General features: G+C 47.2%; 3 protein-coding genes and 2 long non-coding RNA genes across 11 annotated transcripts; 1 reads left to right on the forward strand and 4 right to left on the reverse strand.

Annotated features, from left to right (window-relative positions):
• Positions 1 to 9,424: 9,424 nt before the first annotated feature.
• LOC148217788 (uncharacterized) lies at positions 9,425 to 15,648 on the forward strand. 2 transcript variants are annotated; one of them, XR_015800749.1, is made up of 4 exons: positions 9,425 to 10,202; positions 11,216 to 13,532; positions 15,106 to 15,169; positions 15,373 to 15,648. It is a non-coding gene; the product is annotated as an uncharacterized LOC148217788 (long non-coding RNA). The 2 variants fall into 2 exon arrangements; XR_015800748.1 differs by having other exon boundaries at positions 11,293 to 13,532.
• On the reverse strand, positions 13,065 to 19,814 carry LOC148217789 (islet amyloid polypeptide-like). Of its 3 annotated transcripts, none has more exons than XR_015800747.1 (6): positions 19,413 to 19,814; positions 18,653 to 18,751; positions 16,258 to 16,467; positions 15,753 to 15,849; positions 15,480 to 15,616; positions 13,687 to 13,790 (listed from the first exon to the last, which is right to left on the reverse strand). XR_015800747.1 is itself a non-coding variant. In XM_088158479.1 (3 exons), exons 1-3 carry the CDS (start codon positions 15,830 to 15,832, stop codon positions 13,332 to 13,334), a joined length of 387 nt encoding a protein of 128 aa, XP_088014605.1. In that variant the 5' UTR covers positions 15,833 to 15,843; the 3' UTR covers positions 13,065 to 13,331. The 3 variants fall into 3 exon arrangements, 1 of the variants encoding a protein (XP_088014605.1); XR_015800745.1 differs by having other exon boundaries at positions 13,687 to 14,893; XM_088158479.1 differs by lacking the exons at positions 13,687 to 13,790; positions 16,258 to 16,467; positions 18,653 to 18,751; positions 19,413 to 19,814 and adding an exon at positions 13,065 to 13,503 and having other exon boundaries at positions 15,480 to 15,614; positions 15,753 to 15,843.
• Positions 19,815 to 32,411: 12,597 nt separating this feature from the next.
• LOC148217790 (nucleolar pre-ribosomal-associated protein 1-like) lies at positions 32,412 to 47,977 on the reverse strand. Of its 4 annotated transcripts, none has more exons than XM_088158484.1 (6): positions 47,959 to 47,977; positions 35,364 to 35,470; positions 35,154 to 35,270; positions 34,377 to 34,515; positions 33,472 to 33,665; positions 32,412 to 33,243 (listed from the first exon to the last, which is right to left on the reverse strand). In XM_088158484.1, exons 2-5 carry the CDS (start codon positions 35,367 to 35,369, stop codon positions 33,532 to 33,534), a joined length of 396 nt encoding a protein of 131 aa, XP_088014610.1. In that variant the 5' UTR covers positions 35,370 to 35,470; positions 47,959 to 47,977; the 3' UTR covers positions 32,412 to 33,243; positions 33,472 to 33,531. The 4 variants fall into 4 exon arrangements, with proteins under 4 accessions (XP_088014610.1, XP_088014609.1, XP_088014608.1 ...); XM_088158483.1 differs by lacking the exon at positions 47,959 to 47,977 and adding an exon at positions 37,367 to 37,775; XM_088158482.1 differs by lacking the exon at positions 47,959 to 47,977 and having other exon boundaries at positions 35,364 to 36,046.
• Positions 47,978 to 49,840: 1,863 nt separating this feature from the next.
• On the reverse strand, positions 49,841 to 51,132 carry LOC148217791 (uncharacterized). Its single transcript, XR_015800750.1, has 2 exons — positions 50,901 to 51,132; positions 49,841 to 50,672 (listed from the first exon to the last, which is right to left on the reverse strand). It is a non-coding gene; the product is annotated as an uncharacterized LOC148217791 (long non-coding RNA).
• A 513-nt stretch (positions 51,133 to 51,645) lies between these two features.
• Positions 51,646 to 53,474, reverse strand: LOC148217792 (nucleolar pre-ribosomal-associated protein 1-like). The gene is made up of 3 exons (XM_088158485.1): positions 52,792 to 53,474; positions 52,582 to 52,698; positions 51,646 to 51,943 (listed from the first exon to the last, which is right to left on the reverse strand). The coding sequence occupies exons 1-3, from the start codon at positions 52,795 to 52,797 to the stop codon at positions 51,794 to 51,796; spliced, it is 273 nt and encodes a 90-aa protein (XP_088014611.1). The 5' UTR covers positions 52,798 to 53,474; the 3' UTR covers positions 51,646 to 51,793.
• Positions 53,475 to 68,662: the final 15,188 nt, after the last annotated feature.

The following is a 68,662-nucleotide window of genomic DNA, read 5'->3' on the forward strand; positions in this document are numbered from 1 at the left end:
CCTAACCCTAACCCTGACCCTAAACCTAACCCTAAACCAAATAACCCTAACCCTAACCCTAAACCAACTAGCCCTAACACTAACCATAAGCCTAACCTTTACCAAAATAACCCTAACAATAACCCAACTAACCATAACCCTAACCCTAACCCTAACCCTAACCCTAACCCTAACCCTAACCCTAACCCTACGCCGAATAACCCTAACCCTAACCCGGACCCTAAACCTAACCCTAAACCAAATAACCCTAACCCTAACCCTAAACCAACTAGCCCTAACACTAACCATAAGCCTAACCTTTACCAAAATAACCCTAACCATAACCCTAACCCAACTAACAATAACCCTAACTCTAACCCTAACCCTAACCCTAACCCTAACCCTAACCCTAGCCCAAATAACCCTAACCCTCACCCTGACCCTAAACCTAACCCTAAACCAAATAACCATAACCCTAACCCTAAACCAACTAGCCCTAACACTAACCATAAGCCTAACCTTTACCAAAATAACCCTAACCGTAACCCTAGCCCAAATAACCCTAACCCTAACCCTAACCCTGACCCTAAACCTAACCCTAAACCAAATAACCCTAACACTAACCCTAAACCAACTAGCCCTAACACTAACCATAAGCCTAACCTTTACCAAAATAACCCTAACCGTAACCCTAACCCAACTAACCATAACCCTAACCCTAACCCTAACCCTAACCCTAGCCCAAATAACCCTAACCCTAACCCTAAACCTAACCCTAAACCAAATAACCCTAACCCTAAACCGACTAGCCCTAACACTAACCATAAGCCTAACCTTTACCAAAATAACCCTAACCATAACCCAAACCCAACTAACCATAACCCTAACCCGAACCCTAACCCTAACCCTAACCCTAGCCCAAATAACCCTAACCCTAACCCTAACCCTGACCCTAAACCTAACCCTAAACCAAATAACCCTAACCCTAACCCCAAACCAACTAGCCCTAACACTAACCATAAGCCTAACCTTTACCAAAATAACCCTAACCATAACCCAAACCCAACTAACCATAACCATAACCCTAACCCTAACCCTAACCCTAACCCTAGCCCAAATAACCCTAACCCTAACCCTAACCCTGACCCTAAACCTAACCCTAAACCAAATAACCCTAACCCTAACCCTAAACCAACTAGCCCTAACACTAACCATAAGCCTAACCTTTACCAAAATAACCCTAACCATAACCCAAACCCAACTAACCATAACCCTAACCCTAACCCTAACCCTAACCCTAACCCTAACCCTAACCCTAACCCTAGCCCAAATAACCCTAACCCTAACCCTAACCCGGACCCTAAACCTAACCGTAAACCAAATAACCCTAACCCTAACCCTAAACCAACTAGCCCTAACACTAACCATAAGCCTAACCTTTACCAAAATAACCCTAACCATAACCCTAACCCAACTAACAATAACCCTAACTCTAACCCTAACCCTAACCCTAGCCCAAATAACCCTAACCCTAACCCTAACCCGGACCCTAAACCTAACCGTAAACCAAATAACCGTAACCCTAACCCTAAACCAACTAGCCCTAACACTAACCATAAGCCTAACCTTTACCAAAATAACCCTAACCGTAACCCAAACCCAACTAACCCTAACCCTAACCCTAACCCTAACCCTAACCCTAGCCCAAATAACCCTAACCCTAACCCTAACCCTAACCCTAACCCTAGCCCAAATAACCCTAACCCTAACCCTAACCCTGACCCTAAACCTAACCCTAAACCAAATAACCCTAACCCTAACCCTAAACCAACTAGCCCTAACACTAATCATAAGCCTAACCTTTACCAAAATAACCCTAACCATAACCCTAACCCAACTAACCATAACCCTAAACCGAACCCTAACCCTAACCCTAGCCCAAATAACCCTAACCCTAACCCTAACCCTGACCCTAAACCTAACCCTAAACCAAATAACCCTAACCCTAACCCCAAACCAACTAGCCCTAACACTAACCATAAGCCTAACCTTTACCAAAATAACCCTAACCATAACCCAAACCCAACTAACCATAACCCTAACCCTAACCCTAACCCTAACCCTAGCCCAAATAACCCTAACCCTAACCCTAACCCTGACCCTAAACCTAACCCTAAACCAAATAACCCTAACCCTAACCCTAACCCTAACCCTAACCCTAACCCTAACCCTAACCCTAGCCCTAGCCCAAATAACCCTAACCCTAACCCTGACCCTAAACCTAAACCAAATAACCCTAACCCTAAACCAACTAGCCCTAACACTAACCATAAGCCTAACCTTTACCAAAATAACCCTAACCATTACCCAAACCCAACTAAATATCACCCTAACCCTAACCCTAACCCTAACCCTAGCCCAAATAACCCTAACCCTAACCCTGACCCTAAACCTAACCCTAAACCAAATAACCCTAACCCTAACCCTAAACCAACTAGCCCTAACACTAACCATAAGCCTAACCTTTACCAAAATAACCCTAACCATAACCCAAACCCAACTAACCATAACCCTAACCCTATCCCTAACCCTAACCCTAACCCTAGCCCAAATAACGCTAACCCTAACCCTAACCCTGACCCTAAACCTAACCCTAAACCAAATAACCCTAACCCTAACCCTAACCCTAACACTAGCCCAAATATCCCTAACCCTAACCCTGACCCTAAACCTAACCCTAAACCAAATAACCCTAACCCTAACCCTAAACCAACTAGCCCTAACACTAACCATAAGCCTAACCTTTACCAAAACAACCCTAACCATAACCCAAACCCAACTAACCATAACCCTAACCCTAACCCTAACCCTAACCCTAGCCCAAATAACCCTAACCCTAACCCTGACCCTAAACCTAAACCTAAACCAAATAACCCTAACCCTAACCCTAAACCAACTAGCCCTAACACTAACCATAAGCCTAACCTTTACCAAAATAACCCTAACCATAACCCAAACCCAACTAACCATAACCCTAACCCTAACCCTAACCCTAATCCTAACCCTAACCCTAGCCCAAATAACCCTAACCCTAACCCTAACCCTGACCCTAAACCTAACCCTAAACCAAATAACCCTAACCCTAACCCTAAACCAACTAGCCCTAACACTAACCATAAGCCTAACCTTTACCAAAACAACCCTAACCATAACCCAAACCCAACTAACCATAACCCTAACCCTATCCCTAACCCTAGCCCAAATAACCCTAACCCTAACCCTAACCCTGACCCTAAACCTAACCCTAAACCAAATAACCCTAACCCTAACCCTAACCCTAACCCTATCCCAAATATCCCTAACCCTAACCCTGACCCTAAACCTAACCCTAAACCAAATAACCCTAACCCTAACCCTAAACCAACTAGCCCTAACACTAACCATAAGCCTAACCTTTACCAAAACAACCCTAACCATAACCCAAACCCAACTAACCATAACCATAACCCTAACCCTAACCCTAACCCTAGCCCAAATAACCCTAACCCTAACCCTGACCCTAAACCTAAACCTAAACCAAATAACCCTAACCCTAACCCTAAACCAACTAGCCCTAACACTAACCATAAGCCTAACCTTTACCAAAATAACCCTAACCATTACCCAAACCCAACTAAATATCACCCTAACCCTAACCCTAGCCCAAATAACCCTAACCCTAACCCTAACCCGGACCCTAAACCTAACCCTAAACCAAATAACCCTAACCCTAACCCTAAACCAACTAGCCCTAACACTAACCATAAGCCTAACCTTTACCAAAATAACCCTAACCATAACCCTAACCCAACTAACCCTAACCCTAACCCTAGCCCAAATAACCCTAACCCTAACCCTGACCCTAAACCTAACCCTAACCCAAATAACCCTAACTCTAAACCAACTAGCCCTAACACTAGCCCTAAGCCTAACCTTTACCAAAATAACCCTAACCATAACCCTAACCCAGCTAACCCTAAACCTAAACCTAACCCTAACCCTAACCCTAGCCCAAATAACCCTAACCCTAACCCTGACCCTAAACCTAACCCTAAACCAAATAACCCTAACCCTAACCCTAAACCCACTAACTATAACCCTAACCCTAACCCTAACCGAACTAACCCTAACCGTAACCCAAATATCCCTAACCCTAACACAAATCCTAACCCTAAACCTAACCCTAACCCTACCCTCTACCCATACCCTAACCCGTACGCTAGCCCTATACCATACCCTAACCCGTACGCTAACGCTCACCGGTACCCTAAGCCGTACCCGTACCCTAACCCGTACCCTAACACTAACCTGTACCCTTACCCATACCCAACTATAACCCCAACCCTAACCTTTACCCCTTACCCCAACCCCAAGACGTAGACTAAGCCCAAGTCTAAGTCCAACCCCAAAACCTAACCTGGGCACCTCATCCCCCCAGCTCCCATGACCCATTCGGCCCCTGGCCTCTGAACCCCTGGCCCATGGGTCCACTGTCCCCCTAGCCCCCAAGTCCCATGGCTGCAAGGCCCCATGACCACCTGGCCCTGCTGACCTGTGAGCCACCTTGCCCTAGGATGCCCAGGCCCCCTAACGCACTGACTGTCTGGCCTCTGGTCCCCCCCGGCCCCCTAGCCCCCATGCCCCTGACCCAGACCCACCTCCAATACCCCACGCCTGCACCAATTTCGGCACACAGATCTCCCCATCTGGATGACACCCCTACAGCGTCTACCCCGATAACGGCTTCTAAACCCGGCACGAGCGATTTCAGAGTCAATCATTTCAGACACCCCTTTTGCCCCAGCCCCTGTGATTTCAGCTCTTTTTCAAACCACAAGCTTTATTCAACTGCCAGCTCTGCTCTTCTGACTTCACCTGAGCCTTTCTCCATCTCTGCAAGAGCAATCTTCTCCACCTTCAATGCACAGCATCTGTGTCTTGGCTCCAGCCCCGCACCAATTCAGCCCCCGCCCCAGAGCCTCGAAGCATGCCCCGGTACGTATCCTGCTCCCACGGATATTTCACCTCCGGCCCTACGGTCCCCCTCCTATTATGGCCCTTCGTGTCCCCGTTCCATGCGCTGGCACGCGACCCAGACCCACCTTCAACAGCCCGGACCTGTGCCAATCTTGGCGCATGGATCGCCCCGTCTCGATGGCACCCCTATGGCGTCTACCCCGATAACGGCTTCAAACCCGGCACGAGCGATTTCAGAGTCAATCATTTCAGACACCCCTTTTGCCCCAGCCCCTGTGATTTCAGCTCTTTTTCAAACCACAAGCTTTATTCAACTGCCAGCTCTGCTCTTCTGACTTCACCTGAGCCTTTCTCCATCTCTGCAAGAGCAATCTTCTCCACCTTCAATGCACAGCATCTGTGTCTTGGCTCCAGCCCCGCACCAATTCACCTCCCGCCCCAGAGCCTCGAAGCCTGCCCCAGTCCGTATCCCGCTCCTACGGCGATTTCACCTCCATCCCTTCTAACCCGGCACGAGCGATTTCAGAGTCAATCATTTCAGACACCCCTTTTGCCCCAGCCCCTGTGATTTCAGCTCTTTTTCAAACCACAAGCTTTATTCAACTGCCAGCTCTGCTCTTCTGACTTCACCTGAGCCTTTCTCCATCTCTGCAAGAGCAATCTTCTCCACCTTCAATGCACAGCATCTGTGTCTTGGCTCCAGCCCCGCACCAATTCACCTCCCGCCCCAGAGCCTCGAAGCCTGCCCCAGTCCGTATCCCGCTCCTACGGCGATTTCACCTCCATCCCTTCTAACCCGGCACGAGCGATTTCAGAGTCAATCATTTCAGACACCCCTTTTGCCCCAGCCCCTGTGATTTCAGCTCTTTTTCAAACCACAAGCTTTATTCAACTGCCAGCTCTGCTCTTCTGACTTCACCTGAGCCTTTCTCCATCTCTGCAAGAGCAATCTTCTCCACCTTCAATGCACAGCATCTGTGTCTTGGCTCCAGCCCCGCACCAATTCACCTCCCGCCCCAGAGCCTCGAAGCCTGCCCCAGTCCGTATCCCGCTCCTACGGCGATTTCACCTCCATCCCTTCTAACCCGGCACGAGCGATTTCAGAGTCAATCATTTCAGACACCCCTTTTGCCCCAGCCCCTGTGATTTCAGCTCTTTTTCAAACCACAAGCTTTATTCAACTGCCAGCTCTGCTCTTCTGACTTCACCTGAGCCTTTCTCCATCTCTGCAAGAGCAATCTTCTCCACCTTCAATGCACAGCATCTGTGTCTTGGCTCCAGCCCCACACCAATTCACCTCCCGCCCCAGAGCCTCGAAGCCTGCCCCAGTCCGTATCCCGCTCCTACGGCGATTTCACCTCCATCCCTTCTAACCCGGCACGAGCGATTTCAGAGTCAATCATTTCAGACACCCCTTTTGCCCCAGCCCCTGTGATTTCAGCTCTTTTTCAAACCACAAGCTTTATTCAACTGCCAGCTCTGCTCTTCTGACTTCACCTGAGCCTTTCTCCATCTCTGCAAGAGCAATCTTCTCCACCTTCAATGCACAGCATCTGTGTCTTGGCTCCAGCCCCGCACCAATTCACCTCCCGCCCCAGAGCCTCGAAGCCTGCCCCAGTCCGTATCCCGCTCCTACGGCGATTTCACCTCCATCCCTTCTAACCCGGCACGAGCGATTTCAGAGTCAATCATTTCAGACACCCCTTTTGCCCCAGCCCCTGTGATTTCAGCTCTTTTTCAAACCACAAGCTTTATTCAACTGCCAGTTCTTCTGCTTCGCTTCTGGATCCACATTGCTCCGGCTGTGCCATGTAATGGTCTTTCTGCTTTCCACGGCAGGATATTTTTTTTACCTCTACCTCTCTGTGGTTTGAGCACCTCCTGAACTCATATTTCAGCCACAATCTGAGAATCCTTACCCTTTTAACATCTCTAGACTCCCTTTCATATCCCTTAGTGATTTAATATCCAGCCACACACATACCATCGTGCCTCCATATGCCCTAACACAGCCCCAAAGCAGTTATGTTTTCAAACCTTACCGTATTTCTCCAGCTCTGCTTCCTCAGCTCCAGCCTCTCAGTTTCAGTCTAAGAAAGAAGAAAACGCAATTAAATCATATAAAGCTTAGAGATAAGAAAAACATAAAAAAGCACCTTTATTCCCAATACTTGAAACCATATAAATTGCCTCACTGGAGTCCCCCAGACCCAGTAGCCGCCCCCCCTACACGCCACGCCGGGCCCCAGCGGCCGCGCTCCGCCGCGGGCCCCGCCCCTCGGCTGCGCTCCACCCCCCCCCCGCGCCGCCCGGGCCGGCCCCGCCACCTCCCCCCCCCCGCGCCGCCCGGGCCGGCCCCGCCGCCCCCGCCCCCGCGCCGCCCGGGCCGGCCCTGTCGCCTCCCCCTGGGCCCCGCCCCCCCCACCACCACGCCCCGCAGCTCCGCTCGGGCCTGCCCGCCGACCCACCCCGGGCCCCACGCCGCGCCGGCCGGGCCCCGGCGCCACCCCTAACCGCCGCCCGCCCGCCCCCCTCAGATCCCGCCCTTACCTCTTCCGCCGCTGCCTCCGCAGTGCCCCGACCCTGCGAAATACACGCTATTTATGGCCAGGCCAGCCAATCAGAGCCCGAGGCAGTTCCGGCCCGCCTATCAGAGCCCCCCCACTCCCGCCACGCTCGGCTCCACCCCCATCAGTCCCGTTACGGCGTCCCCGCCCGTCGCCTCCCCACTCGCCGCCGCCGCGGACCCCCGGAACGCTGCGGCCGCGCGCTGTCCCGGACCGCCGCCCCCCCCGCGCTCCGCCCCGCCGCGTGACGCCGCTCGGCCCCGCCCCGCCGCGCGACGCCGGCCCGCCACGCCCCGCCGCGCGACGCCGCTCGGCCCCGCCGTGGATCCCCGGAACGCTGCGGCCGCGCGCTGTCCCGGACCGCCGCCCCCCCCGCGCTCCGCCCCGCCGCGTGACGCCGCTCGGCCCCGCCCCGCCGCGCGACGCCGGCCCGCCACGCCCCGCCGCGCGACGCCGCTCGGCCCCCGCCGCGGACCCCCGGAACGCTGCGGCCGCGCGCTGTCCCGGACCGCCGCCCCCCCCCGCGCTCCGCCCCGCCGCGTGACGCCGCTCGGCCCCGCCGTCCCCCAAGACCCCGCCCTTACCTCTTCCGCCGCCGCCTCCGCAGTGCCCGACCCGCTGCAGCACACGCTATTTATGTGGAAGGGCCGGCCAGGCCAGCCAATCAGAGCCCGAGGCAGTTCCGGCCCGCCTATCAGAGCCCCCCCACTCCCGCCACGCTCGGCTCCACCCCCATCAGTCCCGTTACGGCGTCCCCGCCCGTCGCCTCCCCACTCGCCGCCGCCGCGGACCCCCGGAACGCTGCGGCCGCGCGCTGTCCCGGACCGCCGCCCCCCCCGCGCTCCGCCCCGCCGCGTGACGCCGCTCGGCCCCGCCCCGCGACGCCGGCCCGCCACGCCCCGCCGCGCGACGCCGCTCGGCCCCGCCGTGGATCCCCGGAACGCTGCGGCCGCGCGCTGTCCCGGACCGCCGCCCCCCCCCGCGCTCCGCCCCGCCGCGTGACGCCGCTCGGCCCCGCCCCGCCGCGCGACGCCGGCCCGCCACGCCCCGCCGCGCGACGCCGCTCGGCCCCGCCGCGGACCCCCGGAACGCTGCGGCCGCGCGCTGTCCCGGACCGCCGCCCCCCCCCGCGCTCCGCCCCGCCGCGTGACGCCGCTCGGCCCCGCCGTCCCCCAAGACCCCGCCCTTACCTCTTCCGCCGCCGCCTCCGCAGTGCCCGACCCGCTGCAGCACACGCTATTTATGTGGAAGGGCCGGCCAGGCCAGCCAATCAGAGCCCGAGGCAGTTCCGGCCCGCCTATCAGAACCCCCCACTCCCGCCACGTTCGGCTCCACCCCCATCAGTGCCGTCACCGTGTCCCCGCCCACTGTCCCCGCCTCCTCCCCACTCTCCGCCCCCGCCGGCCCGCCAGGGACCGCCCCTAACAGTAAATATGGCGGCGCCCGTCCGGTCACGTGATACCGGACAAATATGGCGGCCCGCATGAAGTTCTGCTCGCCGGCGTTATGATCTGCGGGGATGTGCTGTCGAGGTCCCGCGGGGGGGTGGGCCGGCCGGCTGACGCGGCGGTGAGCGTCGGTGTTGCGGACGGGTGACCCGGGGGACGCTCGGGTCCCGCGGGGGGGCGAGACGCCGTGGGGCGTTGACGAGATGATGCCAAGAGGCGGGCCGCGGCGCCGAAGTTCGGGGCGGGAGGGACAGCGACGGCGGAGACGCGACGAAGTCGGGCGGAGGGCCGACCCGGTGCCGCGCGGGGGGGCGTGGGCGGCATCGGGACCGGCATGGCCGCGGCCAGCAGGGGACGCGGCGATACCGACACTGGCACGGGGTCCGGCGCTGCTCTCCTGCTCCGCCGCCAGGCGGCGCTGCGCTGCCGTCCTGCCGGGGCTCTGGTCACGCTCCTGCTAATCAATAATCCTAATCCATAATTTGGGGTTGGTTTTTTTTTGGATCGTGACACTTGGCACAGGAGGGACATTGCCGGCACAGCCCCTCCCCTGCAGAGCCCAGGGAAAAGACGTGGTCGCTGCCTTTTTTCCTTAGGAGCTCTCTGTGCATTTTGTCTTTCACTGTGTGTGACCACCTCCTTTCAAGGGCAAACTCGGCTGTCTTCCTGACTCACAGCTGCTTTTATTGCTAAGTTTTCTTTGAAAGAGACATGAGCAGCTGGAACACCGAGCTTGGATGTTGCTGCTCTGCTGGAGAGAGGGGACTGGGGTGTGGAAGGAGTGAAGAACCCCCCAGGCAGTGTGGGGCTGCAGCTCTTACTCGGACTGAGCCTCGTTTGTGGAAATTGATGCTGTTCTGTGCTTCACTAGAAAACCGGTATTTTTTCTTTCCTTCGGGTTATATTTTACTTGTGCATGAATTCAGCTGTGTAATTGCATTCAAGTGTGCAGCCAGTGTGGCCACCTCTGTTTTCCTTTCATTCCTCGGGCAGTAGCAACTGCAGAACCCTATTCCAGGTGGCAATGATTTCTATATTTCAATAACATATTTGTTCTTGATGCAGCACAACAAGATAGCAGCCATGAGTTTCTAGAAGGGTGTAGGGGTGAGAGGCTGCAGGGCCGGAAGAGCAGCGGTCATATCAGCAGGAGAAGGCTTTCTTACTTCTATTTGTTGCATATCGGGCATAGGTAAGTGCAATGGGAGTGTTCTGTGGCTGCAACAATAGCCTTTAATGCATTAAAAAGTAAAAGCCTTGTGTAGAAAGTGGGGGGAAACAACAGAGATTTAAAGAGTTTATAAGTGACTAACATAAGTAGATGCAATAAAAGGTTAAACAAGGAATGCTAATGGGTAATACTGAGCGATATATCCTTAGACAAAATATTCCTGCTTTATTTTATGCTTGTGCACTTGGACTTTTTTAGGACTGGCTTTGTATTTAAACATTGCCTGATATGCGGCGTGTGTGACTTCGTTACTTACATGCTAAAAAGCAGAGGTTTAGTATCTTCGGTTTTTTAAGGGGAATAATGCCATGTTTATCACATTGTCTGTATTCTTAATTTTCCTCTTTTGTATTTTTTGTTTGCTTGCATATTCTCTGAAAGGTGTAGGGAAGCCAGATGAATTGAAAAAGAATCCAATCTATCTAAGGCTCGATTCTCAAGTAATATTTACATCCCTGAAGAAGCCTAGAAATACATAGTGGGATTTTTAAAAATGCACAGAAAATTCTGGCCATGCTGTTTGCAGAGCTGATGAAGTAATGCTTAAATGCTTATTAGTAATTAATTCATTATTAAATAAATGTATTTATTTTCTTTTTTCCATTACAGTCCATTCTTTTCCTGGCTCATTTAGCCCTGGACTGTGCTTGTATCCAGCCTTACTATGGCTAGATGCTTCGTCTCTGAGAGGCCAAGTGCAGCAACAGCAGGAGGGAGGGAGCAGAGCTGTCTTCTCAAGGGAGTACGGGCGGGAACAAATCTCACTGAAGGAAGTTTCTCAAGATGCTCTGGCTGATGAATTAACTAACGTAGCTCAGAATGAAAGTTGATTTGGAGTCTGAGGTGCTGGTGGTGTGGGGTTTTTTTACCAAATCTTTTTCTCTTTGATTTTAGTTTGAACGGTTCATACCAAATGCAGATGAGATTCCTGTCAACTAACTCTAGTTATCTTAATTCTAAGTGCTCATTTTCAGCTAATTGTCTAGACACTCTCTATCATCAGCGAAGAAATAGAGGCACTTCAGGAGTGATTAATCCTATCCTAAAATAGGTGTCTAAGCTGGGATGAATTGGAAGTAGTCTTCCTCCACCAAATAGCAGGAGAGCGCTGACAACTGGTTAGACAAAGAGGAGCTAAAGACAGGTGAGATGGTCCCCCTCTTTTCTCTCTTGGTGGTTTCACTGACTTAGGAACCGAGTTAGATTTTTCAGTATTTGTGGAATAGTTTGATTGTGTGAAATAGATGCTGGTATCCAATCCACCAGATTCGAGTGTGTGAGGCAGAAAATAATGTACCCAGTTTCACTGGTCCTGTGCATGGACAGCCTGTGCTTTGTTAGTGTTTGTCAAATGGTAGCTGAAAAAACAAAATCTGGTGCATAAAGCGTGGCTCATATTCCGGGCTGGGATCAGCCTAGAGATCAGCAGCTACCCACAGGGAAGGCTCCACTTGGTTACTGCTCTGTACAAACAATCTCGCAGTGACACTTCAAAGCTGTCCTCTCTCTCATTTGTTTTCTGAAATGTTAATAAATGAAATAAATATTCTAAATTAAAAACCAATTAAACGCACAGTGTGTGTGCAGTGTAACTCAAAAGTAACTGGAATGGAAGGCATTTCAAGCTGGCAGAAGTATTAGTTCAATGGCATATAAACGGTTTTCTCAATAAAATTCAGAATTAATATCCATTAGAACTTTAATGAAGGTTGAAACTTCCCTCAATAAAGAGAGTAATTAATAACACTTTTTACAGTAGGAATCCTGTACTTTTTATTCCCATGCATTTTTTTGTGTGTGAAATGATGTGAATATGCCATTTAACATTAAATTAGCAAAAATGTTTCTATTTCGAGGTATACTTTGTAATGGAAACAAACCAACTGAAGGCAGTTATTGAACTTTCATTTGCCTCTCCAGAACTAAGGTTCTGCTGAATGTTTTTCGTAATTGGACAATAATGTTTTTCGGACAACAGTGAACCCTTCACTGAGGAAGTGTGGACAAAACAGCCATTTCTGTGAAATGAAACAGCTCACCTCTATGAAAATTTGCTTAAAATTTAAAGGAACTTAAAGGTTTTTAAGCCTGCCCTGATTCTGGGCTGAGATAGGAGAAAATAATGCCATCAGATTCTCATTAAGGTCTGCCCATCTCTGAAATATTTCCCCTGGATTTTGGTAGCAATTTAAGTATGCCAGTGGAAAAAATTACTGAGTTTCTATGATGTGTTTTGGTTCTTGAGCTACTCATTGTTTTTTCTCTTCCCTTTGTTACTGTAGTTAAGGAAAGGAATACCCAAGGATGGGAGTTTCTCCTAGATTGTATCAGAGCTATCTCTTATTGATATTTATTATACTTACATATATTATTATACTTATTATGCTTACATTTTACTGATATCATCTTAACATAAGAACTGCAAATCCTTAAAATCCCCTGCTCAGTAGGCACAGAAGTCTGTGCTGCAAGACCACGTTTCCTTGCTTGCTGTATGTTATAGTGGAAACAGGCCAATCAGTTAACTGCATAATTGTCTGATTATGGTGCACAATGCAGCATCTTTTCTCATCTAGTTGTTCCTTCAACTGTACCAGACAAGATGCTGTAGATGTTTAAAAAACAGAAGATTCTTCTGTTTTACTTTCATTAGGACATAACTTTTGCTAGCATTCTGATATTTATTGTTCTTTAATTAAGGCGGTTTCTTTCTCTTACCAGACTGTGACTATAAAGACATACACATCATGGGTTATCTTTTTCATCCTTTTAATAATAATAATAATAATAATAATAATAATAATAATAATAATAATAATAACATTGTTGCCATTACTTTTCCATTTATTATCGTGACAGATTTTTACAAAGGATTTTAACAAGCAGATTTCTGGAGTTCTTAATGGGGTTGGAAGAATAGCCTATGCATGTCATTGTACATGCATGGTGGAATGATGAACATAAATCACATACCCCCACACACACACAGAGAAAACAAGGCACTGGTAAGACTGTACAAGTAATAAATGACCGAGAGGTTGTTGATACAATAAAAACTGAGCTTCTAGTGTCAGCAGCCATCTCCAGAGCCTAAAGCTGTGCGTGGCTCTGGGGCTCTCTGTCCCTCTTTCCGTAGGTGTTGGAGCCCACGTTGGTGGGCGGGTAAAGGGCCCCGGCGCTGCCGCTGGAGCGCACCAGGAAATCGGCCAAGCGCTGCGTCACACACGTGGCCGTGTTGCATCTCCTCTTCTCCAGCTGGTGACTGCCAAGGTGAAACAAAGACAGCCAGCAGTAAGTCAAACAATGAGCCATCGAGTGTGCCACTTCTCATAGTCATTTGAGCTCTGCTAATGTGGGAGTTCTTTTAATATGTGCACAAATACAGGAACATTAGAATCTTCCCACCACCTACTTTGTTCCTGAAAAAAATCCTTGTGCTGGGTGCTATTATCAGTTTTAATGATGGAGGTTATTCAAATGCAGAGACATGAACTGTCATATGTCGTTTTTATTGATATCCTGCACAGCAGTTTATGACATTTAGAAGACCTGTAATGATAGTATAGGTGAGACACAAAGTGAAAGCAATGATTAAATGTTTAACTTTCAGCTGAACTTCTAAATCTATTTAGAGCTCTTGCTGATATCATGAGGATTACTAACATAATGATGATCACTAACATTTATTCAGTTCTCATGTTTTCACAGAATTACATCCTGCTCTCACTGAAGTGAGTGGTAATATTCCAGTCCACAGCAAGTGGATTAAACCCAAAGACTCTTTCTCCCATCTGCACCACATATCATGAGAAGTAGCAGGCATTGCCAGCTTCTGCCAACTGCAGAATCACTTAGGACGGTCTTTTGCTCTGTCTCTCTCCCACTTAGCTCTGACTAAACAGAGGTTTCATCTAAAAAAAAAAACCTGCCACATCTCTTTTGAAACACCAGCAAATTGAAAGTTCTGTTGTGGTGAGAGAAAATCCTTTGCTGAATGATACTTTAAAGAGTGTCCGAGGAAGGATCCGTATCTAGAAATAACATTTTATGATCTGAACCGACAGATCATTTACAGAACTCCACGTAAAACCTATGTAGCACGAGGGTTTTTTTTAAATTGCAATGTAATGGTTAGCTTGGGTTTTCAGACTTGTTTCTTAGATTACTGTGTTCTTCCTTCAAACAGAAATACTTGCTCGCAGAGATTGCCTACTGAGTTGTTGCATATTTTCTTGGACTTCTTCATGCTGATATGGCATGAATTAGATATCACTTTGTGGCTAAAATTTACTGTGAAGAGCAGCTATATCCCAGTTTCAAACTCTGAGCAGTTACCAATGTGTTCCTTTGCTTACTGATTATTAAATCTATCATCTAAAATGTCATATAACCTTTTGAAGTTATTTGTATTGATCTAATAATACAAGAGGAAAGGCAGCTATGAAAGGAATGTCTGTCTTATACAGGTTCTTGATTAGTAGATAGGCAGCAGTTCTTAAGCAATTAATATTTTAAATGTGTAATTGCATTACAAGAAAATTGTTGCATAGGGCTTTATATAACCTCCCATTGACTTTCATGGATATTTCTTTTGGTTTTATTCAAGTCCTTACCACACAAGGTTCAAATAGCAACTGGTTCTCACAGAGGTCCTGAAATTGAATTTATAAATAACAATATATTTCAGACAAGTGAAATTCTCTCAGAATCAATTTCTTCTTTTCCTTCTTCCTATGATTAATATTTAATTATGTGATTTTAAAATTGCTTAATTACTGAAAGCATTTTTACCATAAAATAATTCCATTCCAGTAGAGCTGCAGTATTATTAAGAAGGGTATGTTTTCTTTTCTTTCCCCTCCAGGCTTGGAAATCTGATGAACTTTTTAAAAAGGAAGGCGCTTGCAAAATGCACCTTTCTTCACAAGGTAATGTAGAGTTTGCAGCCTCTTTAATTTAAGAAAGTTTATAATCGTAAAATGATCAAATGATTTGAAACAAAGTCCCTGGATTTCACTTTCGACCCTAAATGCTTTGATCTTTTTGTTACAGAAAAGCTGATCTTTATGCTTATAGGAAAGCTCTGTTTAGTAGAAGGATATTTTAATATCTTTTTTTTTTTTTTCCTGAGGGAAAAAAAGCAGAAGCAAAGTCTCTCAAATAGCAGGATATCACTGGAACAAAGTTTGCTTCATGATTCAATCTGATATGGCTGGAAGAAACAAGGAAAATCAATACCTTTTTGTCTTTGCTGCTGGTTGTTCTGGCATTTCCTCACTGAGTCCTGAGAGTGTATTGTGTGACATTACAGGCAACATCCATCCTTGTCTCTTGGAAGTACCATCAGATAGATCATCAGCCAGAGACAGTAATCTCTGAACAACAATAAAACAGTGAGCTTGAATAACTCTATTTTTATATTATTTAAGACATGAAAGCAAAAGCAACTCATGCAATAATCTGAACACCTTTTTCCCTAAAAAGAAATAAACATGATTATTTGTCACTCACCCCTCAATAGGTGTAGCTTCCAAACAGCTCAGAGTGACAGAAAGTGCAATGAAGAAAACTGACAACTTCAGGTTGTGCATCTTCCCTTCCAAACTTTCTGAAAAGAATAGTGATTCAAAACTGAAAGCTAACCCAAATACTCTTCAGCACATCCTATCACCGATGCCCATTCTGTCCTAAATCAAGAGCAATTAGTCTTTTTCACAAGCTAGAGTGAGAAAAATGATCCCTTCAAGTTTAGTGACACAATTCAGTTTCAGAAATATAGCTCTCAGCAGTAAATGCTCATTTTCCATCCAGTAGTTTCAATCCTATCCCTTATCTCTGATTTGCGTTTCCTGACATATCCCAGTCTCAAATTCTGGTCCCCAGTGCAGTTTACTTTAAAGCTGTCTTAGTCTTTTCCTGAAAAAATGCTCTTGATTAATAATAGGGGATATAGTGCTTTTCTAAAGGCGCATCTTTTACACTGCAGGGAAAGTAAGAAAAAAGGCAAAGTATTTACCTTTTTGTGGTCACAGATCTAACTGGAGAAGCCAGCAAGCCCTCTTGGTTAGCAGGAAGTGTGCATGCAACAATTCCACGCTTGCATCTGGCTCTGGAGTATCCTTCTCCCTCTTCCTTTCTGGCAAGTCTCACGACTCTTATATATCCTCGACACCTTTCTCAGCTCTGACATCAGGCAGCACAGAGAGACTGTCGTTAATTCCAATCCCTACAGACAGAAAGTGCCCCAGAGAGGAGCAGAGGCAGGTGGGTCATTATTGCACTAGTACATCAGTAAATATTCTCCTGCTGTATGCAGAATGCCCTCGTGAAGGTACTGCAAGAGCATATTGCACATCAGAAATGTAGCCTCAATTTTACAGCTCTGATAAGCTGCTGTGGTTATATTCCCTGTGGGTGTTTTCGTGGGCTAAATAAGGTAACAAAAGTCACAAAGAAAGCCAGAGCAAATGAAACGCCAGGCCACTGGTAATTGAAATACAAGAAAACATGTCTCAGAAAAGATGGAAAAGTTAAAGTTGTGGAGGTTTGCTGTACAATATAGATAGAAAGCAAAGGTATCTGAAGGGATAAAAGCTGTATGATGAATAAGAAAAGAGTGAAAGTTATTTAAATTGACAGATAGAGTTCTCATTCAGGGTAACACAGTAGAAATCATGCACATTTTTCAGTCAAGTTTAAATGTCAATGAAAATTCTGTCGCTATGAATGTAAAATCTCATATTTTAAAAACCAGGTGGATTTGTCATGAGTGAAAATTGAGTCAATTAATGCTTTTCAGAAGGCAAAGACTAGGATTAAAAAGCCAGGAAATGTCAGAAAAGCCAGAAAACGTGCAAATTTATTTCTCTAGTATGCATAAAGTATGGTTGAGGGAAAAATGTACAGCTTTTAATAGACTAAATCCAGTGTTGACGAAATATCTAATTGCAGATTTCCAAGGATACAGATTAGAACCATTTACCTCTGATTTCAGTGGAAATTAGGCAAATCACTTCCCCCTCCCTCTCCCCCCCCCAGAAGTGTGAGAGCTGGAATCCTTCTGCAGTCGACTTAATTTTCTTTTCCTCCTCTCTTTTAGGACAGGAAGAATCACGACTCTCCTGCCATCTTTGCCAAGAGCTGTGGTGTTTGATCAGCCAAAGCCCAGAGGCTTCAGCACCAGAGGTCTGAGCCTGGAGGGCTCCTGGTGCTGCCCGTGCTGTGGGCTATGTCAGAGGATGCAGGGTTCCTCTTTGCCTCCCTGCTGGGATTAACTGCCATGGGAATGTGGGATCTGGGTGAAACTCCAGCTCTCCTGGTGTTCAGGGGAGCAAGGTCTGAGGGACTCCTCTCTGGGGATGTGCGGTGAAGGACTGAATAGTGTGGAAGGAGAGTATTTATAAACTGTATCACTGTTTCTCCCAAAATTGGGGTGGAGCACTGATGGGGGCGGTTGGGTTTGGTCTGGGCCGGCTATTCTTTGTGCAATTTTTAAATTCTCTTGTATGATTTACTGTCCGGTATCTTTCTAACAAAAGCTGACATAAATTTAGATTAAGGATTAGAACTTGGGTCCATTCATTGCAAACATTTGACAAGGCTGGAGGACTGGGGTGGTGACTGCTCTCAGGAAAGGTTACTTATTAATACTGTGTCAGATTTCCCGCAGTGACTGTCAGGCCTGCATGGCTGTGAGTTCGTGCTCTTCTCACTGGGGAAATAAGTTCAGCAAAATTAGAAATGTTAGAAAAATCCAGCCAAAAATTCCACCTCTGTACCCCCTAAGTTTTCCCAGTTTTTCCCAGCTAGGAGCTGCACAGAAGTCAGGCAGGGGAAGTGACAACAGGGAACAGCTGAAAAATTCAAAGGCACAAAGAGGAAAGGGGAAAGGTTTCAGAAAACAATTCTATGGTCTAAGAATAATTTCTGATTCCCTACTGAGAAGAACACGAACTCACAGCCATTCAGGCCTGACAGTCCCCTGCAGTGAGAGCTCAGCACACATCCACAGAGGCAAGTCCAGCATCTTAAATGAAAAAATAAAAATAAAAACCAGAAGAAAAAGGTGATTTCTTTTGCTTCAGAGTTATTTCAAGTTCTTAAAGCCCAAGCAACATTTGCTCTTGATTTTGGTTGGGTGAATCATGAGCAGTGGGCACGGGTCATGCCATTCATTGAGCAGAAAACCCGGGGTCATTTAGAGGGGACACAAGAACTGTTTGTGTAGCGACCTCGGGCTGCAGAGGGGCAGGAGAAAGGCCAAGGGAGCTCCCCGGGGCCACCAGGGCCTGTGGGGAACAGAATGAACGCTTGGATGACCAGTGGAGGTGAGGAGTGGATCTGAGTTCATCTACAGGGAAATAAGGAGGGGATACTCTGGAATGAAAAGCTGAGGTGATGAGTTCACCCACCTGGGCACGAGTTGTGTTTGCACAAAGTGGGAACAGAGGTGAAGGTCAATCCAAAGTCGATCCTGCTTGACCTCTGAATTCCAGGATAAGTTTTACAAGCTGCCAAATGAGGGAGTAAAAATACACAAAAATGAAACTGAGAGAATTCATGAGGTTCCTGGGAGTCCATTACACTGTTGTCATAGAATTCTTAATGAGTTTTGAGCTTTTAATGACAACAATTCAGTACTTTCTTTGGATTAATCACTGTGTAGGATTTGGGGTTTATCTGGATTTTAAAGGCGTCGTGGTGGCCCTGACACTGCTCAGGAGCTGGTAGGAAAAGCAGGGTCAGAGCTCCTGGCAAGCACAGGGTGTTTTTCCCAGAGTGGATTGGGGAGGAATTGTTTGGGACTTGGTTTGTCCCTCTGGGTGATGCCAGTTGCTGTGATTTGTGTAATTCCATACATTTAACTCCCAATACTTCCCAGCCCAGGGGCTTGAGCTGACAGGGCAGCACACAGATTGTTCTCTGTGCTGTGCCCCGATTTGGGGTTGGCTGTCAGCTTTGCTAGCTCCCGTGAATTATGCCCATAGCCCCGAATTCCCTGCTCAATTCCCACTGCCATAACCTCACAGCGCCTCATGGAGTGGGGATATACTGTGGCAGGAAGCTCAGCAGCATCGGCACAGGGACAGGTGTATATTCCAAAGAATTTGCTGTTTCAAACCCTCATTCCCCAGCCCCGCCGATGTCCCTGGGGGCACTTGACAGAGTTACCTGGATTTCAGCTGATTTCACCCCCCCGAGCTCGGGCTCCAGGTGATCTTTTCAAGCAGGAGAAGGCAGGGGCCGGAGGCGCTCCTGGCCCGTGCCGAGGCAGTCCCTGGGGCCACGAGAGGACATGTCTCCCTGCAGAATTTCAGTTCTTTCCAGAGCCTCAGCAGTGACAGAGGACAAAGAGGAAGATGAGGAGGAGGAAGAAGGGGGAGAGGGTTTGAGAGGAGGGGAAGCCCAAATCCGTGCTGTGTGCGGAGCTCCGACAGCACGCTGCAGCCCGCAGCTCAGTGTGAGCACGGGGCAGAGGAGGCGATTTCTGGGCATTCAATCACCCTGAGGCGGGCCCGGCACCGCCCCTGCAGCACCGTCCCCAGCACAGCTCGGTACCGCTCCGGGATCACCCGGCCCCGCCCCCGGTGCCGCCTGGGACCACTGGGGACCGCCCCTAACGCACCGCCCCGGCCCCGCCCGGTCCCGTCCCCGGGACCTCCGTGCCCCGCCTCGCCAAGCCCCGGCTCCGCCCCGAGCCTGCCCGGGCTGCGCCGGGACCATCGCTGGCGGCCCCGCCCCTCTTCCCCGGGCCGAAGCGGGCTGAAGGAGATGTCCGCACGATTGGAAACGCCGCCGAAAATCGCACCCGTGGGATCGGTGTCGGCGTCGTGCGCAGGCATCCCACTAGAGCGAGCGGGCTCCTTGCTGTGCCACCCTCCTTTTGCAGCCAGAGTTAGAAGGTCGGGGAGCGACACCCGAGCCGCCATCTTGGGAGAGGCAGGCGCGCAGTACCGCGCTCTGCCCACAGGGTGGCGCTTGGGAGACAGGCAAGGGATGGAATCAAGGAGTGTCCCAATCCTTGAGGAAATCCCCCTGAATGAACGCCCCAAAAAACCGCGACCAGAACTGAGAAACCTCCTGCCTCTGTATGAGTGCAAAGGGTGTGCAAGGAGTGTGCAAATAGTGTGCATTAGCAATCGATCGGCTGGCATGAGCAATCGATCGCCGATCTAATCGATCGGCAGGCATTGGCAATCGATCGCCGATCGAATCGATCGGCAGGCGCGATCAATCGATCGCCGATCTAATCGATCGGCAGGCATTAGCAATCGAACGCCGATATAATCGATTGGCAGGCACGATCAATCGATCGCCGATCTAATCGATCGGCAGGCATTAGCAATCGAACGCCGATATAATCGATTGGCAGGCACGATCAATCGATCGCCGATATAATCGATCGGCAGGCACGATCAATCGATCGGCAGGCATTAGCAATCGATCGCCGATCTAATCGATCGGCAGGCATTGGCAATCGATCGCCGATATAATCGATCGGCAGGCGCGATCAATCGATCGCCGATATAATCGATCGGCAGGCATTGGCAATCGATCGCCGATCTAATCGATCGGCAGGCATTAGCAATCGAACGCCGATATAATCGATCGGCAGGCATTGGCAATCGATCGCCGATCGAATCGATCGGCAGGCATTAGCAATCGATCGCCGATCGAATCGATCGGCAGGCATTAGCAATCGATCGCCGATCGAATCGATCGGCAGGCGCGATCAATCGATCGCCGATCTAATCGATCGGCAGGCATTAGCAATCGATCGCCGATATAATCGATCGGCAGGCATTAGCAATCGAACGCCGATATAATCGATCGGCAGGCGCGATCAATCGAACGCCGATCTAATCGATCGGCAGGCATTAGCAATCGATCGCCGATCTAATCGATCGGCAGGCATTAGCAATCGAACGCCGATATAATCGATCGGTAGTCGTGATCAATCGATCGCCGATCTAATCCATAGGCACGCATTAGCTATCGATCGCCGATCTGATTTTTCCTGCCATTTTTCATGGATTTTTTCCCCCATTTCTTACTGATTTTTCCCCAATTTTTCATGCATTTTTTCCCGCAATTTTCGTGGATTTTTTCCCATATTTTCCCCATTTCTCACTGATTTTTTTCCCCCATTTCTCAATGATTTGTTTCCCCAATTTATCAAAGATTTTTTTTCCCCATTTCACCATGATGTTTCCCCCATTTCTCACTGATTTTTTCCCCCATTTCTCACTGATTTTTTCCCCCCATTTTTCCATGGATATTTCCCGATTTTCCCCCCCATTGCTCACTGATTTTTGCCCCCATTTCTCTCTGAATTTTCCCCCCATTTTCCATGCATTTTTCCCCCCATTAATCACTGATTTTTTTCCCCATTTATCACTGATATTTGCCCCCATTTCTCTCTGAATTTTTCCTTCCATTTTTCATGCATTTTTCCCCCCATTAATCACTGATTTTCTCCCCATTTATCACTGATTATTGCCCCCATTTTTCACTTATTTTTTCCCCACAGCATCGGCCACCACAGCACGAGCGACAACAGCTCGCTCTGTTCCCGCCATTGCCCATGGATTGTTTCCCTGTTTTCCATGGATTTTTTCCCCATTTCTCACTGATTCCCCCCCCCCCCCCCATTTCTCACTGAATATTCCCCCATTTTTCATCGACTTTTCCCCCATTTCTCACTGATTTTTTCCCCATTTCTCAATTATTTTTTCCCCCACTTTTCCCCGTTTCTCACTGATTTATTCCCCCATTTTTCATGGATTTTTTTTCCCCCCATTTCTCACTGATTTTTTTTCCCATTTTTCAAAGAATCCCCCCCCGTTTTTCACTGATTTTTCTCCATTTCTCACTGATTTTCCCACCATTTTTCATGTGGTTTTTTTCCATTTCTCACTGATGTTTTACCCCATTCTTATTACCATTCTCATAGCTCTATTTTATATTTATACATATTCTTATATTTGCATTATTTCTGTTATACACTAGATTTTTCATAGATATTTGCTACTTATATTTCATTATATTTTACATGTATACCAATCTATTTCTATTCTTTATATTTTATTTTTATACTAGCTATAAAAACCGTGCCTCTACCCAATAAAAAGCATTTAAACATTCCTTTTAGACTATATTTAGCTATTTTTTATGGTTCTGTTTTTCATGCATTCTACACCCACCCCTCCCTGTCAATGTTCTGGCACCCAGCATGACCCCCCCCCCCCCCCCCCATGCCCGACTCACCTGCTCCTCCAGCGCAGCCCGGCTCCCTTTCCCAGGGACCTTGGGGTGCCCCAAACCACGTCGGAGCCCCCAGTCTCCACACCCTCCCCCTCCGTAGGGAACGGGAATGGGATGGGGAGCACACAGGACAAGAAAGGAACACAAAAGACACACTGGACAGAGAGAAGAAAAGGGCTGGAAGCTGGATATGAGGATGAAAGTGGAGCAGCAACAAACCTCAGGACTCTTGACTAGAGAGTGTGGCTGCTGAACGTCTCAAAAAAAAACCCCCAGCTCCAACACAACATGCTGTGCTCACGGCTCGGCCTGGGACTCATCAGTGAACATCTCTCTCTTGCCAGGGCCATAAAGCCCCCGAGAAAACACGAGGTGAGGTTGATGTGCTCCGGCTTTGCTCCTGCTCAGCCCTAACCCCAGCCCCTGCTGCCAGTGAGCACCCTGATCTCTGAACCTCTTCTCAGCTTGTTTGTACGCTTCCAAATTCCCTCCTCTTTCTTCAAGCTTCATCTGTTTCCTGGCATTGGGAGAATGACAAGTGTTTAGCACAGCGCAATGAATACAACAGTCTCATTTTCAGAAGACACAACTGAACGAGAACCGACAGCAGCACTGCTTCGAGACAATCTGGGCACACGTTTCCCTTCCAGCAATCTGAGTGTTCTTTTGTGTCACGCCTGAAATTCTGAAAATGGTTTTTTGAGAAAAATTATCCATAACTAGAAAACAATCCAACCAAATAAATAGAACCCCTATGATATAATAACAGCCCATATACTACAACACTCCAATTCTAATATTAATAAGAAAACAGAAATTAGCTACACAGCATTACCTCAAACAAACACTACATACTGGCAAGAATCAAAGCCACCACAAAATAATTCAAAAACTACCCTATGCCTTATGCTACAGGCTAGAACGCCATCGGCAAACCTTATCAAGGTATCCTTTAAAAACAACGCCCCACCAAAAACAAAAACAACACAAAACGCCATTCAAGAACTCCCTTATCAACACCTGAATGAAAAAACATGGCATTAGATAAATAGACCATAGCCCTTATCATACACCATCTACAAACAAAATAAAGCTATACCATACATCCTCGAAAACCACCTTCAAAGCACGACATTAGAAAAAAAAACTTTCCAGAATTAAAAGCTGTATCTAACAAAAGCCGTCTGATAAAATTAACAACCAAGCCCCCACCATCAGAGCTGCCCCTACTAAACTCCCCATCGTACATATGAAAAATCAGTTTTAAAAACCTACTTCAATTCATTCTGCCTCAAATACAAAGCCATCCAGAAAGTTACCTTCACTCAAAAACAAAAGCGCACGTAGTAAATAACATTAAAAAATAAATCAGCACACTACACACCACAAGCATAAAATATTGAATTAAAACCAAAAATACCCCTATTCATTAAAGAGCCCAGCCGCAAGCTATATTTAACTATAACTTCGTGCAAACGTACACATATCATTAAAATAGATTTCTTTCAGAATACAACTGATGATCTAAAATAGTAAAATGTCCGAGAACGATATTATAATAGGATATCCTCGATCATCCTCCCGCAAATTCTCTCCACTGTATTGTCCGACACACACCGGAAAAAAAATCCAGTTTTTACTTTTTTCAGCTAACTTCTCATTTATTAGCTGAGAGGAATGTTGAATTTGTCTTTACAAATGAGCTGTGGATCAGCCTGTAGATAAGGCTAGCACTGAGAGATAAAAGAAACAATGGGATGGATTCCACTGATTGATGAATGGAAAGAGATATTTGCCTTTACAAACAAACTGCAGGGCTGCTGATAAATGAAATTGGATATCGAAAGATGAAAGAAGCAACGGGGGGAAACTATGAATTCTAGAAGAATTAAAAATTAAAAGGGAGGGTTATACATTAGAGGGGAATTTCAGGTATCAGGCGTTCCGGGAAGTCTGTGCCTCTCAAGTACCTCAGCCAATGGGAAAAGAGAGAGGGAAATGCGGCCGGGAAAATAGGATAAAAAGGAGGCTGCGTCCTCCAAAAATTTGAGAGATCCCAGGGGAATGTCCCATGGCCTCTCCCTTTATTCGAATAAAGCAAAAAGGACTCCTCTGTTTCCTTTTTGGACATAAACCGCTGGTGTTTGTGGATTAATTTTCCTGACATTTAGCAACATATTGTTAAAAAAAAAAAAAAAAAAAAAAAAAAAAAAAAAAAGTGATCCAGAAGAGGGCAACATTGACAGCCATTCCAAGACAGGATGAACAAATGCTTTCACATTGACAGAGGATGCTGCGATGTTCTGAGAACAGAAGATAGAATAAAATAAAGGAAGGTGATGTTACAAGACAGAAAAGGGTAAAATAAAAGGAGTACCTGAGACTGGGGGGCGGGGGGGAAGAAAATGGGGAAATATTAATTGCTACACACTAGGTACAAATGCTTTTTACAAGTAATTTATGAGAAGCAAGCTAAAAGCGTCTTACTGCTGCTAGTGATATCATGCTCCAAGCTCTGCTAATAATTCCTATTTCTAGCAATAGTTAAATTGAACTCACTACATTCCAACTATTTTTCTGCTTGTTTAGATGGCAGATCCGTTTGGAACACACCTTAGTATAGCAAATTCTATGCCCAGGTAGGGACCTCTCAGTTCTTCCATAAAACATTTTCTTCTGCATTATGGCAAGCCTTTGTTTTAGCTTGACAGCTTTCTTGAAACTTAAATTTACGCATGTGTCCAAAGACATTTGCAATGTAGGCACATCATATGGAAAGTAAATAACATTCTCGAGAGGGAGTTGCTTTGTTACTGAGGGGATGAAAAGCAAGGCTAGAGCTAGTAGAACTACCCAAGAAATTGGACTTAACGCAGCTTTTACAAGGCTCAAAGTAGCCATACCGAGATGTTTGAGCTAAAAGCCCCAGTTACCAGACTTACAGGCCTAATAGTTATCACCACACCACATTCCCTGGTTGCAGTATTTTTAACAGCAGTGCAGAACGCTACTGAAAATTATTTTTAGGTTGAATTGTTCTCTCCCCTCACTGCCTGTGTAGCTGTTAGAGGCTTCCAGGAGGCTGGGGAAGCAGACTGCTGGTTTCACTTCCAGACAGGTCACTTCCGTGGTCTGCTGGAGGGCACTTTGAAGCCCGTGTCCTTTTCTTGCTCTATTGTATCTGACAACTTTCCTCCCCCACGTCTGTTTTTTAGCGGGCAGCATTTTTGGAGGGCCAGTCAAAGACCTCAGGCTCCGAGAGAATTCGTCTGCTTTGCTCTGTTTATGTGTGCAACAGATGGGAGCAGCAACTAAGTCAAGTAGTAACTTCTGAGCTGCCCAGTTATCAGTAAACCAAAATATTCTTTTGTGACTCTCGCCAGACGAACATATCATCCTATCCGAGTCACACACTGCCCCTCTGGCATTTTCCAGTCAGACAAAGAATTCCTGGCCCCTTCCTTGCATGAACCTCAGCTCTCCACCTTGTTCCAGAAAGAGTTCTAGATCCAAGGCCCAGTGAGCCAGCTACCCTTTGCTGCCCTGAGCAGTATGGAAACAGCCAAGCCCCAGCCCTGCAGCCCTGCAGCCCTGCCTAACTCGCCTTTGCCTCCCAAACCTGAACCTTTTCCTTGGCTGTGGCAGCCTCACTCATGCAATCCTGAAGACAAAAATCTGATTTGGCAGGTGAGGCCGTTTCTAACGCAAAAGCTTCACCAAGGTTTCTCTTCCAACTTCAGCCTTAAACAGTCCTGTCCTCCTCAGACAGCCCCCACCTCCAGCCTTTAGCTGTAAATACTTACTGTTTTATAGCTAATGCTTGCCACCCCTCAAAATTAAGTCTTTTGATATGCATTTACATCCCTCCCTAACCATGTCCTCATCACCCTTCCCAAACTCAGCCTCATCTCCAGGCCTAGAACCTCTCCCTAGGTGAGGGACTGTCCTCGGGTAGGAGTGCTGACAGACCTGTGCATGAGCCCAGCTGCATAGCCCGTGCTAATCCCAGCCCAGCTCTAGCCTTTAAACCCACTGGGGCTTTGGTACTGGAGGCCCAGTTACAGTAACCCCTGTGGCCGTTCCGCTTCCAGGCCATCTGTGAGTTGTGATCCCCCACCCTACACCACTTTGGTGAGAAATGCATTCCTTTCTTACAATAAAGTTTTCATTTTATGTCTAAATTCAAGCATTCCGAGAAAACGTGTAGCAATTATATCAAGACAGACATGACAGGCACCAACATTAGTCTTTCATTACACACTTTTCATGCCTTCTCTCCACAGATTTCTTTGAGGCAACTCTGACTCCTTTTCTCACAGGCAGCTCCACACAGCACCCACTCCTCCTCTCCTCTGTACGACTGGCTAAACCCCAGCCTGTCCCTTCCCCAGCCACCTGAGCCTGTCTGTCCCACACACAGCATCCTCTCACCTTGTCCATCCCTTGCACGGCCACGTGTCCCTTCCTCCTCGCAGCACAGCCAGCAGGCTCCAGCCCACACTGCAGCAGGCTCTGCACCTCCAGCTGGAGCTGTGCTTAGTGAAACTGGCAGCCAGCTGACCCACGCTTTTATAACAACCAGCCTCACTGGGCAGGCAAGGCTGTTTCCACTCCTTGCTAATCAGTACAGCTGTAACTCGTTGGCAACTAGTGCCTTCTGCACTATCCTTACAAACTATTCTCCTACAGAAATGGACCGGAATTCCGCGGGGATTTTCCGGGGATTCCGGGGGGATTTTCTCGGGAATTCCGGGGGGATTTTGTCGGGGATTCCGGGGGGATTTTCTGGGGGATTCCGGGGAGATTTTATCGGGGATTCCTGGGGGATATTCCCGGGGATTCCGGGGGGATTTTATCGGGGATTCTGGGCATATTTTCTCGCGGATTCCGGGGGGATTTTCTCAGGGATTCCGGGGAGATTTTATCGGGGATTCCGGGGGGATTTTTCCCGGGAAATCCGGGGGGATTTTTCCCCGCGATTCCAGGGGGATTTTCCAGGGGATTCCGGGCATATTTTCTCGGGGATTCCTGGGGGATTTTCCAGGGGATTCCATGGGGATTATCCAGGGGATTCCAGGGGGATTTTATCGGGGATACCTGGGGGATTTTCCAGGGGATTCCTGGGGGATTTTCCCGGGGATTCCGGGGGGATTTTCACGGGGATTCCGGGGGGATTTTCACTGGGATTCCGGGGCGATTTCCTCAGGGAATTCCGGGGGATTTTCTCGGGAATTCCGGGAGGATTTTCCCGGGGATTCCGAGGGGATATTCCCGGGGAATTCCGGGGGGATTTTCTCCGGGATTCCGGGGGGATTTTCCAGGGGTTTCAGCGAGGAATTTCCCGGGGAATTCCCGGTGGATTTTCCAGGGGATTCCGGGTGGATTTTCTCGGGGATTCCGGGGGGATTTTCCCGAGTATTCCGGGGGGAATTTTTCGGGGAGTCCGGAGGGATTTTCCCGGGGTATCCGGGGTGATTTTACGAGGAATTCCGGGGGGATTTTCCCGAGTGTTCCGGGGGGATTTCCTCGGGGATTACGGGATGATTTTCTCTCGGATTTTTTTCCCCAATTTTTCAAGCATTTTTTCCCGCAATTTTCGTGGATTTTTCCCAAATTTTCCCCATTTCTCACTGATTTTTTTCCCCATTTCTCAATGATTTTTGCCCCAATTTATCAAAGATTTTTTTCCCCATTTCTCACTGATGTTTTTCCCCATTTCCCCCCCATTTCTCACTGATTTTTATCCCCCATTTTTCAATGATTTTTCCCCATTTCTCTCTGATTTTTTCCCCATTTCACCATGATGTTTTCCCCATTTCTCACTGATTTTTCCGTTGATTTTTCATGGATTTTTCCACCCATTTTTCGTGGATTTTTTCCCCTTTTTTCCCCATTTCTCACTGATTTTTTCCCCCCATTTATCACTCCTTTTTCCCCATTTTTCCCCATTTCTCACTGATTTTTTCCGCCATTTTTCATGGATGTTTCCCCCAATTTTCATGGATATTTCCTGATTTTCCCCCCCATTTCTCACTGATATTTGCCCCCATTTCTCTCTGAATTATTCCCCCCATTTTTCATGCATTTTCCCGCCCATTAATCACTGATTTTTTCCCCATTTCTCACCGACTTTTCCCCCCATTTCTCACTGATTTTTATCCCCCACTTCTGACTGATTTTTCCCAATTTTTCGTTGATCTTTTTCCCCATTCCTCACCGATTTTTCCCCCATTTCTCTCTGATTTTTCCATCATTTTTCATGGCTTTTCCCCCCCATTTCTCACTGATTTTACCCCATTTCTCACTGATTTTATTAATGTTTGTATTTCTATTTCTAATTATGTTTATATTTATATTTATTATTATTGTTTTGCATGTTTATGTTTATGTTTATATCTATGCAGGTTAACGTTTGTGCATGTTTATGTCTATGTTTATATTTATGCATATTTATTTTTATGCCGGCGAACGCGGGCAGGCGTTTTATGTAAACGCCTATCCGCCGGGGTCCTAGAGAGGCCGCCATCTTGAGTGTGTCGGGACTCTCAAAATGGCGGCTCGGGCGGCACCCCGCCTGACCTTCCCAAAATGGCGGCAGAAAGGGCGGGAAAAAATCAGGACCCCGGTGTGTAGGCATAAGATGCCTGATTACATCGCCGACGCCGATCCGCTCGCCGACAATTTTCCCGGACGTGTCAGAGCGTGCCGACAACGGCCGCGCGGTCCGCGGTGCCGCGGGCGTGAGGGCGCCGGCGGGCGCGAGCAGGCGTTTTATGTAAACGCCTATCCGCCGGGGTCCTAGAGAGGCCGCCATCTTGAGCGCTGCCGCAGGGCTGGGTCCCGGCCCGCGGGCCCTTCCGCCATCCTGAGAGGGGCACGGTGCAGTACCCGCCTGTGTCCACACGGCGGCAGCACTGCCGCCCAACTCAGCCCGGCACTGCCGCCCTGTCAGGGACAGCCAGAGAAGGGAGAGAGTTCCAAGCACCAGAGTCCCCACCCGTCATAAAATCCTCTCAATGAACGCCCCAAAAAAACCCCGACCCAAACTAAAAATGCCCTGCCTCTGACCAAATGAAAAAAAAACCCTTTTATATATAGAAATCATCTATTTTTTAATATTTAATTTCTAGTCATAATCTAGACATATTTCATATATTCAATTTAATTGCTATTCTATTTATCATATATACAATATTATTTTATTATTCATTATATACATAGATTTATATTACTAATGTTATTTCTATTTTATCTATATCCATCTATATTTGGAGGTTCATTGTTTTTAATATTATTTCTTTAAAAGCTCTGCCTCTAACCAAATAGAAACAAAAAACTCGATTATTTTAAATTCTATTTGAATATATTTTTTTATTTAGTTTTCATATTTATATCTGTAGATTTATATGTCTATATTGTGTATTCTATATTTATAAACTATTTAACGTATTTTTTACTTGTATATTAATATACTATATGCTATTTACATTCTATTATAACATACTATTTAATATAACATATTAAAATCGATAAATTATTTATATTACATACTACATACATATATTTTATATTTATATTTATTTCTATAGATTTATACTTACATATATATATGCATATATAGTTATAATAATTTTATGTCAGTATCTATTTTTGCATATTTGTATATTTTTGCCTATATGATTTATATTATTTATTAAAAACCCTCCTCTAACCAAATAAAAAACAATAAAACATTCCTTTTAAAGTCTAAGTATTTATATATTTCTATTTTCATAACAAAATATAATGTAATGTAATATATTTATATATTGGTTTCTTATATTTGCTTATATATTTTTATTCTTTATCTTTTCTATTTACAGTATCTATTAAAAAACCCTACCTCTATCCAAACACAAACCAATAAAACATTCCTTTTAGACTATATTTAGCTATTTTTTAAGGTTCTGTTTTTCATGCATTCTACACCCACCCCTCCCTCTCAATGTTCTGGCACCCACCATGACCCCCCCCCCATGCCCGACTCACCTGCTCCTCCAGCGCAGCCCGGCTCCCTCTCCCAGGGACCTTGGGGTGCCCCAAACCACGTCGGAGCCCCCCTCAGCCTTTTTTCCTCACCCCAAAGAAGGCACAGAACGACTCCAACTGCCCTGGACAGCAGCAGGGCACTTGACTGCAACCCCTCCCATGTGTCCATCCCACACAAAGTGACTCTGCTGACACCAGAAAAGGGAGGGCAACCCCCACAAGGGCTGAAGTTCCTCCCCAGCCCTGCAGACACAGGGGACAAGGGGCAGAAAGGAGGAGGGGCAGCAGAGAGGACAAGGGAAGAAAATCAACATCAAGGTGCACGATGAAATGGAACCCCCCCTAAAAAAAAAAAAAGAAGAAGAAAAATGAAAACGAAAAATAACCAAAAAACGAAAAGAAACCCCTGGCATGCTGGATGGGCAGCACAAGAGGGAGGGATTAAAAATGAACAGGGACAGTGTCCTGGTTTTGGGCAAATTTGGGGGAAAACCTCCAGAAGGAGCCCCCAGACAGCAAACCCCACGACTCCTCCCCCCCACCCCACCGGGTTCGGGAAGAATTTCCTCGGAGAAGAGTGGGAGAAAAAAACCTCTTTATTTAACAAGCAAGACACTCCCCAGCACAGGGAAAAAAGACAACACCAGCTGACAAAAAACTCTTTCACCGTTCTGAAGGGATGACGAGTTCAGTCTCTCTGGCGAGTGGTCGCCCAGTTATCAGTCTCTGGCGCTTGGGAATGGCTGCTGCAGGTGACAGAGTGTAGACTCCCGGTGTTTCTTGGGGTTTCCCAGGTCCCCGTCCGGAACAGGTTCAGATGGTATCCAGGAGAGGGAGGGGACGGGGTGGAAGAGAAAACAGTCCAGGGAAAAAGTTGGACTGCCTAGCTGAACTAACTAATAAGAAAAAAGCAAGGGCAAAGCGAAGGAAAGAAAAAGAGGCAGAAGCGAGCAAGCAGGCAAGCAAGCAGGCAAGCAAGCAAGCAAGCAAACCGAGCTAAAACCTCTCCTAAACATAGACCATGGGGGAGGTGAGCCGGCTGATAACAAGACAAAACAAAGCTTCACTCTCAGAGTCAGTCCTGGAAGCACAGGACATAATACCAAACATAATCAGGACACATGATTGGAGATAGAAACACCATAACATCACCCTAGGACAGACAGTGACCGGGACACAAGGATCCCACGGGAAACAACGGCACAGGGAGCACCACAGAGGCACAGAGAAGGACGGAGAAAAGACAGAGAGTGCCAAACACACAGCAAGGACTGAGGGGTACCATGACAAAGAGGGAACCCAGGAGCCAGAGAGGAAGCGAGCACAGCCCGTGCGGGGCGGGCAAAGACGGGCAAGGAGCAGCACAGCCACGGAGACAGAGAGGCACGGCCAGCAGGACAGAGGCTCACCAGGAGAGGGGCACAGCAAGGGAGGAGCACCGGGCAGCGCTCCTTTAGGACAAGAATATTCACACACACAAGCAATTCCCTCATTTGCACCTCATTCTTATTTCACACCCCCCCCCCCCCCCCCCAATAAAAAATTCAGCTCATAGCACAGGCAGCTCTGGCTTTTCCCTGCACAGTATTTCTACCAAGGCCCTGGGCACAGCACGCGGTCGCGAGTCACCTGAATCAATCCTGATTTAACATTTCAAAGCTTCTCCTTCTGGCACTGCACCTTCTCAGACCCGGGCTGCCATGTTCCACTCCCCTCATGGCCACATTCAAGAACAACTGTTGCCATTCTGCAGAGAATTCCCAATATGACTCACGTATTATCAGTGGGCAGAAAACTCTTTGGGCTTCAGTTCCACCTCTCACCTGTTCCACGTGGAGGGAGGACAGGCATTAGTCACACATCACAGCAGCAGTGATGGATCAAGGCTTTTTTTTTTTTTTTTTTTTTTTTGATTGAATAAAAGGGTAAGAAAAAACAAACCAGGTCTCATACAAATGTCTTGAAACACCATTAAAGCTTTTTAAACCCAAGGAGACCATCGTGATTCCTGACTTCAGTCTTCTATCCATACTGGTTTTGGCATCATGAAATCAATCAGAGTCTTTTAAGAAATACTAAATCATCATGACTAAACCCCGGGCTCCTGGTCATTTGCACTTACAGCCCCTTGTAGGAAGCTCTCCAGCCTTTTTTTCCCATCCTACGTTGGACAGAGGATGGCTGTGAACCGCACGCCTCCACACAAACAGTCCTGCCGGTTCCTCAAAAAGTTTAAAATGCCTGTGATAAAAATGATAGAAAGTAATACTGCCTCTCACACTGTGCAAGAAATGGGAAGTTGGACTTTCAATGTCCCACTGAGAGATGCCGAATAAAAGCTTCCCCATGAGCTCGCACAGAGTAGTAACATTTCTTGGACGAAACTAAACTAAGATTTTTTTTTTGACCAAACAAGATAGGTCTGTATGAGAACAGCTCAGGAGGCTTTCAGGGCTCGCAGTGATGCTGGCAGAGCACAGAACGTTAAAGATGAAGTCTTAACTCCCTGAATTAATGCCCTGTGGTAGCCAAATCTTTTTGCAAAGACACATAAGACTTGCTTCTCCTTGTTTCCGAGTTCCCAAGCCGTCCTGTAATTCGTCACCTGCACTAGTGCAGACCAATCTGCCGTGGGCAAGGAACAGATCCGGCTCCTGAGCTCCAAGCCACGTGTCCCCGATGGAAACCCAAGTCAGGAATACAAAAACACCTGTGGAAGAAAGACGAGAGAAAAATCAGAAGACACAGATATTCTTCTATTCCCACACAGAAATACCGAGCCAAGCTGTTTACCTCTGGGACTCTGTTTTAAAACAGCTCCCCAGCTCTGTTCCTAGATGGAAAACGTGGAGTGGCTTTGCCCGTGCAAAGCCAATGAGCCTCCTCACAAGAAGGAACAAACCAGTTTCCTGCTAAATCAGACACCTGGAAATCTCACCTGTCACATGCTGTCATGGACCAGCAAGAGGGATCAGCATCCAGGCCCACGTGGACTTGTTCATTCCTGGCTTCTAATGCAGCAGGGACAACAGCACTGAAGGGAAATGATCACGTCTTCATTTAAAGAGAACCCAACTTCTTCATCAAAGCCATCACTGTCCTCGAGCAGGACATCCACCATATCCAGGACATCTAATAAGTGAAGAAAAACATCAAAGCAAGAATCCAGACTAACAGGAAAAACAACAGACGTAGAATGCAACACTCCAGGAATACAAGGCATCTTTTTAATTCTTTTTAATTAAAAAAAAAAAATAAAAAATAAAAAAAAGGATGAAAGCCACATTTGTCACGCAATACAACTTTAAGTGCAACCCCTAAATTACAGCTGAACCTTCACTCTGCCTTTCAATGCTGCTGTCCAGCACGGAGCAGCTGTGGCTGCTCCTGGATCCCTGGATGTGTCCAAAGCCAGGCTGGACACTGGGGCTTGGAGCAGCCCGGGCTACTGAAAGGTGTCCCTGTTCATGGCAGGGCTGGAACTGGATGAGATTTAAGGAGCCTTGCCGGCCAAACCACTCTGGGATTCCATGACTCTGTCAACAGTCCCAGGCAGAAGGGCTAGATTTCCATTTGAGTTCAAAAACGCTGCTGCAAGAGCATGAAGAGAGATTTCAAATACCGTTCAAGTGGCACAACCACGGCAGAAATGACTTTCAGAGGTAAAGCGGCAACTTGGCAATTCCACTTCGACTTCTGATACCAAGAACACGTGGAGAGCTGAATCCTGGAGGGCCCTTACTTAACAGGATTGCCAGAGTTATCCATCCCCAGTTTGCTGATTAGGGCTAGAAAGTGTATCCCCAAGTCATGGAGTTGGGATGTTGACAGGTTACCACATACCATCAATGTGAGAGACGGGGATGCTGATGTTATCAGAGTCCTGTTTAAACAGAGCCACCTGGAGCGTGCTGGCTGCCTGAACCAGGTCTGCTGCCTTGTCAGTGTAGGGACAGGGGTTGGTCACCAGCTTCAGCAGGACCTGTCAGCAAAGGTGGGGAGAAAGGTAAGTGCACCTGCTGGCTGGCAAGTGCAGGGGAACCACACGGTACTGAGAACGACCACGTGCTGAAAGCTGGGCAGCTTTTATGAGGACAACTTCCATAGCACTTCTGCAGGATTCTGTCTACAGTTCCTGCTCTACAGGCCACACTGATGGAAAAACAAAAACCCACCACAACTTGGCACCTAGACTGCGACCACACACCGAGTACCTGGGCAGACCACAGTGGAGGCAAAGCACTGGGCATTCAACATCCTGAAGAGTAAACAGCAAGTGTCACCTTTCCTTGTCAAGGACCACCATCTACTGAGCTCTGATAATGTCGGCACCTAAAGAGGAGATCAAAGCTACCCACACCTACACCACTCTACCCTTACACCGACAATGCTGTAATAACAGCTGATCTCTTTGGATTTCATTTTCCTACAAATCATTTGGCTGCCCTCCCACTGAACACAAGAAGGATGCCACCTCCGTATAAAGAATCCCAAACAAGGCTTTTCTCAGAATTCATTCGCTGGTCTTTGACAGGTTTCTCAACAATAGCAACAAGACCTCCAGTTTCCACTAACACTATTCTTTGCATTTTTTTATCCAGCTGATTTGAACACCGTTACCTTTTCCAAAAACTGAATCACTGCTTCCTTCTGGTCTTCTTTTGTATTATCCGAGTGCTCCAGCCAAATTGAAAGCTCCTTCCACGTGTACTCAAACGCTCCACTGTCACGTAAAACCTGTCCAGGAAACAAAGGAGGAGGTGTGTAAATAAACCTCAAAACACCTAAAATACAAAACCCCGAGGGATGCAGATCTTTTTCTATAGTTACCTTCATGCTTCCTTCTTTTAGGAACGAAAAGAAGAGCAGGTTGATGAGGAGTCGTATCTGCCGCTCTCCTCACCCTCAGTTCAAGAGGCTCACTAGGGGGACTTCAGCTGCATAGTGGACAATAAAAATCCTACTTCTGTAATTTTTGGAAAGCAGGTTATACTGCTTTCAGAGGGCGGTACAGCTTTCTATCATCACAGGCAGTTAAAAAAAAAAGAAAAAAGCACCTTCAAAATAGCCTGTAGGGGAGTTTTAGAAAACTACCGATGAAACAGAGGAAAATCATTGCTAAATTAAACCTGAATCAGGCTACTTGTACTTAAAGCAATCAGGCAGAGGGATGAACAGTCACATAAATGAGCAGTGGGCTGTGACCACAGCAAGGTCCAGAGAGAAGTGCAAGTTGCTGGGGGTGGTGAGGAAGACAACAAGTCACACACCCTAGAGACAGGCTTTGACGTGCCTAGAAACTTCCCCCCGCTTTCCTGCTCTCCAAATTCAGGCCCTGACTGCGAGCACCCAAACTCGGTGACCCCGAGCTCCAGCTCTACAAGCAAGAAAGGAGGAGGGAGAAGAGGAAGGAATCCGAGTGACACCAGGGTTCAGCTCCCTCCCCCTAAGGCCCAGCAAGAGAGGAAACCTTGCCCAGCTTCCCGACCCTGGCACCTACGTTGGACGACTGCAATTACACAGGATGAATCTGTGCCTTTGCTCCTCTCCACACATCAAATACAAGGAAGCCATCACAACTCATTTGTTCTACAGTTACTCCGTGTACAACACCAGCAGCTCTAAAAATAACTGCTGCTCACATCAGTCTGACAGGGGAATTCATTTAAAGCAAGAAAACATGAAGGAAAAAGGATTCATTATAATATAAGCGACTATTTTTGGCAGGGTCTGGAAACAGAAATGCACCTGCAGCTCTCACAAAACCGGGCAGGAACAGAATGTGAAATCCAAAAACGAGCCTTCAGTTACATGGCACTGTGCAGAAAAGTAAGTCCTTACCATCTATTCTTAGCAGCCTTTCTGCTGACGGAACTGCCCCAACTTCCCTGTTCCTGCTTTCCCTTCAGAGAAAATGCAAAGGACTGAAGTGGAAAGTGGACACAGGAACAAGTCAAGCAGTCCATGTTCCCACCTGGCAAAAGAATCCAAAACCATCAGAAAAACGGCACATTTTGAGCAGCTTTCGGTTGAGACATTCATTGCTGGGAGACCAAGTGAACCTGCCTTTAATCCCTTGCAAGGATCAAGGGCAACTAAACCCGAATTCAGTCACTGTAACTGGATTTTTTCTTGGCAGGACAGTCTGGTTGCATTTATTCCTTATTCCTAGGGGTAAATCTCTACCCCTCCTTAGGTAACTAAAGGATGTCCTCTTTGAATAAGGTGCTAAAAACAGCAGCCTCTGGTGTCTGGTGGACTTCGAGCTGACCAGCTTTTTCTCAAAAGTCAAATAACTAATTTAAATATGCAGAGGGGGATGCTAATTTTCAAGACAAAAAGTACTCCTTGCATCAAAGCTGGGATCAGACAATAACAGAGAGGACTACTCTGCAGGGCCAGAGGAAACCGGAGAAGACTTATGAAAGGCTAGAGTGCTGAAGTACAGATTAAAGAAACGCTGATAAAAAGTAAAAATCCAAAGCAATATCTTCTTGATCAATGTCAAGACCTTTGCAGGCACCAACTGCACTGATTTATTACAGTATCAGAATTCATTCAGCCTCGGGGGGGTGCGTAAACACGACAGACATTTTCTTTGCTCTTTCATCAACTGCTGCAGTGAAGTCCGTTCACAGCATTGATTTCTGTCAAATATTTCGTTACTAGCCGGTTATCTGACAGCAAATTTCAACAAGAGGCACAGGAAAGGAGACTGGTGACCACACAATCCTGCAGCAAAGGTAACTGCTTCAAGAAAAAATCGTACAATCCTGAAATTTCAGGCCAGTGGGATAGAGTGAATATCCTGATATTTCAATTCCAAAGCTTACCTTAATGGTCTCGGGCTCCGGGGCTTGGAGGGGGGGTCGGTTCGGAAGGGCCGCCTCCGGAGGAGGGGATCCCGGGGGGAGTCAGGGGCCCGGGGAGGGGGGCGAGGCGGAGGGAGAGGAAAAAGAGGAAGATGAGGAGGAGGAAGAAGGGGGAGAGGGTTTGAGAGGAGGGGAAGCCCAAATCCGTGCTGTGTGCGGAGCTCCGACAGCACGCTGCAGCCCGCAGCTCAGTGTGAGCACGGGGCAGAGGAGGCGATTTCTGGGCATTCAATCACCCTGAGGCGGGCCCGGCACCGCCCCTGCAGCACCGTCCCCAGCACAGCTCGGTACCGCTCCGGGATCACCCGGCCCCGCCCCCGGTGCCGCCCGGGACCACTGGGGACCGCCCCTAAAGCACCGCCCCGGCCCCGCCCGGTCCCGTCCCCGGGACCTCCGTGCCCCGCCTCGCCAAGCCCCGGCTCCGCCCCGAGCCTGCCCGGGCTGCGCCGGGACCATCGCTGGCGGCCCCGCCCCTCTTCCCCGGGCCGAAGCGGGCTGAAGGAGATGTCCGCACGATTGGAAACGCCGCCGAAAATCGCACCCGTGGGATCGGTGTCGGCGTCGTGCGCAGGCATCCCACTAGAGCGAGCGGGCTCCTTGCTGTGCCACCCTCCTTTTGCAGCCAGAGTTAGAAGGTCGGGGAGCGACACCCGAGCCGCCATCTTGGGAGAGGCAGGCGCGCAGTACCGCGCTCTGCCCACAGGGTGGCGCTTGGGAGACAGGCAAGGGATGGAATCAAGGAGTGTCCCAATCCTTGAGGAAATCCCCCTGAATGAACGCCCCAAAAAACCGCGACCAGAACTGAGAAACCTCCTGCCTCTGTATGAGTGCAAAGGGTGTGCAAGGAGTGTGCAAATAGTGTGCATTAGCAATCGATCGGCAGGCATTGGCAATCGATCGCCGATATAATCGATCGGCAGGCATTGGCAATCGTTCGCCGATCTAATCGATCGGCAGGCGCGATCAATCGATCGCCGATCTAATCGATCGGCAGGCATTGGCAATCGATCGCCGATCTAATCGATCGGCAGGCATTGGCAATCGATCGCCGATCTAATCGATCGGCAGGCATTAGCAATCGATCGCCGATCTAATCGATCGGCAGGCGCGATCAATCGATCGCCGATCTAATCGATCGGCAGGCGCGATCAATCGATCGCCGATATAATCGATCGGCAGGCATTGGCAATCGTTCGCCGATCTAATCGATCGGCAGGCATTGGCAATCGATCGCCGATCTAATCGATCGGCAGGCATTAGCAATCGATCGCCGATCTAATCGATCGGCAGGCATTGGCAATCGATCGCCGATCTAATCGATCGGCAGGCATTAGCAATCGATCGCCGATCTAATCGATCGGCAGGCGCGATCAATCGATCGCCGATCTAATCGATCGGCAGGCGCGATCAATCGATCGCCGATCTAATCGATCGGCAGGCATTAGCAATCGATCGCCGATCTAATCGATCGGCAGGCATTAGCAATCGATCGCCGATCTAATCGATCGGCAGGCGCGATCAATCGATCGCCGATCTAATCGATCGGCAGGCGCGATCAATCGATCGCCGATCTAATCGATCGGTACTCGCGATCAATCGATCGCCGATGTAATCGATCGGTAGTTGCGATCAATCGATCACCGATGTAATCCATAGGCATGCATTAGTTATCGATCACCGATCTGATTTTTCCCGCCATTTTTCATTGATTTTTTTCCCCATTTCTCACTGATATTTACGGCCCATTTTTCATGCATTTTTCCCCCCATTTCTCACTGATTTTTTTCCCCCGCAATTTTCGTGGATTTTTTCCCAATTTTTCCCCATTTCTCACTAAATTTTTTCCCCCAATTTCTCAATGATTTTTTTTCCCCAATTTATCAAAGATTTTTTCAACATTTCTCACCGATTTTTTCCCCATTTCTGACTGATTTTTTCGACCCATTTCTGACTGATTTTTCCCCATTTCTCTCTGATTTTTTTCCCCATTTCTCACTGATTTTTTCCACCCATTTCTCATGGATTTTTTCCCCATTTTTCCCCCATTACTCACTGATTTTTTCCCCCCATTTCTCACTGAATATTCCCCCATTTTTCATCGACTATTCCCCCATTTACCACTGATTTTTCCCCCATTTCTCGCTGATTTTGTCCTCAATTTTCGCCGATTTCTCATTGATTTTTTTCCGTTTCTCACTGATTATTTCCCTCATTTTTCATGGATTTTTTCCCCATTTTTCCCCATTTCTCACTGATTTTTTCCCCCATTTTTCATGGATGTTTCCCCCAATTTTCATGGATATTTCCTGATTTTCCCCCCCATTTCTCACTGATATTTGCCCCCATTTCTCTCTGAATTTTTCCCCCCATTTTTCATGCATTTTCCCACCCATTAATCACTGATTTTTTCCCCAATTCTCACCGACTTTTCCCCCCATTTCTCACTGATTTTACCCCATTTCTCACTGATTTTTTTAATGTTTGTATTTCTATTTCTATTTATGTTTATATTTATATTTATTGTTATTGTCTTGCATGTTTATGTTTATGTTTATATGTTTATGTTTACGTTTGTGCATGTTTGTGTCTATGTTTATATTTATGCATATCAAGGTATCCTTTAAAAACAACGCCCCACCAAAAACAAAAACAACACAAAACGCCATTCAAGAACTCCCTTATCAACACCTGAATGAAAAAACATGGCATTAGATAAATAGACCATAGCCCTTATCATACACCATCTACAAACAAAATAAAGCTATACCATACATCCTCGAAAACCACCTTCAAAGCACGACATTAGAAAAAAAAACTTTCCAGAATTAAAAGCTGTATCTAACAAAAGCCGTCTGATAAAATTAACAACCAAGCCCCCACCATCAGAGCTGCCCCTACTAAACTCCCCATCGTACATATGAAAAATCAGTTTTAAAAACCTACTTCAATTCATTCTGCCTCAAATACAAAGCCATCCAGAAAGTTACCTTCACTCAAAAACAAAAGCGCACGTAGTAAATAACATTAAAAAATAAATCAGCACACTACACACCACAAGCATAAAATATTGAATTAAAACCAAAAATACCCCTATTCATTAAAGAGCCCAGCCGCAAGCTATATTTAACTATAACTTCGTGCAAACGTACACATATCATTAAAATAGATTTCTTTCAGAATACAACTGATGATCTAAAATAGTAAAATGTCCGAGAACGATATTATAATAGGATATCCTCGATCATCCTCCCGCAAATTCTCTCCACTGTATTGTCCGACACACACCGGAAAAAAAATCCAGTTTTTACTTTTTTCAGCTAACTTCTCATTTATTAGCTGAGAGGAATGTTGAATTTGTCTTTACAAATGAGCTGTGGATCAGCCTGTAGATAAGGCTAGCACTGAGAGATAAAAGAAACAATGGGATGGATTCCACTGATTGATGAATGGAAAGAGATATTTGCCTTTACAAACAAACTGCAGGGCTGCTGATAAATGAAATTGGATATCGAAAGATGAAAGAAGCAACGGGGGGAAACTATGAATTCTAGAAGAATTAAAAATTAAAAGGGAGGGTTATACATTAGAGGGGAATTTCAGGTATCAGGCGTTCCGGGAAGTCTGTGCCTCTCAAGTACCTCAGCCAATGGGAAAAGAGAGAGGGAAATGCGGCCGGGAAAATAGGATAAAAAGGAGGCTGCGTCCTCCAAAAATTTGAGAGATCCCAGGGGAATGTCCCATGGCCTCTCCCTTTATTCGAATAAAGCAAAAAGGACTCCTCTGTTTCCTTTTTGGACATAAACCGCTGGTGTTTGTGGATTAATTTTCCTGACATTTAGCAACATATTGTTAAAAAAAAAAAAAAAAAAAAAAAAAAAAAAAAAAAAAGTGATCCAGAAGAGGGCAACATTGACAGCCATTCCAAGACAGGATGAACAAATGCTTTCACATTGACAGAGGATGCTGCGATGTTCTGAGAACAGAAGATAGAATAAAATAAAGGAAGGTGATGTTACAAGACAGAAAAGGGTAAAATAAAAGGAGTACCTGAGACTGGGGGGCGGGGGGGAAGAAAATGGGGAAATATTAATTGCTACACACTAGGTACAAATGCTTTTTACAAGTAATTTATGAGAAGCAAGCTAAAAGCGTCTTACTGCTGCTAGTGATATCATGCTCCAAGCTCTGCTAATAATTCCTATTTCTAGCAATAGTTAAATTGAACTCACTACATTCCAACTATTTTTCTGCTTGTTTAGATGGCAGATCCGTTTGGAACACACCTTAGTATAGCAAATTCTATGCCCAGGTAGGGACCTCTCAGTTCTTCCATAAAACATTTTCTTCTGCATTATGGCAAGCCTTTGTTTTAGCTTGACAGCTTTCTTGAAACTTAAATTTACGCATGTGTCCAAAGACATTTGCAATGTAGGCACATCATATGGAAAGTAAATAACATTCTCGAGAGGGAGTTGCTTTGTTACTGAGGGGATGAAAAGCAAGGCTAGAGCTAGTAGAACTACCCAAGAAATTGGACTTAACGCAGCTTTTACAAGGCTCAAAGTAGCCATACCGAGATGTTTGAGCTAAAAGCCCCAGTTACCAGACTTACAGGCCTAATAGTTATCACCACACCACATTCCCTGGTTGCAGTATTTTTAACAGCAGTGCAGAACGCTACTGAAAATTATTTTTAGGTTGAATTGTTCTCTCCCCTCACTGCCTGTGTAGCTGTTAGAGGCTTCCAGGAGGCTGGGGAAGCAGACTGCTGGTTTCACTTCCAGACAGGTCACTTCCGTGGTCTGCTGGAGGGCACTTTGAAGCCCGTGTCCTTTTCTTGCTCTATTGTATCTGACAACTTTCCTCCCCCACGTCTGTTTTTTAGCGGGCAGCATTTTTGGAGGGCCAGTCAAAGACCTCAGGCTCCGAGAGAATTCGTCTGCTTTGCTCTGTTTATGTGTGCAACAGATGGGAGCAGCAACTAAGTCAAGTAGTAACTTCTGAGCTGCCCAGTTATCAGTAAACCAAAATATTCTTTTGTGACTCTCGCCAGACGAACATATCATCCTATCCGAGTCACACACTGCCCCTCTGGCATTTTCCAGTCAGACAAAGAATTCCTGGCCCCTTCCTTGCATGAACCTCAGCTCTCCACCTTGTTCCAGAAAGAGTTCTAGATCCAAGGCCCAGTGAGCCAGCTACCCTTTGCTGCCCTGAGCAGTATGGAAACAGCCAAGCCCCAGCCCTGCAGCCCTGCCTAACTCGCCTTTGCCTCCCAAACCTGAACCTTTTCCTTGGCTGTGGCAGCCTCACTCATGCAATCCTGAAGACAAAAATCTGATTTGGCAGGTGAGGCCGTTTCTAACGCAAAAGCTTCACCAAGGTTTCTCTTCCAACTTCAGCCTTAAACAGTCCTGTCCTCCTCAGACAGCCCCCACCTCCAGCCTTTAGCTGTAAATACTTACTGTTTTATAGCTAATGCTTGCCACCCCTCAAAATTAAGTCTTTTGATATGCATTTACATCCCTCCCTAACCATGTCCTCATCACCCTTCCCAAACTCAGCCTCATCTCCAGGCCTAGAATCTCTCCCTAGGTGAGGGACTGTCCTCGGGTAGGAGTGCTGACAGACCTGTGCATGAGCCCAGCTGCATAGCCCGTGCTAATCCCAGCCCAGCTCTAGCCTTTAAACCCACTGGGGCTTTGGTACTGGAGGCCCAGTTACAGTAACCCCTGTGGCCGTTCCGCTTCCAGGCCATCTGGGAGTTGTGATCCCCCACCCTACACCACTTTGGTGAGAAATGCATTCCTTTCTTACAATAAAGTTTTCATTTTATGTCTAAATTCAAGCATTCCGAGAAAACGTGTAGCAATTATATCAAGACAGACATGACAGGCACCAACATTAGTCTTTCATTACACACTTTTCATGCCTTCTCTCCACAGATTTCTTTGAGGCAACTCTGACTCCTTTTCTCACAGGCAGCTCCACACAGCACCCACTCCTCCTCTCCTCTGTACGACTGGCTAAACCCCAGCCTGTCCCTTCCCCAGCCACCTGAGCCTGTCTGTCCCACACACAGCATCCTCTCACCTTGTCCATCCCTTGCACGGCCACGTGTCCCTTCCTCCTCGCAGCACAGCCAGCAGGCTCCAGCCCACACTGCAGCAGGCTCTGCACCTCCAGCTGGAGCTGTGCTTAGTGAAACTGGCAGCCAGCTGACCCACGCTTTTATAACAACCAGCCTCACTGGGCAGGCAAGGCTGTTTCCACTCCTTGCTAATCAGTACAGCTGTAACTCGTTGGCAACTAGTGCCTTCTGCACTATCCTTACAAACTATTCTCCTACAGAAATGGACCGGAATTCCGCGGGGATTTTCCGGGGATTCCGGGGGGATTTTCTCGGGAATTCCGGGGGGATTTTGTCGGGGATTCCGGGGGGATTTTCTGGGGGATTCCGGGGAGATTTTATCGGGGATTCCTGGGGGATATTCCCGGGGATTCCGGGGGGATTTTATCGGGGATTCTGGGCATATTTTCTCGCGGATTCTGGGGGGATTTTCTCAGGGATTCCGGGGAGATTTTATCGGGGATTCCGGGGGGATTTTTCCCGGGAAATCCGGGGGGATTTTTCCCCGCGATTCCAGGGGGATTTTCCAGGGGATTCCGGGCATATTTTCTCGGGGATTCCTGGGGGATTTTCCAGGGGATTCCATGGGGATTATCCAGGGGATTCCAGGGGGATTTTATCGGGGATACCTGGGGGATTTTCCAGGGGATTCCTGGGGGATTTTCCCGGGGATTCCGGGGGGATTTTCACGGGGATTCCGGGGGGATTTTCACTGGGATTCCGGGGCGATTTCCTCAGGGAATTCCGGGGGATTTTCTCGGGAATTCCGGGAGGATTTTCCCGGGGATTCCGAGGGGATATTCCCGGGGAATTCCGGGGGGATTTTCTCCGGGATTCCGGGGGGATTTTCCAGGGGTTTCAGCGAGGAATTTCCCGGGGAATTCCCGGTGGATTTTCCAGGGGATTCCGGGTGGATTTTCTCGGGGATTCCGGGGGGATTTTCCCGAGTATTCCGGGGGGAATTTTTCGGGGAGTCCGGAGGGATTTTCCCGGGGTATCCGGGGTGATTTTACGAGGAATTCCGGGGGGATTTTCCCGAGTGTTCCGGGGGGATTTCCTCGGGGATTACGGGATGATTTTCTCTCGGATTTTTTTCCCCAATTTTTCAAGCATTTTTTCCCGCAATTTTCGTGGATTTTTCCCAAATTTTCCCCATTTCTCACTGATTTTTTTCCCCATTTCTCAATGATTTTTGCCCCAATTTATCAAAGATTTTTTTCCCCATTTCTCACTGATGTTTTTCCCCATTTTCCCCCCATTTCTCACTGATTTTTATCCCCCATTTTTCAATGATTTTTCCCCATTTCTCTCTGATTTTTTCCCCATTTCACCATGATGTTTTCCCCATTTCTCACTGATTTTTCCGTTGATTTTTCATGGATTTTTCCACCCATTTTTCGTGGATTTTTTCCCCTTTTTTCCCCATTTCTCACTGATTTTTTCCCCCCATTTATCACTCCTTTTTCCCCATTTTTCCCCATTTCTCACTGATTTTTTCCGCCATTTTTCATGGATGTTTCCCCCAATTTTCATGGATATTTCCTGATTTTCCCCCCCATTTCTCACTGATATTTGCCCCCATTTCTCTCTGAATTATTCCCCCCATTTTTCATGCATTTTCCCGCCCATTAATCACTGATTTTTTCCCCATTTCTCACCGACTTTTCCCCCCATTTCTCACTGATTTTTATCCCCCACTTCTGACTGATTTTTCCCAATTTTTCGTTGATCTTTTTCCCCATTCCTCACCGATTTTTCCCCCATTTCTCTCTGATTTTTCCATCATTTTTCATGGCTTTTCCCCCCCATTTCTCACTGATTTTACCCCATTTCTCACTGATTTTATTAATGTTTGTATTTCTATTTCTAATTATGTTTATATTTATATTTATTATTATTGTTTTGCATGTTTATGTTTATGTTTATATCTATGCAGGTTAACGTTTGTGCATGTTTATGTCTATGTTTATATTTATGCATATTTATTTTTATGCCGGCGAACGCGGACAGGCGTTTTATGTAAACGCCTATCCGCCGGGGTCCTAGAGAGGCCGCCATCTTGAGCGTGTCGGGACTCTCAAAATGGCGCCTCGGGCGGCACCCCGCCTGACCTGCCAAAAATGGCGGCAGAAAGGGCGGGAAAAAATCAGGACCCCGGTGTGTAGGCATAAGATGCCTGATTACATCGCCGACGCCGATCCGCTCGCCGCCAATTTTCCCTGTTGTTTCAGAGCGTGCCGACAACGGCCGCGCGGTCCGCGGTGCCGCGGGCGTGAGGGCGCGGCGGGCGCGGGCAGGCGTTTTATGTAAACGCCTATCCGCCGGGGTCCTAGAGAGGCCGCCATCTTGAGTGTGTCGGGACTCTCAAAATGGCGGCTCGGGCGGCACCCCGCCTGACCTTCCCAAAATGGCGGCAGAAAGGGCGGGAAAAAATCAGGACCCCGGTGTGTAGGCATAAGATGCCTGATTACATCGCCGACGCCGATCCGCTCGCCGACAATTTTCCCTGTTGTTTCAGAGCGTGCCGACAACGGCCGCGCGGTCCGCGGTGCCGCGGGCGTGAGGGCGCCGGCGGGCGCGGGCAGGCGTTTTATGTAAACGCCTATCCGCCGGGGTCCTAGAGAGGCCGCCATCTTGAGTGTGTCGGGACTCTCAAAATGGCGGCTCGGGCGGCACCCCGCCTGACCTTCCCAAAATGGCGGCAGAAAGGGCGGGAAAAAATCAGGACCCCGGTGTGTAGGCATAAGATGCCTGATTACATCGCCGACGCCCATCTGCTCGCCGCCAATTTTCCCGGATGTTTCAGAGCGTGCCGACAACGGCCGCGCGGTTCGCGGTGCCGCGGGAGTGAGGGCGCCGGCGGGTGCGGGCAGGCGTTTTATGTAAACGCCTATCCGCCGGGGTCCTAGAGAGGCCGCCATCTTGAGCGTGTCGGGACTCTCAAAATGGCGGCTCGGGCGGCACCCCGCCTGACCTGCCAAAAATGGCGGCAGAAAGGGCGGGAAAAAATCAGGACCCCGGTGTGTAGGCATAAGATGCCTGATTACATCGCCGACGCCGATCCGCTCGCCGACAATTTTCCCGGACGTGTCAGAGCGTGCCGACAACGGCCGCGCGGTCCGCGGTGCCGCGGGCGTGAGGGCGCCGGCGGGCGCGAGCAGGCGTTTTATGTAAACGCCTATCCGCCGGGGTCCTAGAGAGGCCGCCATCTTGAGCGCTGCCGCAGGGCTGGGTCCCGGCCCGCGGGCCCTTCCGCCATCCTGAGAGGGGCACGGTGCAGTACCCGCCTGTGTCCACACGGCGGCAGCACTGCCGCCCAACTCAGCCCGGCACTGCCGCCCTGTCAGGGACAGCCAGAGAAGGGAGAGAGTTCCAAGCACCAGAGTCCCCACCCGTCATAAAATCCTCTCAATGAACGCCCCAAAAAAACCCCGACCCAAACTAAAAATGCCCTGCCTCTGACCAAATGAAAAAAAAACCCTTTTATATATAGAAATCATCTATTTTTTAATATTTAATTTCTAGTCATAATCTAGACATATTTCATATATTCAATTTAATTGCTATTCTATTTATCATATATACAATATTATTTTATTATTCATTATATACATAGATTTATATTACTAATGTTATTTCTATTTTATCTATATCCATCTATATTTGGAGGTTCATTGTTTTTAATATTATTTCTTTAAAAGCTCTGCCTCTAACCAAATAGAAACAAAAAACTCGATTATTTTAAATTCTATTTGAATATATTTTTTTATTTAGTTTTCATATTTATATCTGTAGATTTATATGTCTATATTGTGTATTCTATATTTATAAACTATTTAACGTATTTTTTACTTGTATATTAATATACTATATGCTATTTACATTCTATTATAACATACTATTTAATATAACATATTAAAATCGATAAATTATTTATATTACATACTACATACATATATTTTATATTTATATTTATTTCTATAGATTTATACTTACATATATATATGCATATATAGTTATAATAATTTTATGTCAGTATCTATTTTTGCATATTTGTATATTTTTGCCTATATGATTTATATTATTTATTAAAAACCCTCCTCTAACCAAATAAAAAACAATAAAACATTCCTTTTAAAGTCTAAGTATTTATATATTTCTATTTTCATAACAAAATATAATGTAATGTAATATATTTATATATTGGTTTCTTATATTTGCTTATATATTTTTATTCTTTATCTTTTCTATTTACAGTATCTATTAAAAAACCCTACCTCTATCCAAACACAAACCAATAAAACATTCCTTTTAGACTATATTTAGCTATTTTTTAAGGTTCTGTTTTTCATGCATTCTACACCCACCCCTCCCTCTCAATGTTCTGGCACCCACCATGACCCCCCCCCCATGCCCGACTCACCTGCTCCTCCAGCGCAGCCCGGCTCCCTCTCCCAGGGACCTTGGGGTGCCCCAAACCACGTCGGAGCCCCCCTCAGCCTTTTTTCCTCACCCCAAAGAAGGCACAGAACGACTCCAACTGCCCTGGACAGCAGCAGGGCACTTGACTGCAACCCCTCCCATGTGTCCATCCCACACAAAGTGACTCTGCTGACACCAGAAAAGGGAGGGCAACCCCCACAAGGGCTGAAGTTCCTCCCCAGCCCTGCAGACACAGGGGACAAGGGGCAGAAAGGAGGAGGGGCAGCAGAGAGGACAAGGGAAGAAAATCAACATCAAGGTGCACGATGAAATGGAACCCCCCCTAAAAAAAAAAAAAAAGAAGAAGAAAAATGAAAACGAAAAATAACCAAAAAACGAAAAGAAACCCCTGGCATGCTGGATGGGCAGCACAAGAGGGAGGGATTAAAAATGAACAGGGACAGTGTCCTGGTTTTGGGCAAATTTGGGGGAAAACCTCCAGAAGGAGCCCCCAGACAGCAAACCCCACGACTCCTCCCCCCCACCCCACCGGGTTCGGGAAGAATTTCCTCGGAGAAGAGTGGGAGAAAAAAACCTCTTTATTTAACAAGCAAGACACTCCCCAGCACAGGGAAAAAAGACAACACCAGCTGACAAAAAACTCTTTCACCGTTCTGAAGGGATGACGAGTTCAGTCTCTCTGGCGAGTGGTCGCCCAGTTATCAGTCTCTGGCGCTTGGGAATGGCTGCTGCAGGTGACAGAGTGTAGACTCCCGGTGTTTCTTGGGGTTTCCCAGGTCCCCGTCCGGAACAGGTTCAGATGGTATCCAGGAGAGGGAGGGGACGGGGTGGAAGAGAAAACAGTCCAGGGAAAAAGTTGGACTGCCTAGCTGAACTAACTAATAAGAAAAAAGCAAGGGCAAAGCGAAGGAAAGAAAAAGAGGCAGAAGCGAGCAAGCAGGCAAGCAAGCAGGCAAGCAAGCAAGCAAGCAAACCGAGCTAAAACCTCTCCTAAACATAGACCATGGGGGAGGTGAGCCGGCTGATAACAAGACAAAACAAAGCTTCACTCTCAGAGTCAGTCCTGGAAGCACAGGACATAATACCAAACATAATCAGGACACATGATTGGAGATAGAAACACCATAACATCACCCTAGGACAGACAGTGACCGGGACACAAGGATCCCACGGGAAACAACGGCACAGGGAGCACCACAGAGGCACAGAGAAGGACGGAGAAAAGACAGAGAGTGCCAAACACACAGCAAGGACTGAGGGGTACCATGACAAAGAGGGAACCCAGGAGCCAGAGAGGAAGCGAGCACAGCCCGTGCGGGGCGGGCAAAGACGGGCAAGGAGCAGCACAGCCACGGAGACAGAGAGGCACGGCCAGCAGGACAGAGGCTCACCAGGAGAGGGGCACAGCAAGGGAGGAGCACCGGGCAGCGCTCCTTTAGGACAAGAATATTCACACACACAAGCAATTCCCTCATTTGCACCTCATTCTTATTTCACCCCCCCCCCCCCCCCCCCCCCAATAAAAAATTCAGCTCATAGCACAGGCAGCTCTGGCTTTTCCCTGCACAGTATTTCTACCAAGGCCCTGGGCACAGCACGCGGTCGCGAGTCACCTGAATCAATCCTGATTTAACATTTCAAAGCTTCTCCTTCTGGCACTGCACCTTCTCAGACCCGGGCTGCCATGTTCCACTCCCCTCATGGCCACATTCAAGAACAACTGTTGCCATTCTGCAGAGAATTCCCAATATGACTCACGTATTATCAGTGGGCAGAAAACTCTTTGGGCTTCAGTTCCACCTCTCACCTGTTCCACGTGGAGGGAGGACAGGCATTAGTCACACATCACAGCAGCAGTGATGGATCAAGGCTTTTTTTTTTTTTTTTTTTTTTTTGATTGAATAAAAGGGTAAGAAAAAACAAACCAGGTCTCATACAAATGTCTTGAAACACCATTAAAGCTTTTTAAACCCAAGGAGACCATCGTGATTCCTGACTTCAGTCTTCTATCCATACTGGTTTTGGCATCATGAAATCAATCAGAGTCTTTTAAGAAATACTAAATCATCATGACTAAACCCCGGGCTCCTGGTCATTTGCACTTACAGCCCCTTGTAGGAAGCTCTCCAGCCTTTTTTTCCCATCCTACGTTGGACAGAGGATGGCTGTGAACCGCACGCCTCCACACAAACAGTCCTGCCGGTTCCTCAAAAAGTTTAAAATGCCTGTGATAAAAATGATAGAAAGTAATACTGCCTCTCACACTGTGCAAGAAATGGGAAGTTGGACTTTCAATGTCCCACTGAGAGATGCCGAATAAAAGCTTCCCCATGAGCTCGCACAGAGTAGTAACATTTCTTGGACGAAACTAAACTAAGATTTTTTTTTTGACCAAACAAGATAGGTCTGTATGAGAACAGCTCAGGAGGCTTTCAGGGCTCGCAGTGATGCTGGCAGAGCACAGAACGTTAAAGATGAAGTCTTAACTCCCTGAATTAATGCCCTGTGGTAGCCAAATCTTTTTGCAAAGACACATAAGACTTGCTTCTCCTTGTTTCCGAGTTCCCAAGCCGTCCTGTAATTCCTCACCTGCACTAGTGCAGACCAATCTGCCGTGGGCAAGGAACAGATCCGGCTCCTGAGCTCCAAGCCACGTGTCCCCGATGGAAACCCAAGTCAGGAATACAAAAACACCTGTGGAAGAAAGACGAGAGAAAAATCAGAAGACACAGATATTCTTCTATTCCCACACAGAAATACCGAGCCAAGCTGTTTACCTCTGGGACTCTGTTTTAAAACAGCTCCCCAGCTCTGTTCCTAGATGGAAAACGTGGAGTGGCTTTGCCCGTGCAAAGCCAATGAGCCTCCTCACAAGAAGGAACAAACCAGTTTCCTGCTAAATCAGACACCTGGAAATCTCACCTGTCACATGCTGTCATGGACCAGCAAGAGGGATCAGCATCCAGGCCCACGTGGACTTGTTCATTCCTGGCTTCTAATGCAGCAGGGACAACAGCACTGAAGGGAAATGATCACGTCTTCATTTAAAGAGAACCCAACTTCTTCATCAAAGCCATCACTGTCCTCGAGCAGGACATCCACCATATCCAGGACATCTAATCAGTGAAGAAAAACATCAAAGCAAGAATCCAGACTAACAGGAAAAACAACAGACGTAGAATGCAACACTCCAGGAATACAAGGCATCTTTTTAATTCTTTTTAATTAAAAAAAAAAATAAAAAATAAAAAAAAGGATGAAAGCCACATTTGTCACGCAATACAACTTTAAGTGCAACCCCTAAATTACAGCTGAACCTTCACTCTGCCTTTCAATGCTGCTGTCCAGCACGGAGCAGCTGTGGCTGCTCCTGGATCCCTGGATGTGTCCAAAGCCAGGCTGGACACTGGGGCTTGGAGCAGCCCGGGCTACTGAAAGGTGTCCCTGTTCATGGCAGGGCTGGAACTGGATGAGATTTAAGGAGCCTTGCCGGCCAAACCACTCTGGGATTCCATGACTCTGTCAACAGTCCCAGGCAGAAGGGCTAGATTTCCATTTGAGTTCAAAAACGCTGCTGCAAGAGCATGAAGAGAGATTTCAAATACCGTTCAAGTGGCACAGCCACGGCAGAAATGACTTTCAGAGGTAAAGCGGCAACTTGGCAATTCCACTTCGACTTCTGATACCAAGAACACGTGGAGAGCTGAATCCTGGAGGGCCCTTACTTAACAGGATTGCCAGAGTTATCCATCCCCAGTTTGCTGATTAGGGCTAGAAAGTGTATCCCCAAGTCATGGAGTTGGGATGTTGACAGGTTACCACATACCATCAATGTGAGAGACGGGGATGCTGATGTTATCAGAGTCCTGTTTAAACAGAGCCACCTGGAGCGTGCTGGCTGCCTGAACCAGGTCTGCTGCCTTGTCAGTGTAGGGACAGGGGTTGGTCACCAGCTTCAGCAGGATCTGTCAGCAAAGGTGGGGAGAAAGGTAAGTGCACCTGCTGGCTGGCAAGTGCAGGGGAACCACACGGTACTGAGAACGACCACGTGCTGAAAGCTGGGCAGCTTTTATGAGGACAACTTCCATAGCACTTCTGCAGGATTCTGTCTACAGTTCCTGCTCTACAGGCCACACTGATGGAAAAACAAAAACCCACCACAACTTGGCACCTAGACTGCGACCACACACCGAGTACCTGGGCAGACCACAGTGGAGGCAAAGCACTGGGCATTCAACATCCTGAAGAGTAAACAGCAAGTGTCACCTTTCCTTGTCAAGGACCACCATCTACTGAGCTCTGATAATGTCGGCACCTAAAGAGGAGATCAAAGCTACCCACACCTACACCACTCTACCCTTACACCGACAATGCTGTAATAACAGCTGATCTCTTTGGATTTCATTTTCCTACAAATCATTTGGCTGCCCTCCCACTGAACACAAGAAGGATGCCACCTCCGTATAAAGAATCCCAAACAAGGCTTTTCTCAGAATTCATTCGCTGGTCTTTGACAGGTTTCTCAACAATAGCAACAAGACCTCCAGTTTCCACTAACACTATTCTTTGCATTTTTTTATCCAGCTGATTTGAACACCGTTACCTTTTCCAAAAACTGAATCACTGCTTCCTTCTGGTCTTCTTTTGTATTATCCAAGTGCTCCAGCCAAATTGAAAGCTCCTTCCACGTGTACTCAAACGCTCCACTGTCACGTAAAACCTGTCCAGGAAACAAAGGAGGAGGTGTGTAAATAAACCTCAAAACACCTAAAATACAAAACCCCGAGGGATGCAGATCTTTTTCTATAGTTACCTTCATGCTTCCTTCTTTTAGGAACGAAAAGAAGAGCAGGTTGATGAGGAGTCGTATCTGCCGCTCTCCTCACCCTCAGTTCAAGAGGCTCACTAGGGGGACTTCAGCTGCATAGTGGACAATAAAAATCCTACTTCTGTAATTTTTGGAAAGCAGGTTATACTGCTTTCAGAGGGCGGTACAGCTTTCTATCATCACAGGCAGTTAAAAAAAAAAGAAAAAAGCACCTTCAAAATAGCCTGTAGGGGAGTTTTAGAAAACTACCGATGAAACAGAGGAAAATCATTGCTAAATTAAACCTGAATCAGGCTACTTGTACTTAAAGCAATCAGGCAGAGGGATGAACAGTCACATAAATGAGCAGTGGGCTGTGACCACAGCAAGGTCCAGAGAGAAGTGCAAGTTGCTGGGGGTGGTGAGGAAGACAGCAAGTCACACACCCTAGAGACAGGCTTTGACGTGCCTAGAAACTTCCCCCCGCTTTCCTGCTCTCCAAATTCAGGCCCTGACTGCGAGCACCCAAACTCGGTGACCCCGAGCTCCAGCTCTACAAGCAAGAAAGGAGGAGGGAGAAGAGGAAGGAATCCGAGTGACACCAGGGTTCAGCTCCCTCCCCCTAAGGCCCAGCAAGAGAGGAAACCTTGCCCAGCTTCCCGACCCTGGCACCTACGTTGGACGACTGCAATTACACAGGATGAATCTGTGCCTTTGCTCCTCTCCACACATCAAATACAAGGAAGCCATCACAACTCATTTGTTCTACAGTTACTCCGTGTACAACACCAGCAGCTCTAAAAATAACTGCTGCTCACATCAGTCTGACAGGGGAATTCATTTAAAGCAAGAAAACATGAAGGAAAAAGGATTCATTATAATATAAGCGACTATTTTTGGCAGGGTCTGGAAACAGAAATGCACCTGCAGCTCTCACAAAACCGGGCAGGAACAGAATGTGAAATCCAAAAACGAGCCTTCAGTTACATGGCACTGTGCAGAAAAGTAAGTCCTTACCATCTATTCTTAGCAGCCTTTCTGCTGACGGAACTGCCCCAACTTCCCTGTTCCTGCTTTCCCTTCAGAGAAAATGCAAAGGACTGAAGTGGAAAGTGGACACAGGAACAAGTCAAGCAGTCCATGTTCCCACCTGGCAAAAGAATCCAAAACCATCAGAAAAACGGCACATTTTGAGCAGCTTTCGGTTGAGACATTCATTGCTGGGAGACCAAGTGAACCTGCCTTTAATCCCTTGCAAGGATCAAGGGCAACTAAACCCGAATTCAGTCACTGTAACTGGATTTTTTCTTGGCAGGACAGTCTGGTTGCATTTATTCCTTATTCCTAGGGGTAAATCTCTACCCCTCCTTAGGTAACTAAAGGATGTCCTCTTTGAATAAGGTGCTAAAAACAGCAGCCTCTGGTGTCTGGTGGACTTCGAGCTGGCCAGCTTTTTCTCAAAAGTCAAATAACTAATTTAAATATGCAGAGGGGGATGCTAATTTTCAAGACAAAAAGTACTCCTTGCATCAAAGCTGGGATCAGACAATAACAGAGAGGACTACTCTGCAGGGCCAGAGGAAACCGGAGAAGACTTATGAAAGGCTAGAGTGCTGAAGTACAGATTAAAGAAACGCTGATAAAAAGTAAAAATCCAAAGCAATATCTTCTTGATCAATGTCAAGACCTTTGCAGGCACCAACTGCACTGATTTATTACAGTATCAGAATTCATTCAGCCTCGGGGGGGTGCGTAAACACGACAGACATTTTCTTTGCTCTTTCATCAACTGCTGCAGTGAAGTCCGTTCACAGCATTGATTTCTGTCAAATATTTCGTTACTAGCCGGTTATCTGACAGCAAATTTCAACAAGAGGCACAGGAAAGGAGACTGGTGACCACACAATCCTGCAGCAAAGGTAACTGCTTCAAGAAAAAATCGTACAATCCTGAAATTTCAGGCCAGTGGGATAGAGTGAATATCCTGATATTTCAATTCCAAAGCTTACCTTAATGGTCTCGGGCTCCGGGGCTTGGAGGGGGGGTCGGTTCGGAAGGGCCGCCTCCGGAGGAGGGGATCCCGGGGGGAGTCAGGGGCCCGGGGAGGGGGGCGAGGCGGAGGGAGAGGAAAAAGAGGAAGATGAGGAGGAGGAAGAAGGGGGAGAGGGTTTGAGAGGAGGGGAAGCCCAAATCCGTGCTGTGTGCGGAGCTCCGACAGCACGCTGCAGCCCGCAGCTCAGTGTGAGCACGGGGCAGAGGAGGCGATTTCTGGGCATTCAATCACCCTGAGGCGGGCCCGGCACCGCCCCTGCAGCACCGTCCCCAGCACAGCTCGGTACCGCTCCGGGATCACCCGGCCCCGCCCCCGGTGCCGCCCGGGACCACTGGGGACCGCCCCTAAAGCACCGCCCCGGCCCCGCCCGGTCCCGTCCCCGGGACCTCCGTGCCCCGCCTCGCCAAGCCCCGGCTCCGCCCCGAGCCTGCCCGGGCTGCGCCGGGACCATCGCTGGCGGCCCCGCCCCTCTTCCCCGGGCCGAAGCGGGCTGAAGGAGATGTCCGCACGATTGGAAACGCCGCCGAAAATCGCACCCGTGGGATCGGTGTCGGCGTCGTGCGCAGGCATCCCACTAGAGCGAGCGGGCTCCTTGCTGTGCCACCCTCCTTTTGCAGCCAGAGTTAGAAGGTCGGGGAGCGACACCCGAGCCGCCATCTTGGGAGAGGCAGGCGCGCAGTACCGCGCTCTGCCCACAGGGTGGCGCTTGGGAGACAGGCAAGGGATGGAATCAAGGAGTGTCCCAATCCTTGAGGAAATCCCCCTGAATGAACGCCCCAAAAAACCGCGACCAGAACTGAGAAACCTCCTGCCTCTGTATGAGTGCAAAGGGTGTGCAAGGAGTGTGCAAATAGTGTGCATTAGCAATCGATCGGCAGGCATTGGCAATCGATCGCCGATATAATCGATCGGCAGGCATTGGCAATCGTTCGCCGATCTAATCGATCGGCAGGCGCGATCAATCGATCGCCGATCTAATCGATCGGCAGGCATTGGCAATCGATCGCCGATCTAATCGATCGGCAGGCATTGGCAATCGATCGCCGATCTAATCGATCGGCAGGCATTAGCAATCGATCGCCGATCTAATCGATCGGCAGGCGCGATCAATCGATCGCCGATCTAATCGATCGGCAGGCGCGATCAATCGATCGCCGATATAATCGATCGGCAGGCATTGGCAATCGTTCGCCGATCTAATCGATCGGCAGGCATTGGCAATCGATCGCCGATCTAATCGATCGGCAGGCATTAGCAATCGATCGCCGATCTAATCGATCGGCAGGCATTGGCAATCGATCGCCGATCTAATCGATCGGCAGGCATTAGCAATCGATCGCCGATCTAATCGATCGGCAGGCGCGATCAATCGATCGCCGATCTAATCGATCGGCAGGCGCGATCAATCGATCGCCGATCTAATCGATCGGCAGGCATTAGCAATCGATCGCCGATCTAATCGATCGGCAGGCATTAGCAATCGATCGCCGATCTAATCGATCGGCAGGCGCGATCAATCGATCGCCGATCTAATCGATCGGCAGGCGCGATCAATCGATCGCCGATCTAATCGATCGGTACTCGCGATCAATCGATCGCCGATGTAATCGATCGGTAGTTGCGATCAATCGATCACCGATGTAATCCATAGGCATGCATTAGTTATCGATCACCGATCTGATTTTTCCCGCCATTTTTCATTGATTTTTTTCCCCATTTCTCACTGATATTTACGGCCCATTTTTCATGCATTTTTCCCCCCATTTCTCACTGATTTTTTTCCCCCGCAATTTTCGTGGATTTTTTCCCAATTTTTCCCCATTTCTCACTAAATTTTTTCCCCCAATTTCTCAATGATTTTTTTTCCCCAATTTATCAAAGATTTTTTCAACATTTCTCACCGATTTTTTCCCCATTTCTGACTGATTTTTTCGACCCATTTCTGACTGATTTTTCCCCATTTCTCTCTGATTTTTTTCCCCATTTCTCACTGATTTTTTCCACCCATTTCTCATGGATTTTTTCCCCATTTTTCCCCCATTACTCACTGATTTTTTCCCCCCATTTCTCACTGAATATTCCCCCATTTTTCATCGACTATTCCCCCATTTACCACTGATTTTTCCCCCATTTCTCGCTGATTTTGTCCTCAATTTTCGCCGATTTCTCATTGATTTTTTTCCGTTTCTCACTGATTATTTCCCTCATTTTTCATGGATTTTTTCCCCATTTTTCCCCATTTCTCACTGATTTTTTCCCCCATTTTTCATGGATGTTTCCCCCAATTTTCATGGATATTTCCTGATTTTCCCCCCCATTTCTCACTGATATTTGCCCCCATTTCTCTCTGAATTTTTCCCCCCATTTTTCATGCATTTTCCCACCCATTAATCACTGATTTTTTCCCCAATTCTCACCGACTTTTCCCCCCATTTCTCACTGATTTTACCCCATTTCTCACTGATTTTTTTAATGTTTGTATTTCTATTTCTATTTATGTTTATATTTATATTTATTGTTATTGTCTTGCATGTTTATGTTTATGTTTATATGTTTATGTTTACGTTTGTGCATGTTTGTGTCTATGTTTATATTTATGCATATCAAGGTATCCTTTAAAAACAACGCCCCACCAAAAACAAAAACAACACAAAACGCCATTCAAGAACTCCCTTATCAACACCTGAATGAAAAAACATGGCATTAGATAAATAGACCATAGCCCTTATCATACACCATCTACAAACAAAATAAAGCTATACCATACATCCTCGAAAACCACCTTCAAAGCACGACATTAGAAAAAAAAACTTTCCAGAATTAAAAGCTGTATCTAACAAAAGCCGTCTGATAAAATTAACAACCAAGCCCCCACCATCAGAGCTGCCCCTACTAAACTCCCCATCGTACATATGAAAAATCAGTTTTAAAAACCTACTTCAATTCATTCTGCCTCAAATACAAAGCCATCCAGAAAGTTACCTTCACTCAAAAACAAAAGCGCACGTAGTAAATAACATTAAAAAATAAATCAGCACACTACACACCACAAGCATAAAATATTGAATTAAAACCAAAAATACCCCTATTCATTAAAGAGCCCAGCCGCAAGCTATATTTAACTATAACTTCGTGCAAACGTACACATATCATTAAAATAGATTTCTTTCAGAATACAACTGATGATCTAAAATAGTAAAATGTCCGAGAACGATATTATAATAGGATATCCTCGATCATCCTCCCGCAAATTCTCTCCACTGTATTGTCCGACACACACCGGAAAAAAAATCCAGTTTTTACTTTTTTCAGCTAACTTCTCATTTATTAGCTGAGAGGAATGTTGAATTTGTCTTTACAAATGAGCTGTGGATCAGCCTGTAGATAAGGCTAGCACTGAGAGATAAAAGAAACAATGGGATGGATTCCACTGATTGATGAATGGAAAGAGATATTTGCCTTTACAAACAAACTGCAGGGCTGCTGATAAATGAAATTGGATATCGAAAGATGAAAGAAGCAACGGGGGGAAACTATGAATTCTAGAAGAATTAAAAATTAAAAGGGAGGGTTATACATTAGAGGGGAATTTCAGGTATCAGGCGTTCCGGGAAGTCTGTGCCTCTCAAGTACCTCAGCCAATGGGAAAAGAGAGAGGGAAATGCGGCCGGGAAAATAGGATAAAAAGGAGGCTGCGTCCTCCAAAAATTTGAGAGATCCCAGGGGAATGTCCCATGGCCTCTCCCTTTATTCGAATAAAGCAAAAAGGACTCCTCTGTTTCCTTTTTGGACATAAACCGCTGGTGTTTGTGGATTAATTTTCCTGACATTTAGCAACATATTGTTAAAAAAAAAAAAAAAAAAAAAAAAAAAAAAAAAAAAAAAAGTGATCCAGAAGAGGGCAACATTGACAGCCATTCCAAGACAGGATGAACAAATGCTTTCACATTGACAGAGGATGCTGCGATGTTCTGAGAACAGAAGATAGAATAAAATAAAGGAAGGTGATGTTACAAGACAGAAAAGGGTAAAATAAAAGGAGTACCTGAGACTGGGGGGCGGGGGGGAAGAAAATGGGGAAATATTAATTGCTACACACTAGGTACAAATGCTTTTTACAAGTAATTTATGAGAAGCAAGCTAAAAGCGTCTTACTGCTGCTAGTGATATCATGCTCCAAGCTCTGCTAATAATTCCTATTTCTAGCAATAGTTAAATTGAACTCACTACATTCCAACTATTTTTCTGCTTGTTTAGATGGCAGATCCGTTTGGAACACACCTTAGTATAGCAAATTCTATGCCCAGGTAGGGACCTCTCAGTTCTTCCATAAAACATTTTCTTCTGCATTATGGCAAGCCTTTGTTTTAGCTTGACAGCTTTCTTGAAACTTAAATTTACGCATGTGTCCAAAGACATTTGCAATGTAGGCACATCATATGGAAAGTAAATAACATTCTCGAGAGGGAGTTGCTTTGTTACTGAGGGGATGAAAAGCAAGGCTAGAGCTAGTAGAACTACCCAAGAAATTGGACTTAACGCAGCTTTTACAAGGCTCAAAGTAGCCATACCGAGATGTTTGAGCTAAAAGCCCCAGTTACCAGACTTACAGGCCTAATAGTTATCACCACACCACATTCCCTGGTTGCAGTATTTTTAACAGCAGTGCAGAACGCTACTGAAAATTATTTTTAGGTTGAATTGTTCTCTCCCCTCACTGCCTGTGTAGCTGTTAGAGGCTTCCAGGAGGCTGGGGAAGCAGACTGCTGGTTTCACTTCCAGACAGGTCACTTCCGTGGTCTGCTGGAGGGCACTTTGAAGCCCGTGTCCTTTTCTTGCTCTATTGTATCTGACAACTTTCCTCCCCCACGTCTGTTTTTTAGCGGGCAGCATTTTTGGAGGGCCAGTCAAAGACCTCAGGCTCCGAGAGAATTCGTCTGCTTTGCTCTGTTTATGTGTGCAACAGATGGGAGCAGCAACTAAGTCAAGTAGTAACTTCTGAGCTGCCCAGTTATCAGTAAACCAAAATATTCTTTTGTGACTCTCGCCAGACGAACATATCATCCTATCCGAGTCACACACTGCCCCTCTGGCATTTTCCAGTCAGACAAAGAATTCCTGGCCCCTTCCTTGCATGAACCTCAGCTCTCCACCTTGTTCCAGAAAGAGTTCTAGATCCAAGGCCCAGTGAGCCAGCTACCCTTTGCTGCCCTGAGCAGTATGGAAACAGCCAAGCCCCAGCCCTGCAGCCCTGCCTAACTCGCCTTTGCCTCCCAAACCTGAACCTTTTCCTTGGCTGTGGCAGCCTCACTCATGCAATCCTGAAGACAAAAATCTGATTTGGCAGGTGAGGCCGTTTCTAACGCAAAAGCTTCACCAAGGTTTCTCTTCCAACTTCAGCCTTAAACAGTCCTGTCCTCCTCAGACAGCCCCCACCTCCAGCCTTTAGCTGTAAATACTTACTGTTTTATAGCTAATGCTTGCCACCCCTCAAAATTAAGTCTTTTGATATGCATTTACATCCCTCCCTAACCATGTCCTCATCACCCTTCCCAAACTCAGCCTCATCTCCAGGCCTAGAATCTCTCCCTAGGTGAGGGACTGTCCTCGGGTAGGAGTGCTGACAGACCTGTGCATGAGCCCAGCTGCATAGCCCGTGCTAATCCCAGCCCAGCTCTAGCCTTTAAACCCACTGGGGCTTTGGTACTGGAGGCCCAGTTACAGTAACCCCTGTGGCCGTTCCGCTTCCAGGCCATCTGGGAGTTGTGATCCCCCACCCTACACCACTTTGGTGAGAAATGCATTCCTTTCTTACAATAAAGTTTTCATTTTATGTCTAAATTCAAGCATTCCGAGAAAACGTGTAGCAATTATATCAAGACAGACATGACAGGCACCAACATTAGTCTTTCATTACACACTTTTCATGCCTTCTCTCCACAGATTTCTTTGAGGCAACTCTGACTCCTTTTCTCACAGGCAGCTCCACACAGCACCCACTCCTCCTCTCCTCTGTACGACTGGCTAAACCCCAGCCTGTCCCTTCCCCAGCCACCTGAGCCTGTCTGTCCCACACACAGCATCCTCTCACCTTGTCCATCCCTTGCACGGCCACGTGTCCCTTCCTCCTCGCAGCACAGCCAGCAGGCTCCAGCCCACACTGCAGCAGGCTCTGCACCTCCAGCTGGAGCTGTGCTTAGTGAAACTGGCAGCCAGCTGACCCACGCTTTTATAACAACCAGCCTCACTGGGCAGGCAAGGCTGTTTCCACTCCTTGCTAATCAGTACAGCTGTAACTCGTTGGCAACTAGTGCCTTCTGCACTATCCTTACAAACTATTCTCCTACAGAAATGGACCGGAATTCCGCGGGGATTTTCCGGGGATTCCGGGGGGATTTTCTCGGGAATTCCGGGGGGATTTTGTCGGGGATTCCGGGGGGATTTTCTGGGGGATTCCGGGGAGATTTTATCGGGGATTCCTGGGGGATATTCCCGGGGATTCCGGGGGGATTTTATCGGGGATTCTGGGCATATTTTCTCGCGGATTCTGGGGGGATTTTCTCAGGGATTCCGGGGAGATTTTATCGGGGATTCCGGGGGGATTTTTCCCGGGAAATCCGGGGGGATTTTTCCCCGCGATTCCAGGGGGATTTTCCAGGGGATTCCGGGCATATTTTCTCGGGGATTCCTGGGGGATTTTCCAGGGGATTCCATGGGGATTATCCAGGGGATTCCAGGGGGATTTTATCGGGGATACCTGGGGGATTTTCCAGGGGATTCCTGGGGGATTTTCCCGGGGATTCCGGGGGGATTTTCACGGGGATTCCGGGGGGATTTTCACTGGGATTCCGGGGCGATTTCCTCAGGGAATTCCGGGGGATTTTCTCGGGAATTCCGGGAGGATTTTCCCGGGGATTCCGAGGGGATATTCCCGGGGAATTCCGGGGGGATTTTCTCCGGGATTCCGGGGGGATTTTCCAGGGGTTTCAGCGAGGAATTTCCCGGGGAATTCCCGGTGGATTTTCCAGGGGATTCCGGGTGGATTTTCTCGGGGATTCCGGGGGGATTTTCCCGAGTATTCCGGGGGGAATTTTTCGGGGAGTCCGGAGGGATTTTCCCGGGGTATCCGGGGTGATTTTACGAGGAATTCCGGGGGGATTTTCCCGAGTGTTCCGGGGGGATTTCCTCGGGGATTACGGGATGATTTTCTCTCGGATTTTTTTCCCCAATTTTTCAAGCATTTTTTCCCGCAATTTTCGTGGATTTTTCCCAAATTTTCCCCATTTCTCACTGATTTTTTTCCCCATTTCTCAATGATTTTTGCCCCAATTTATCAAAGATTTTTTTCCCCATTTCTCACTGATGTTTTTCCCCATTTTCCCCCCATTTCTCACTGATTTTTATCCCCCATTTTTCAATGATTTTTCCCCATTTCTCTCTGATTTTTTCCCCATTTCACCATGATGTTTTCCCCATTTCTCACTGATTTTTCCGTTGATTTTTCATGGATTTTTCCACCCATTTTTCGTGGATTTTTTCCCCTTTTTTCCCCATTTCTCACTGATTTTTTCCCCCCATTTATCACTCCTTTTTCCCCATTTTTCCCCATTTCTCACTGATTTTTTCCGCCATTTTTCATGGATGTTTCCCCCAATTTTCATGGATATTTCCTGATTTTCCCCCCCATTTCTCACTGATATTTGCCCCCATTTCTCTCTGAATTATTCCCCCCATTTTTCATGCATTTTCCCGCCCATTAATCACTGATTTTTTCCCCATTTCTCACCGACTTTTCCCCCCATTTCTCACTGATTTTTATCCCCCACTTCTGACTGATTTTTCCCAATTTTTCGTTGATCTTTTTCCCCATTCCTCACCGATTTTTCCCCCATTTCTCTCTGATTTTTCCATCATTTTTCATGGCTTTTCCCCCCCATTTCTCACTGATTTTACCCCATTTCTCACTGATTTTATTAATGTTTGTATTTCTATTTCTAATTATGTTTATATTTATATTTATTATTATTGTTTTGCATGTTTATGTTTATGTTTATATCTATGCAGGTTAACGTTTGTGCATGTTTATGTCTATGTTTATATTTATGCATATTTATTTTTATGCCGGCGAACGCGGACAGGCGTTTTATGTAAACGCCTATCCGCCGGGGTCCTAGAGAGGCCGCCATCTTGAGCGTGTCGGGACTCTCAAAATGGCGCCTCGGGCGGCACCCCGCCTGACCTGCCAAAAATGGCGGCAGAAAGGGCGGGAAAAAATCAGGACCCCGGTGTGTAGGCATAAGATGCCTGATTACATCGCCGACGCCGATCCGCTCGCCGCCAATTTTCCCTGTTGTTTCAGAGCGTGCCGACAACGGCCGCGCGGTCCGCGGTGCCGCGGGCGTGAGGGCGCGGCGGGCGCGGGCAGGCGTTTTATGTAAACGCCTATCCGCCGGGGTCCTAGAGAGGCCGCCATCTTGAGTGTGTCGGGACTCTCAAAATGGCGGCTCGGGCGGCACCCCGCCTGACCTTCCCAAAATGGCGGCAGAAAGGGCGGGAAAAAATCAGGACCCCGGTGTGTAGGCATAAGATGCCTGATTACATCGCCGACGCCGATCCGCTCGCCGACAATTTTCCCTGTTGTTTCAGAGCGTGCCGACAACGGCCGCGCGGTCCGCGGTGCCGCGGGCGTGAGGGCGCCGGCGGGCGCGGGCAGGCGTTTTATGTAAACGCCTATCCGCCGGGGTCCTAGAGAGGCCGCCATCTTGAGTGTGTCGGGACTCTCAAAATGGCGGCTCGGGCGGCACCCCGCCTGACCTTCCCAAAATGGCGGCAGAAAGGGCGGGAAAAAATCAGGACCCCGGTGTGTAGGCATAAGATGCCTGATTACATCGCCGACGCCCATCTGCTCGCCGCCAATTTTCCCGGATGTTTCAGAGCGTGCCGACAACGGCCGCGCGGTTCGCGGTGCCGCGGGAGTGAGGGCGCCGGCGGGTGCGGGCAGGCGTTTTATGTAAACGCCTATCCGCCGGGGTCCTAGAGAGGCCGCCATCTTGAGCGTGTCGGGACTCTCAAAATGGCGGCTCGGGCGGCACCCCCGCCTGACCTGCCAAAAATGGCGGCAGAAAGGGCGGGAAAAAATCAGGACCCCGGTGTGTAGGCATAAGATGCCTGATTACATCGCCGACGCCGATCCGCTCGCCGACAATTTTCCCGGACGTGTCAGAGCGTGCCGACAACGGCCGCGCGGTCCGCGGTGCCGCGGGCGTGAGGGCGCCGGCGGCGCGAGCAGGCGTTTTATGTAAACGCCTATCCGCCGGGGTCCTAGAGAGGCCGCCATCTTGAGCGCTGCCGCAGGGCTGGGTCCCGGCCCGCGGGCCCTTCCGCCATCCTGAGAGGGGCACGGTGCAGTACCCGCCTGTGTCCACACGGCGGCAGCACTGCCGCCCAACTCAGCCCGGCACTGCCGGCCCTGTCAGGGACAGCCAGAGAAGGGAGAGAGTTCCAAGCACCAGAGTCCCCACCCGTCATAAAATCCTCTCAATGAACGCCCCAAAAAAACCCCGACCCAAACTAAAAATGCCCTGCCTCTGACCAAATGAAAAAAAAAACCCTTTTTATATATAGAAATCATCTATTTTTTAATATTTAATTTCTAGTCATAATCTAGACATATTTCATATATTCAATTTAATTGCTATTCTATTTATCATATATACAATATTATTTTATTATTCATTATATACATAGATTTATATTACTAATGTTATTTCTATTTTATCTATATCCATCTATATTTGGAGGTTCATTGTTTTTAATATTATTTCTTTAAAAGCTCTGCCTCTAACCAAATAGAAACAAAAAACTCGATTATTTTAAATTCTATTTGAATATATTTTTTATTTAGTTTTCATATTTATATCTGTAGATTTATATGTCTATATTGTGTATTCTATATTTATAAACTATTTAACGTATTTTTTACTTGTATATTAATATACTATATGCTATTTACATTCTATTATAACATACTATTTAATATAACATATTAAAATCGATAAATTATTTATATTACATACTACATACATATATTTATATTTATATTTATTTCTATAGATTTATACTTACATATATATATGCATATATAGTTATAATAATTTTATGTCAGTATCTATTTTTGCATATTTGTATATTTTTGCCTATATGATTTATATTATTTATTAAAAACCCTCCTCTAACCAAATAAAAAACAATAAAACATTCCTTTAAAGTCTAAGTATTTATATATTTCTATTTTCATAACAAAATATAATGTAATGTAATATATTTATATATTGGTTTCTTATATTTGCTTATATATTTTTATTCTTTATCTTTTCTCTATTTACAGTATCTATTAAAAAACCCTACCTCTATCCAAACACAAACCAATAAAACATTCCTTTTAGACTATATTTAGCTATTTTTTAAGGTTCTGTTTTTCATGCATTCTACACCCACCCCTCCCTCTCAATGTTCTGGCACCCACCATGACCCCCCCCCCCATGCCCGACTCACCTGCTCCTCCAGCGCAGCCCGGCTCCCTCTCCCAGGGACCTTGGGGTGCCCCAAACCACGTCGGAGCCCCCCTCAGCCTTTTTTTCCTCACCCAAAGAAGGCACAGAACGACTCCAACTGCCCTGGACAGCAGCAGGGCACTTGACTGCAACCCCTCCCATGTGTCCATCCCACACAAAGTGACTCTGCTGACACCAGAAAAGGGAGGGCAACCCCCACAAGGGCTGAAGTTCCTCCCCAGCCTGCAGACACAGGGACAAGGGGCAGAAAGGAGGAGGGGCAGCAGAGAGGACAAGGGAAGAAAATCAACATCAAGGTGCACGATGAAATGGAACCCCCCCTAAAAAAAAAAAAAAAGAAGAAGAAAAATGAAAACGAAAAATAACAAAAAACGAAAAGAAACCCCTGGCATGCTGGATGGCAGCACAAGAGGGGAGGGATTAAAAATGAACAGGGACAGTGTCCTGGTTTTGGGCAAATTTGGGGGAAAACCTCCATAAGGAGCCCCCAGACAGCAAACCCCACGACTCCTCCCCCCCACCCCACCGGGTTCGGGAAGAATTTCCTCGGAGAAGAGTGGGAGAAAAAAACCTCTTTATTTAACAAGCAAGACACTCCCCAGCACAGGGAAAAAAGACAACACCAGCTGACAAAAAACTCTTTCACCGTTCTGAAGGGATGACGAGTTCAGTCTCTCTGGCGAGTGGTCGCCCAGTTATCAGTCTCTGGCGCTTGGGAATGGCTGCTGCAGGTGACAGAGTGTAGACTCCCGGTGTTTCTTGGGGTTTCCCAGGTCCCCGTCCGGAACAGGTTCAGATGGTATCCAGGAGAGGGAGGGGACGGGGTGGAAGAGAAAACAGTCCAGGAAAAAGTTGGACTGCCTAGCTGAACTAACTAATAAGAAAAAAGCAAGGCAAAGCGAAGGAAAGAAAAAGAGGCAGAAGCGAGCAAGCAGGCAAGCAAGCAGGCAAGCAAGCAAGCAAGCAAACCGAGCTAAAACCTCTCCTAAACATAGACCATGGGGGAGGTGAGCCGGCTGATAACAAGACAAAAACAAAGCTTCACTCTCAGAGTCAGTCCTGGAAGCACAGGACATAATACCAAACATAATCAGGACACATGATTGGAGATAGAAACACCATAACATCACCCTAGGACAGACAGTGACCGGGACACAAGGATCCCACGGGAAACAACGGCACAGGGAGCACCACAGAGGCACAGAGAAGGACGGAGAAAAGACAGAGAGTGCCAAACACACAGCAAGGACTGAGGGGTACCATGACAAAGAGGGAACCCAGGAGCCAGAGAGGAAGCGAGCACAGCCCGTGCGGGGCGGGCAAAGACGGGCAAGGAGCAGCACAGCCACGGAGACAGAGAGCAACGGCCAGCAGGACAGAGGCTCACCAGGAGAGGGGCACAGCAAGGGAGGAGCACCGGGCAGCGCTCCTTTAGGACAAGAATATTCACACACACAAGCAATTCCCCTCATTTGCACCTCATTCTTATTTCACCCCCCCCCCCCCCCCCCCCCCCCAATAAAAAATTCAGCTCATAGCACAGGCAGCTCTGGCTTTTCCCTGCACAGTATTTCTACCAAGGCCCTGGGCACAGCACGCGGTCGCGAGTCACCTGAATCAATCCCTGATTTAACATTTCAAAGCTTCTCCTTCTGGCACTGCACCTTCTCAGACCCGGGCTGCCATGTTCCACTCCCCTCATGGCCACATTCAAGAACAACTGTTGCCATTCTGCAGAGAATTCCCCAATATGACTCACGTATTATCAGTGGGCAGAAAACTCTTTGGGCTTCAGTTCCACCTCTCACCTGTTCCACGTGGAGGGAGGACAGGCATTAGTCACACATCACAGCAGCAGTGATGGATCAAGGCTTTTTTTTTTTTTTTTTTTTTTTGATTGAATAAAAGGGTAAGAAAAAACAAACCAGGTCTCATACAAATGTCTTGAAACACCATTAAAGCTTTTTAAAACCCAAGGAGAACCATCGTGATTCCTGACTTCAGTCTTCTATCCATACTGGTTTTGGCATCATGAAATCAATCAGAGTCTTTTAAGAAATACTAAATCATCATGACTAAACCCCGGGCTCCTGGTCATTTGCACTTACAGCCCTTGTAGGAAGCTCTCCAGCCTTTTTTTCCCATCCTACGTTGGACAGAGGATGGCTGTGAACCGCACGCCTCCACACAAACAGTCCTGCCGGTTCCTCAAAAAGTTTAAAATGCCTGTGATAAAAATGATAGAAAGTATACTGCCTCTCACACTGTGCAAGAAATGGGAAGTTGGACTTTCAATGTCCACTGAGAGATGCCGAATAAAAGCTTCCCCATGAGCTCGCACAGAGTAGTAACATTTCTTGGACGAAACTAAACTAAGATTTTTTTTTTGACCAAACAAGATAGGTCTGTATGAGAACAGCTCAGGAGGCTTTCAGGGCTCGCAGTGATGCTGGCAGAGCACAGAACGTTAAAGATGAAGTCTTAACTCCCTGAATTAATGCCCTGTGGTAGCCAAATCTTTTTGCAAAGACACATAAGACTTGCTTCTCCTTGTTTCCGAGTTCCCAAGCCGTCCTGGTAATTCCTCACCTGCACTAGTGCAGACCAATCTGCCGTGGGCAAGGAACAGATCCGGCTCCTGAGCTCCAAGCCACGTGTCCCCGATGGGAAACCCAAGTCAGGAATACAAAACACCTGTGAAGAAAGACGAGAGAAAAATCAGAAGACACAGATATTCTTCTATTCCCACACAGAAATACCGAGCCAAGCTGTTTACCTCTGGGACTCTGTTTTAAAACAGCTCCCAGCTCTGTTCCTAGATGGAAAACGTGGAGTGGCTTTGCCCGTGCAAAGCCAATGAGCCTCCTCACAAGAAGGAACAAACCAGTTTCCTGCTAAATCAGACACCTGGAAATCTCACCTGTCACATGCTGTCATGGACCAGCAAGAGGGATCAGCATCCAGGCCCACGTGGACTTGTTCATTCCTGGCTTCTAATGCAGCAGGGACAACAGCACTGAAGGGAAATGATCACGTCTTCATTTAAAGAGAACCCAACTTCTTCATCAAAGCCATCACTGTCCTCGAGCAGGACATCCACCATATCCAGGACATCTAATCAGTGAAGAAAAACATCAAAGCAAGAATCCAGACTAACAGGAAAAACAACAGACGTAGAATGCAACACTCCAGGAATACAAGGCATCTTTTTAATTCTTTTTAATTAAAAAAAAAAATAAAAAATAAAAAA

Source organism: Sturnus vulgaris, unplaced genomic scaffold (assembly GCF_052056855.1).
Source record: "Sturnus vulgaris isolate bStuVul1 unplaced genomic scaffold, bStuVul1.hap1 Scaffold_297, whole genome shotgun sequence".
NCBI classification, from domain to species: domain Eukaryota; kingdom Metazoa; phylum Chordata; class Aves; order Passeriformes; family Sturnidae; genus Sturnus; species Sturnus vulgaris.

Excerpts from the sequence above, each read along its gene's own strand:
- LOC148217789 (XM_088158479.1), bottom strand. The coding sequence starts at position 15,832 with ATGCACAACCTGAAGTTGTCAGTTTTCTTCATTGCACTTTCTGTCACT. Across the intron at positions 15,615-15,752 it reads GAAGCTACACCTATTGAGGG|ATTACTGTCTCTGGCTGATG; the intron begins GTGAGTGACAAA and ends TGTTGTTCAGAG. Across the intron at positions 13,504-15,479 it reads CCAGCAGCAAAGACAAAAAG|TCACCAGCTGGAGAAGAGGA; the intron begins GTATTGATTTTC and ends TCACCTTGGCAG.
- LOC148217790 (XM_088158481.1), bottom strand. The coding sequence starts at position 35,369 with ATGAAGGTAACTATAGAAAAAGATCTGCATCCCTCGGGGTTTTGTATT. Across the intron at positions 34,516-35,153 it reads TGATTCAGTTTTTGGAAAAG|GTCCTGCTGAAGCTGGTGAC; the intron begins GTAACGGTGTTC and ends CTTTGCTGACAG. Across the intron at positions 33,666-34,376 it reads CCCCGTCTCTCACATTGATG|ATGTCCTGGATATGGTGGAT; the intron begins GTATGTGGTAAC and ends TTCACTTATTAG.
- LOC148217792 (XM_088158485.1), bottom strand. Across the intron at positions 51,944-52,581 it reads TGATTCAGTTTTTGGAAAAG|ATCCTGCTGAAGCTGGTGAC; the intron begins GTAACGGTGTTC and ends CTTTGCTGACAG.